Raw genomic sequence first — 72089 nt, forward strand, 5'->3', positions numbered from 1 at the left:
TATTATTTTGGCTTTTCGATAGTAACGACATACACTATAGGATCCATTATGTATGCAAATGTCAAATAGTGGTTATTTCAAAGCGATGGTTGATACCTACTTAAAGATGTTCCAATAATCATGCTCTATAACAACCTCAAAATTTGCTAAAACTTATGCAATAAATATCCCAACGGTCATGCACTATGGATAACAATAAATTTGCATAACTCCAATTAAAGTCTACAAATTCTAATGAAGGAACAAAGCTACAAGTAGATGACTATTGGTACATCTAAGATTTATTCAAGAACTTTTAATTATCATTTTTAAATTTCTTTCAAGTTAGTAATTGTGAAATTAGGAGAGTAAAGAATGGACAGTAATTGGAACAATTAGGTAATCAATAATCTTCCCCTAATGCATGCTAATTAATACATGCAAATCTACTATTTTTATAAAATTGATTTCCTGGTGACCTTTTCTTGTCCATTGCATATAATATGGTCTCAATAAATACTTAATGAAATTTTATGCATCAATGATAACCAATGATCATATCACAGATTTACGTTGTACCAATGTGCTTCTGTCAATATAGTTGCTTCATTGCTAGGCCAACTATTCATAATGCCAGTCTAAATAACCACGTCATAACACCATTAGATGGTTGACATATAAATCATGAAAGAGCTAAAATATAAAATGCTGATTTTATTGATTCAAATTTTCTGGATACATTGGGATGCATACAAACTTGATACTAAAATGATACTGAATTATATACATTGATGTTTGAGCATCTTTATATAGCCTTATTTTCCCTTGCAAAAACTGCTCATGGGAATAACTTCCAACAACTATATATTTAACTATTTTATTTATTTAAGCTAAACATAGAAACTAGCCTGATTAATGTAATAAATCTAACATTCCCCCCTATTACAGTAATCTAACAAATCTAACATTCCCCCTTATTAAAAACTAACCTAATTTAATGTAATAAGTCCAATATTCTCCCTTATTACATTAATCCAACAAAGGTGAAAGCCTTCACCAATATTATTCCTCTGGAAACTTTGATGAAGCTCATTCACCAATCTTTGAAAGTAGATCTCTCTCTACAACTTCAATTTGCAAATACTAATCCTGAAGTTGTTTGCATAGTAACATTGTTTCCACCTCCCTTACACAATGAGACATAGTTCTTCCAAAATTTCACATCTCCATGGAGTGTGCCTGATGCCTCCTTTGGTGTTGCACATGAGACGCCTTTCCTCCAAAAGTCCACATCTCCTTCGAGTATGTCTAACACCTCCTCAAGTGCCATAGAAACAATCACCACTAATATGTCATGGACGCCTTTCTTCTGAAAGTCGACATCTCCTCCGAGTGTCTCTAACGCCATTCTTAAAATCCTGCCCCCCTCACTCCATAGAAGGACAATCACACAGCCAAGCCCCCTCTTTTTTTCAAGGACACAAATCTATCAAGTCCCCTCTTATCTTCAGGGATTAGCTTGCTAAACGCCGACTTTACAAGGACACAAATAGTTGCTTCCCATGCAATAATCATCTTTGAGCGAGAAGCTAGCTCGAGATGATAAAAATCTTCCAACCTCCATTGCCTGAAGCCTCCTATTTATTTCCTATTCTTTATAGCAAAAAACTTGTAGCTTTTTCACCAACCCACATACAATATTCCATAGATTTTTTTCAATCAAAATCAACTGTATCTTAATTTGTCATGTGTAGAATTCAAAACCATCAAACTTAGCAATAGTAGACATTTTATCCATTTTCTTCTTGATTGATTTAAAAGAAAATCAAGCAACTTAAATAAAATGCACGCACAATAGAAAAGCAAACACTCTTTACAAATTAAAATGCATCCAATGCTGTAGGAAATGGTTCTCCAAGTTGACTAGTATATGAACCTAAGCAATTTGCAAATTATAAAAGGCTAAGAAAAATCTTTATCATAGAAACATCACATACTCTCCAAATTGATGATCTCATAGAATACCAGATAGACACATGGTAGCACTGCTCGTGATCTTATTGTGAAGGAGAAAAATAACCAACCAAAATCATTCCTTTTGCATTTATAATGAATGCAATGCCAACTTCACTGTTGCATAAAAACATTATCGTCATTGTTGGGCACAATATATTTTCATCTCACCATTAACTCTCCATTGCCTATGTACTTGGCTCTGATACCAAATGAAAGAGCTAAAATATAAAATGCTGATTTTATTGATTCAAATTTTCTAGATACATTCGGATACATACAAACTTGATACAAAAATGATACTGAATTATACATTGATGTTTGAGCATCTTTATATAGCCTTATTTTCCCTTACAAAAACTGCTCATGGGAATAACCTCCAACAATTATATATTTAACTAGTTTATTTATTTAAGCTAAACATAGTAACTAGCCTGATTAATGTAATAAATCTAACAAATCATGTGCCACAGAAATGCAGATCGGGTGGGGCATTACAAGTGAAGAAATTTTATAAGAGATAGACAATCTGCCACAAGTTTACTTCTAGAGGCTTTTAAGAACACAAATCATCACATAGTACAACTTGCTCAAATCTCCAATTCTCTACTAAACTCAACTCTCTATGCACTAGGACATAATTTAACTATTTTATTATCATTTTATGATCCCTGAAGACATGTTGAAGCAATCATTTAGACTTCGACAAAAGGGGCCTCGGAGGATATCAATACAATTAATCATCTAATTCAGATCGTTTTTAATTTTTAAGAAAAATAAAAAATGCTTTATACATGTTCTAGTTTTATATTCCACCAGTATAAATACTTCGTTAAAAACTAATAAGAGCAGAACTAGACGTAACTAGTTCGTGATTCGTGATATTCTCAATAAACTTCTGCTAATATACACATCACAACAATGAATCTTAAAAATCACGGAAATTCTTGACCGCCTTGGCAAGTGATAATTTATCAATACCAGCTGTCCTCCAATTTAATCTTCTTGCACACTGCTACCAGATTGTGAATTTTTGTGGTTTTCATCTTCAAATTGAGCAAGCATTTCCCACTGTGGTAGCCAAAATCAAATTGTGATTCTTGGTCAGATTTAGTGCGCCAAAGGTGCACCTTGACACAAGTTCCGTTCCGTAATAAATTTATTTTTATCAGGATTAAGCAAACAATCTGCCAGAAATAGCAATGCAGACGTGCTCTTTACCTTCAAATAATTAGCAGAATGAGAAATTATAAATACAAGACAAGAATGACTTGCAGGATGGATGCACACATAAACGAAGCAATAATGGTAGTTAGCGAATCTTCAATAATGGTACTTTACAGAGGTTGTCCAGCCAGCCACCGTGTGTAGAATGCCAATGCTTCTGCAGGTTTGTATTCTGGAACTGTGTGTCCAGAACCCTGAAAAGATAAAATTTGTAACAAATCTAGTGAGTAAAAGAAACTAAAACTTAGCCTCCTATTTGACATCAGCTCCGATCATCGAATTGCCATATTTTTCTTCATCATCTGACACCATATGAAACATATAGTCTATCTACCAAAGAAAAAACAGTGATAACCCACCTTTATGGTTGCAAAGGTCAAGTTATGGGCGTATCCTTGAGTATAGCTGTGCACATTTCAACAATTGCAAAAAGTACATTTTCAGTCAAATTAGACAAATTTTATATAATTGCGGGCAGAAGGAAAAGCAAAGCGAAATTACATACCCAGCAACTTGTCCATTCACAATCCAGGGACGCCATTTATCTATTATTGCATATCCCAATGACCTTGTCCAAGCCTCAGATCCAGTGAAAGGCACACACATATCATGATCACCACTGCCATTATTTGTACAAATATGGAAACAAATAAGTTAGAAAAACCCCCCACGTTTGAATAGCCCTTCAAAACTTCAGTTATGGAGTTTTTATGAACAGTGGACCCTATGCTGAGAAAATTGCTAGGGCAATTAGGCTGGGGTCCCATGGAGGGGGACTTCCTTCAAAATAGAGCAGGTGGTCGCTGAGAGTTTTTAGGAATGTTTAAAGGTGAGTGGTCCCATGTATTGTGGTTTAAAAATTTCAGCTACTAAATTTGTGGAAGTTGAGAAAATTTTAAAAAGTAAAAACTTTGTTTTTAGTGGGAAAGAATAAGCACAACTTGCCATGTGGCATAATTTTTCCCTAAGTTGGTGGGGTTATTTCCACCCCCTCAATTTAAGAGGGCTAAAAAATAGGGGCTCCTATTTTGGAGGAAAAGATTCTAGATAATCTCTAGCCACCCAAAAAATTTCTCATGGGACATCCCTTCCCTAAAAAATAGAGCCCAAGCCCCCCTGATGGGACCCCTCCCTTAGTAGGCAGATAACCCAAAAATTGGGAAATGTTTTAGCAATTATAGCAGCTTATGATTAAATCGGAAAATAATTGAGATATTACCATAATCACAATTAATTGCAAATATTGCAATTTCATGGAAAATTTTGGTATTGAAACTAATAAACATATTAAAAGGAGTCATTATAAGACCATTTGCTTCCTTCTACCTGGAAGTTTATTTAGTCAACTCAAAAAATATTTCTACTCATTCATAGATGCAAAAAATTTAGAGTAAGAGTGGCATTTTTTTTTGTAGTCATCACAGAAAACAAAATTGCAGACAAACTAGATTAATTAAACAGTATTTGACATAAATCCCAAGCAACCTTAAGTAATTGAAATCAAAGAAAGTTGAAAGTGAGAAGTAGGAGATATTTTCCACAGCAAGTCAAAATTGTGATATTGCTATCAGGATTCAACTCTCTAGTTTTTTGAAACTACTATTCACAATAAGATGGACAAAATGGGCAGCCATGAAACACAACTTGCAAGTTTCAGCCACTGAAATTTTGCAAGATAAGATTAATCAGTAACCTTAGGAGGGGAACTCATACATTTCTCCAATTTTATCTAGGATTTATTGATTTCAAGAATATAAGGTTGAGTCCTACAGATAATACGATGGTGATTAATTTAATAACGATGTCAAGAAAATCTGAATACAAAAAACATTTAGAAAATTCCCCCCAAACAAAGTTTACTGATAAGAAAATGGAGGTTGGAATACTGTTTAGAACAGGCCATGCGAAGAAGAGCTAAAGCATGAAATACATCAGAAGCTTGTTATAGGTTTAGCTTTCAATATAGTTTAGAAATTTAGAATGGACAACTTCAAAAAAACCCAAAATATTTGAGATCCTTGACAAAAAATTTGAGCTATACCACAGCTAAGGATAAAACAAATTATGAACAATGTCAAAAGTTGAACTAACAGCTGAACAATGAACAATGGCTAATTAAAGGCTGGGTAACAATTAACCTGTAAATCAATGCACGGTATCCTTTGCTTGTAAGATTTCCATGGTATTTGATCATACTTCCAGCATCATGGTTGTAATTAATGCGACCTGTGCACAGATCCCATTCTCCACATGTTGCCTTCTGTAAAAGGAATGTCCATATATTAGATGCAAAAACAATTTCTTGAGTAGCTCCAAGCATGACACTGCAAGATAATCATAGTAAAAGATAATTTAACAAAGATTCTTAGATCACATAGACCAAACCTTGCATACATTTTTCTTGTTAGAAAGTCAATGAGCAATCCTTCTTTACATTCTGTTAGTACATGAACTTCAAATTTTAATCACAAGCAGCTTCAACAATTTATCATACAAAAACTGTTTTTGAATATGCATAGCCTGAAATATGGGTAAAAGGGCAATGCAGTTGAAGCCAATTTTAGTAAGCTCAAACTGTAATTTCTTTAAGTTATTATAAATAGAAACTAGTGAGCTTCTAGTAGCTTCCTACAATTCCTTGCAATACATCGAAGAACACTGGAGATAGATTGAAAAGAGGAAATGTAACTTCACGAAAGCTACTTCCTAAAACACTCAATCAAAACATGGCCAGTTAAAAGAAACCAAATATTTATTTTCTTCAAATCTGTGAAAATAAAAAATATTTCGTCTGTGTCAGGAAAGATCCATAATATAAATATATAGTATTTGGATGTTGCGATAGATGTGACATAATTAAGTCAGTGCATATTACAAGTGTGCTCATGTGCACGAGAAATAAGAGTGACATATGATCCAAAGGAGCACAAGAAAGTCATATATAATGGATGCCTGTGTATAATTTGAGAGTTACTAATAACAAATTGACAATAGCTTTGAGTCACTGAAAAGTTCATCTGTGCTTGCCTAATGGCACACTTGCTTTGTTGCTTTACATGATATACAGTGGCTGACTCATACTACAGACTATGGTCATGGAAGCAGCTCTGCCTGTTGGAGTATACAGCCATATTTACATACACAATCCTTCTGTTAAAAGGCTCTGGGACACTAAACTTTGTCATCATAAAACTTAATAATCAGGATGATAGCAGCATAACAGTGGGGTCTATGCACATTCATATTACCGTTTTAATTTTTATCTACTTACAGCAGTGTTCCACTGAGTTTTGGGATGGAGGTTGTAGGGAGTGTTGATACACTTATAGTGCTTAAAAAAACAGATACGAAAATATGTATTAGAAGTACATTTCAAATGGTACTTTGGAAAATTAGTAAAATAACAAAATTATATTAAGTGCTAAGATTTAAGATTTTAATTTTAATTTTAAATGCTTAAAAAATATATAAATTTGTCAAAAAAAACTATATAAATTTGTTGAATTGAAGATTTCTACAATATTGAAAATATCATAAGATGATTACAATGAGTAGCATGATATCAGAATATATACGAAGTGTCAAAATGTAGCGAAGGGAGGGCCAATACTAATCCCCAAACCCCAAAAAACAAAAAGAAGGAAAACTTAAAAAAAAAAAAAAACTTTTGAGATGTTTGGGGATGGAAGACCTCCAAATGTCCCTAGAATGCCAAAGAGATGCCTAGGCCATTCCTGAGATGCTTGAGAAATGCCTGGGCATCCTTGAGATGCTTACCTATCTCCAACATCTCTAGAAGTCCTAGTTGCAGTGGTGGGATGGCAGTGGGACACCCCATCCCCATCCTTGATGGCAGCGGGATGTGTAATCCCCGCATCCTGGAGACATCTCCATCTCATAAATGTGGGGCTCAAGGGATGCACGCCCTATGTTTCATTTCTACACAATAGTTGGTGCATAGTATGGTCATGCAAGGCCAAAATTGTATGAGCCCCGTTTAAAATTCTCACGGGCACCTAAGTTCATCATGTACCATGCAAAGTCACTTGATATGACATTAGAATGAAAATAGTCACGATCATGAAAGACAACATTATAGGAACATGAGAGTTGGGTTTGTTATTAAATTATGTAATGACATTTCATGGAACACATGAGTGCAAAGCTTAAATATCACATGCCACTAAATGAGTAAGCTAGCATTCAAGACCAACACTAAAAAAGAGTCCTTGCATAAACGAGTGAAATAGAAACAGGCTATCTTTTTAACATGGAAGTATTCTCAGCCATGTGTATAAAGCTAAAGATGCTTTCAACCAATCAGCTTCCCCGTACACAATACTTTACATCCAATAGGATCCAGTCAATTTGGTTGACGCTTTAAGAAGCATCTATGCTCACAAGGAACTAACATTGAAGTGTATAGTACCAATAGCAAATTGATGCTCTCTTTACAATAAATGAATCCAAAGATTGAAAGGGAAATTTCAGGAAATCAAAGATTCAAAGGTGTAATAATCATATCAAATTAACAGAATTGTAAAGCACATTTTATGAAGAAGTGCACCCTCTCTAAAAAATTATTTTCAAAAATAGATACAATAGATCGCATAAAATGAAAATGAATAATACCCAAAAAACTCAATAGAAGAGCCCACAAACAAAAGAAACTTGATAGTCATGAGTACACCTACTCAACTAAAGCAATTCCAACAAGATAAGGGTCATGGTCAGAGTGGTTGCCCAGCCATTTGGGAGGTCTTGATGAGATATGTTTCCGGTACGGGTACTCTTCAGGGCCAGTATTTAGGGGATGACTATTAAAAATGGGGTTTTTAAAATATTTATAGAGAAATTTCAAATATGCATATCATGACATGGATAAAGCATTCATCATAGACATTTTGGAAGCTTAGTAAATAGCATTGGACATGAATTGAGATTTCACATGTGAATTGATAAGCAAATCAACAAAGTTCAAATGCTTTCATTGTCAATAGATGGCATACATATAGAAAAATTCCCAAAGGTTCCATGTTTCAGGCATGAAATGACATAAAATATTAAAATGTAACTACTGAAAACTATAAGTAAACTACTAAACAGTAAACATAGAAGTCCATGATCAGTAGATGGTAGGTCTAAGAGTCTAAATCAAGTATATTTGATGCCCTAACCTCCTCTTTCAATTCTTGTTCACTCCTTGACAAGTTGATCCTCTTGCTGCTCTTCTCCTTTGCGAATGTGAAAATGAATTTTATTTTCTTCTTTTCGGTTATTTAAATATTTTACACTTATAATAAGTTTTGGTATTGCTAAATGTGGTTTGGGTGTCCCTGTGGCCTAGCATGTGTTATATTTTAGCACTGACCATCCAAAAACAGCTTGGGCTATAAGGGATAGCCAAAAGTCCCTGGAATGACTAGGAGTTCCCTAGCCGTCCAGAAACTTCTGTCATCTCTGAAGTCCCCAACCACTTGCATAGTTATTTCGGGGACCAATTCTAAATCTCATAAAAATAGGCATGAGATGGGAGCAGGAAAATGATGTCCCCACGACCTTGTACCATACCGGGGATAGGAGTAGGTCAAAAATTCTAGGGGATGCCTCCCCATGGAACATGGTTATTAAGCTTCCACCCTGTGATGGTACTTTATCATGTTGCACACCATTTTCACAATTCACAATTTTGTCACTTAAGGGAGAAAACAGGTATTTGGAATATTTTTGTTTATTAGATGTTTTGAAAAACAAGATGTGGTTTTGTAACTTTCGTTTGGGCAAGGAATCACTGAGTTTTATAAAGCCTGAGAATCATTGAGTTTTTTGAAAAAACTCTGCCAAAATTTGGCAACTGTCCCTGCAAGTTTTTTGCCAAGTTAAAGACAAAAACTCTGGTGAGTACTTGCCAAGTCTGCCAACTATGCCTCTACCTGTTCAACACAAGGATTCACCTTTTGCAAATTCTACAAGAACTAAAGATTGCAAGAAGATTAAAGAAATTGAAAAGTCTCAAAACGAGGAGGAAAAGTCACAAAAGGGAGCTAAGCGTTCATTTTGGTTTTTATTTCTTTCTTCTAAATATTCGTAAATCCAAGAGTAGGAATGTAAAAAGTAAGAAAAATAGGAAGATGAACAATTATAGAAGGAAAACAAAAGGTTTTTATGCCTTGATATCATAAAAAATAAATCTGCCTAGGAAGTGCACTTCTTTTTTTAGTCTTTTACATGGAACTGTATAGGAAAGAGGGATGAATTTGAGACTTCATGTACAATTTTTGAGAACAAGAAGCATCTTTTGATGGAATAGGTAAAGAACCATCAGCTGGCCAAGAGGAACCCCTAAGTTCATGTAACCAATATTCTTGGAAATAGTTAGGTTGAATGATAATGGCATATAAATCCATAAGAAATGTACACTAAAAAACTAAACTTGATGCTAAAGAAATGCAGATGAGATGCCCAAATAACAATAATGTTTTGTCATCCCTGCTAGTCCTATTAAGGATCTCCTCTGAGGGCAGGCAAGGAGGGTCATCTAAATAGTAACTGAAAGTGGGTCGATGATCAATAAATATGGACACAGATTAGAATTTCTGGCCTTAAAATACATACATGTTGATGCCTAGTGGGACCCAAATTGGAAATTGTTTCATAACTATGAACCATTTGGACATAAAGAAAGCATACCTTCTCAGCATGTATAGCATTCCTCACTGATTCATCATTCAACCAAACTTTCGCAACCCGGTCATCCTGGTTTCACAAAGCAGAATCAAACGAACATAGTAAAAAATTACCCAACTCCAGAAATCTATGATTACTAAATGGCAAAATTGTTAGAAACATAACGCCCAGCATCAATATACTGAAATGCCTTAATAATAATTTGATCAAAATTAGATAGCTGCCATGGTCATTTCTGTATATATTTCATTTCAATTTAAACAGATTTTATTTCTTGTATAAAATGGTTAAATATTCTTTTTTTTAGGCCCTGAAATTAGTAATTTAGTAAAATTTTAATTTGAGCCGTAAGTTATACCAATCCACGAACCTGCTGAAAAATCTCATAACATGATAATTTTTTAAGGAAATTCAAATAGTATTTCTTTACACAATCCCAATGAATCCAGAATGAAGAACAAATCTTCTGCATATTGGACAGCTGCCACAAGACTTATGATAATGCACACAACCTAACCAGGAATGAATCTTCTTCAGGTGAAGTTCTGTGTTCGTCATGAGACAATGAGTTCTTCAATGATTTCGTGCTATCTATTAGTGGCATCTATGCATGTAATAGAAATATATTTTGGTTTCAAAACAAAAAGTTTGCTATTTTTAGAAAGCTGTAAGTGAATCAATCTCCATTCAACGGCTGTAAAAGAATCTATTTTCTTGGAAGTATATCACGAATAATATTTACAATGCAAGGGACACTTTCAGAGAGCTGTGGCCATGTTGGAACAATTCCATCTGCAACTGGTGCTTTGAGAGGCCAAGCACGACCAAAGATCCTCCTCCTTACTGGATGAGGCTTTCCAGTCTCACCCAGATGCTTGTAGCTCTCAGGCAAGTTGTGTTGGCTAACAACCATGTCTTGTACTTCTGTCGCATGGTAGCATGGCTCAAGAATGTCATATTCATTGAGCCTATAAACAAGCTGCACGTTTGACGAGAAAATAGAGCTATAGTAAAATACTTAGCTGCTTAATAAATATTAAAATAGAATGCCTTACTAAAGGAAAAATAAGTCCAGAAAGGGTTGTGACCTCATCAATCTCATTTAATTTTGTAGAACAACTTTCACTTGCAGAATACCGGTAATTTCCCTTACAAGCATCCTGTGTTTCCTGCATATACAAATACAATTTACCACAGGCAAGATAATGACACAATTTAAATATTTTAAACAATAATCAACATCTAACTGATGCGGTATTAGTGATTAGTTCTTGATGCAGGCAAACAATGTTGCTAGATTTAATGGTGGTTTAAATTTCTGGTTTATCTGGATTGGATTCTAAAAAAATGTAAATAGATGCAACTCAGCAATAATTAAAATAAAATCATACAAGTTAAATCAGTGTAACATTGTTCTACAACCCAAACATAAGCTTGAATGAGGTTGGAAAACACAACAAAATGGAATATATCACGATGATGAGTTATACAAAGTAAAGGTCGTAATTTTCATTTAAAATGGATAATTCTCGTCACCTTTGATTGAGGAAATTGTGCTCTATGCTATAAAATTGTGGATGGGTGCATAAAGTTGAAATTCTCATTTCTGTTGATGGTATTGTCTTAAAACTATGAACTAAGTTGCAAGAATACACACCCAAACAAATTTTATCCTTCTCATAATGACAGTATCACAAAAAATGGAAGAATCATTTGCTGCCTAATTTGATGTTCAGTGTGAATTACCTTTACAAGCAATTGATCCAGGTGAAGGTGGCTGCTCAAAAATGTAACCCCTTCCCATTTTGCTAGTGCCATCCCTCCTTCGAATCCTAATCAATAGCTTTACACTTTCAAGTTGAAAATTATGTTTTTGTATTGATAGTCATAAAAGTATGAAATTTGAATCATACAATATATTTTATAGTCAATGTGTTGAATATCTGATCAAGGTCATATGAATTTTGGAGGATTACTCAAAGTACTACAGAATTGGAATGAAATGCTTAACAAGCTGCTGAGTATTCATCAGATCTTCATCAGCTACTTGGTTCCTTGGTTGAGCTGCTTGGTTGTCTTCTTGAGCTACTTGGTTTCGTGCTTGTACAACTACTTCACCTGGTTTGTTGTCTTCTTAGGCTGGTTGCTTGTCAACGTCACTGGTAAACTTAATTTTATAGGTCGGGCAAATGGATTGGTGATTTTCACTAATCTTTTTATTTTAAATTTGCTCTGCTATTTAAATCATTGTCTGGAGATGACTGGACAATCATGTTTGGCACATAATTCTACTTTGCCAAATAAAATTGGCAACTATTCAAAAGTTTGTCAGGTCACATTGCAAAAGTTTGTAAAAGTGGAATAGAAGATTTCTCTAGGCCAAACAAGTAGGTTGAGAAGGAAGACAGAGCAAAGGAGGTTGCTAAGGTATGGAAGTAGGAGAAAGAATTTTCGTTCATGCAAACAACCCTTTATGGCAAGAAAAAGAAAAGAAAAATGGTAACAGTGGTTGTTCTAGGCATATGACTAGAGACAAGTAAGTTTATCACCCTCAAAGGCACATGTAAGGTAAGATTTAGTAGTGAGACATCCACAAAAATCAAAGATAAAGGTACACTTATTTTAGATGACAGTGAGACTACAATTGAGATGTTGTATATGTAGAAGGTCTGAAACAAAATCTATCAAGTGTGAGTCAATTGTGTGACCAAGTACACAATTTAGTTTTCAATATAGATTGTTGTGAAATTAGAAAAGATGGTAGCAGTCTGTTGATGTAAATAGGGCTGCTAACAGTCCATACATTCTTGATGATATCAAAAGTGAGAAGTTGAGAGTGATTTCACTCCATCCTTGGATTGCTAGTTGGACTCGAGGGGAGTTCTCATTGTCTTATTATTTTAGCTCCATTTCAATTTTGTAGGTTGGTTTCAATCAATGATTTAAAAGGGGGAGAAATAAGTCAAGAGGAGCAGCTTTATTTCAGAGTAAGTTAAGGGGAGGAATTTTATTTCGGATTAGTTTTTAGTTTCAGTTTGGTTTCACATGGAGTTTCCATCAATGACAAAGGGGCATGTTGTCGAATATTTTGTCATTGATGTCAAAGGTTGATGATCAAGGTCATATGAATTTTGGAGGATTACTCAATCTAAAAGAGAATTGGAATGAAATGCTTATCAAGGTGTAGATTATTAATGAAATCTTCATCAACTAATCAGTTGCTTGGTTGTTTAGTTTAGCTACTTGGTTGTCTGGTAGAGCTGCTTGGTTACTAGGCTAAGCTACTTAGTTGTCTGGTTGAGCTACTTAGTTGCCTGGTTAAGTTACTTGGTCGCGTCTTCTTGTGCTGGTTGCTTGTCTACTTCAGCGGCAAACTTAATTCTATAAGTTGAGAGAATTTATTTAACCATGGCATAGGCAAATGGATAGGTGATTCATACTAATGTTTTTATTTTAATATTGGTATTGTATTAAGATTGTTGCCAGGAGATGACTGGACAATAATGTTTGGTACATGATTCTTCCTTGCTGGATAATATAACAACTGAAGCTTTGTTAGGACATTAAAGAATGACCATTTCAGTATCTTTGCAAATGTGGCACGTCTTTAAGCTGGACATAGTGATTTTGAATGTTTGGGGATTACTTGAAATCAACTCTTTAATTTATCCATCTAATTTCAGCACGGTGGCTTTAGGTATTTTCATTAAATAAGTGTGGGCAGCTCCTTTATAGCAATTGTTGTGTAACGTCTTAAATAAAAAAAAAAGTCCACTATGGAGGTGCAATTTTGAGCTGAGTATTCATGGGTTGAGAGAGAAAAGGGAGAAATAGATTCTTTCAGTTGGTGATGAAACAATTTGTGTTGCAATTAATAAAAAATAGTATTTCTACAATATTTGTGAGTTCTTTCAATTTCATCTAGAAAGTATGGGCAGTGTTTACAATGCCTGGGTGACAATAATTCCATAATCTTATTGGGCATTTTGGATGCAAAGGGGAGACATGCATATCAATGGGAGAGATGTGCGTTGATTTCTCATTGATGGCTAGCTGTTTGAATTGCAGATTTTTAGTTTTAGTCAGCAAGCAGAGGAGAATGTGACAGCTGTCTTGTAATGTTTGGAATCTTTGAATTGTGCAATAACTATTCTTGTGTTTGCAAAGCAATGTAGTAACTCATATTTTTTGCTATTGTCAGCTGTAAGAAGGGATATCATTTTATGGGCAATTATTTAAAAGTATCATATGAGAGGGGGACCTAATTTATTTTGGTGAAGCGTAGTGTTTATTGTTGCTTAGCATATATAGAGTCTGAAACCATCTAAGGGAAGTGGTGTATAGTGATTTGACTAGATAAAATTGTATGTATTAGCAGATATTAAGTGTATGAATATTCCTATCTATACTGAGCGGTAGGAACCATCATTGGACAATGTATGATATTGTGCCTTATCAAGAAGTGTCCAAGGTTGGGGGGGCATGATAGGATATGTAGGACAAATCAAAGCACTTACTCAACAAGCTCCACAAACATTCAAGGCCAGTGTAGCTCCTATAGTAGAAAAGAAGCTCGTAGCATGAGTAGTAGATCCGTGTCTCTAGAGTTGGGCCGAGTCATGTTGATCTGAATGAGAAGAGCCATGATGTTGAGGGAGAGAAGGTTAGGAAACCTACATGATGTGGGTAGAAATGGTGTACTGAGATGTAAAATTCTTTACTGTATAGCATTGAAACTTACAAAAGCCTATTGCAAGACATGGACAATTTGGATTCACAAACTTATAGTCATAGATTGAATAAATGCATTAAATTGATTATGTGAGAGATACATTATCAGGACCGCATCCTGGACCCTCGAACTAGGTCCAGGTGCGAACCTAGTCCGGGTTTATGCTTGGACCTATGGTTTCACACAAGTTCGTATCACCGGGGACCCACGTGGACCCACAAGTCCAAGCACGGACCCTGTGTGTACCATGCATAGACTTAGGTGCAACTTGCCTGAACTCAAGTGAACCGAAGTCCAAGCACAAACCTTGTGCAGACCGTGCACAGACCCGAGGTACCCAACCCGAACTCGAGTGGACCCACACAAACCACTAGGGAACCGTGGACATAAAGGTAGCGAGTGGGCCCAAAAACAAGTTAAAATGCAGTTTTATTCTTTATTTTTTCCTCCTAACCTTAGAACAACCTTAATAAGGAGGCTACAAACACATTTCATTTTACATTTGGTCTCTCATTTAGCTCTCGTTTTTGTCTCTCCATCTTGTAAGTTTGAGATGAGGTGATTGCAATGGAAAGAGATCACTTGTGAAGCTGCAAATACCTTCCCAAAAGCAGATCTAAGTGTTTAAAGTGTGCATTTCAACCATTTTTCTTTAGTCTTTTGATAGATTATTTCAAGTTTTTGTAAGAGTTTTAATATTTGTTTGCTTTTTCTCCATTTTTTTTAATAGATTGCAACAATGAGTAGTCAAAGCTCAGTGGGTGGCTCTCAAAAATTTAAAATTGATAAAGGGTCTCCTCTTAGGAAATCACTACAAGACTTTCTCAATGTTCTAGAGGTGGTTTATTAATTTTTGCAAAGTAGAATATAAAAGCTCCTACTACCGGGAAACATTTGATTTTATGAGCCCGTGGGTAAAGGGATTAATATGTGTGAGGGGCCACTAGGGGGAATAAGAACGGGCTGCCACTTGCAAAAATAGCAGCATTCATTAAAGAACAAGAAGATGCTGATAGGTTAGTTGCAAAAGGAAAACAAAGTGGTTATAGTTTTGGTAAAAAACAACCACCACCCACTCAACATAACTCTAGACATCCCTTCTTTCCTATACCTTCTAGGGAGGAGGAGGAAGATGTAGATGAACCACAAGTCACCACCCGCAAGAGAGGCCCACTAGAACAAGCATTTCAAAATGAGGTAAGAGACATTGGTGATATGAAAATTGCATGTTGCCTCTATGCAAATGGTCTTCCATTCAACCTAGTGAGGTCACCCTATTGGCAGGAGATGGTGACAAAAAAAATTAATGCACCTGCTGGTCCTAGATTTGAAAAGGTGTGCACTACCTTATTGCATAAAGAGAGGAAAAATGTAGAGGTCCAATTAAAACCAAATATATTCTTGGGTCCAAACAAGTGTATCTATTGTCTCTAATGGATAAAACGTCCTTTGATCAAATAATATTGTTGTGCCCCCCAAGGGCACAATGCTTTTCAAGGCAGTTCATTATGAGGGGGAAGTAAAAGATGCAGAGTTTATTTCCTAGATTCTCATTGATTCCATAGAGGTAGGGGGTACTAATAATTTTGTCCAAGTAATTACAGATAATGTGAAATTTTGTAGGGCAGAAGGTTCTTTGGTAGAGGCTAGATGTGACCACTTCTTTTGGGCCCCATGCATTGTATACTCTTAATTTGGTGGTGCAAGGAATTGGCAACCAAGTAGACTGGGTGAAAAATTTTACGAGGGTGAGAAGATTCAGATGTGTGACAAATCACCATGTCACAAGCAATTTTCAGAACTTTCTCCATATTGGAACTATTGAAGGAAAAATTTAAATTTTGATTTGTTTAGTTTTATTTATCATTTTATCATTATGTCATGTTTTGCATAATTAAATGAAATAAATTTTGTGTTGTTTACATATTTAAAATGTGTTGCTAACCTACTATTAACATGCTCTTAGGTGGCTGAAGCTCGTTTTGCCTCTCACACCATCGTCTTGAGATGACTTGTGAAGGTAAAGGAGGCATTTTAACAAATGGTGATTAGCAAGCAATGAGGCATTTGGAAGCAATCCAAGACAATAAGGGCCCAAAAAGTGAAAGCAATGAAATTAGATGATGATTAGTGGGGTTCTACGGAGTAATGTATTGGAATTTGCTGAGCCAATCATGTCCATGCTTCACTTTGCTGACACTAATGACGTGTGCCTCGGGGATGTTTATGATGCCATGCATGCCATGTTGAAGAGGATAAAAGTTGTAAGTTATAAATTTTATTTATATTATATTCCTTTATTATTGTTTATTAAGAGATATCTAAAGTTTTAATTGACATAACTTACATCAAGATGACTTATATGAACATCATTTGATATCCCAAATGATACGAAGAAGAGAGAATGATCCTGAGAACACCTTTTATAAAAAGGTGGAAGCAATAGCTCTCCATCGCTGGAACAAAATGGCAGCACCTCCTCGCCTATGCTCTCTCTCCTAGATACTATAGTGCAACGATACTCGCTATTCCTAGTAGAGTATCACTATATAGAGATGTTGAGATTGCTAGTGGGTACAATAGGACACATAGCAGGATCTTTAGTGATCCAGAGGTGGGGGCGCTAGTTAGGAGAGAATTTGGATTATTCATATCAAGAAATGATCTCCCTCCTACTATAAATGACAAAAGCAAAATGGATGGGATTACTTGGTGGTACCTTCATGGTTAGGATTATGTGTACCTCAAACCTCTAGCCATTAAGATACTCTTGCGAATAAGTTTTTAATTTTATTCATCTTTTTTTGTCACTTGCATTGTAGAACTTAACATTCTTTAATTTATCTTGTATTTTTTCACTTTTTATTTTGTTTGCCTTCTCTCTAGGTGCTAGGTTGCTAGCTCTTCTGATGCTAAGTGGAATTGGAGTACTTACTCCTTTATCCACTCAGTCAAGCACAACCGGTTAGCTGCCAAAAAAGATGAAGACTTGGTGTTTATTCAAACCAATTTGCATCTCGTGGCATGCAAGGATCCAAAATACATAAGGGGGAAGAGAAGTTGTGGGACATAGCCCCCAAATCCGTAGACTAGAATATGATCGTTCAGGATCTTGCTAGAGCCTCTCTTCTTGATGTGAATGATGATGAGGACATGGCACTTGGTGGATCTAGTGCTAGTGGGGCCAATTTGGGTGAAAATGGGGATATACTAGCAATTGGGGAAAATGAAAATCTTGATGATTTTATTAATAATCTGTTTGATGATTGATCAAAACTTTGATCAATGATTATTAATGAACATTAAACTTTGAATCATGTTTTAAGTTTTAACTTTCAGAATTTCATTAACTATATTTTATTTCAGTAATTCAATGCAATGATTTTCATTATGATTGGAATGATATAATCATATTATAATGTTTATTGTATCTTTGGTATTTGGCATTGATCAATGATCAAACATCATACTATGAAATGATTTACTTTTAAAGTTTTGTATATTTTTCTTATTTTTTGTATACATAAACCCCACACACACACATATACATAAACCCCTATGAACCATAATGGAAAAAGAAATCCTCAAACCCACGAACCAAGTTTTCATGCCTGAACATGTCCTTGAACCCGAACCAGTAACTTAGCATGGGAGGCAATACTTGGTAGTAGTGTAAATAGACATCCATATCTCAATTGATCATGATATCAAGAAGGCAGTTATTAGCTAAACTGCTAGAACCATTCATGGGTCGATCAAGTTGGTAATGAAATAGATTGTAGTGTTGGTAGAGAAGGGATAACATGTTTGTACAACTAGAGACAAACAAGCTATGGAGGATAACACTGTTCCCAGCTCTTTTAAGGGTGTAATGGCTCCAATTACTTCAAGGACATAAACAAAACATTCATAGGGTCCAACATCAAGCATTTGGCATTAGAAGGTGAGAGGTAGATATCATGTTCCCCTTAATCTTAATTAAGTCTTCCTCTTTTTTAATTTGTTTTCTTGTTATTGATGCCATCAAAACTTACGTATAACTTTCCTTTTCTGAAGTGGCTTCAAGACTCTGTTGATTTAGGATCCAGTCTGTTGGACATGAGAATTAAGGCTAAACCTAACCATTAAGTTATATTACTGGTTTTGAATATCCTCATATAACTGGCATAAGCGTGAATTGTATATAGTGAGGGCATACGCTTGCTTCTTCTTTGGTGATGAGTTGTAAGATGCATGTGAGGTATATGGTCTGATGTTCCACCATTTTTGGTGATTTTGAGGTTCTCTACTTAGTTGACCCTCTGATTTGGTGTCTCTGATGAACTGATGCTCGAGTTAGCTATATTTGCACCCTTTTCCTTAATATTTAAAAAAAGATCCAGTTTTTGTTACAAAAAAAGATTTTACAAATATAGAAGCAGCTATTCCTTCTTATTAGCTTTCAAATTACAACTTTAAATCACATTATTTATTTACTTCATGGAGCATATATATGCTTTGTAGGCATAACTGACTGCTTTGTTTATGTTTGCAGCTCATTTAACTTACAATGCATATTAATATGTGATGTGTACATGTACCTATCAAGATTGAATCTCAACCCACACATGTATTTAGGTGGAGTTAGTTATATTTGTACCCTTTTCCTTAATATAAAAACAAAAGATCCAGTTTTTGTTACAAAACAAGATTTTACAAATATAGAAGCAGCTATTCCTTCTTATTAGCTTTCAAATTACAACTTTGAATCACATTATTTATTTACTTCATGGAGCATTTATATGCTTTGTAGGCATAACTGACTGGTTTGTTTATGTTTGCAGCTCATTTAACTTACAATGCATATTAATATGTGGTGTATACATGTATCTACCAAGATTGAATCTCAAACGCTTGGGATAAATAAAGCTCAAACATATCCAATGATTTAATGTAGTGTTATTATTGAGTTGTTTGTAAATAACCCCATTTCTGGGAATGAGTCATATCCAAATCGCGCCAACTGAAATCGCCTATGGAGTTGGGCAGGGTTTGGGTTTTCTAGGTGCTGATTTTAGCTTGAATCCAGTACAACATGGATGAAGTATTCAATGCATTGATTTAATTTAGATGAAGCCCTCCATAAACAACCACAATATTTTGCATTTCATGTGCTCCAAAAACACTTGCAAAAAAACTTGCAATTTGCCTAGAATGAAACTTGGGGTATCAAGGTGCACACCTAAGTTATTTTTTAGTCATTTAAACATAAACCCTGAAGTCTAAAGGCCAATCAACCAAACTAATAGGGTCGAGAGGGAATAAGGCCTCCCAATTAAACAACCTCTTGTGTAGGTTAGCCTTTGTATAAAGGATAGTCTTTGGTACTACTGAGTTATCTCGAGGTGTTAATGTCTATGTCATATTCTTTGTCTCAAAATTGATAGTATCATCATCTAGTCTAATACTAGCTCCTAGACAACCATTGTCGGCATTGGTTTCTTAGTATGTTGCAAGTGTTCTAAATTGTACTTTGGCATGGATTAGAGGTTGATGATTCCCTTATCCTATTATTGTGTTATGTCACAAGAGAATGTGATCATGGGTTTGTACCCGATTGTCTTTTATGTGAAGTTCTCTCTCTCTCAAAGGTTTACTATAATGGTTGTGTCTAGCGATTGTTCAATCTACGATTGGTACCACCTTGCATATGCAATATTGCGGTCATTTTGGTTATCATTACCTTTGTGTTGTAATGCTCCATATGCTCCATATGACAATTGTGTGCATGTTATAGAGCTAGTGTGACATGTTGTCATAACTTTGGTGTTTTAAATTCAAAGAAAAAGTTGTTACGCCATATTTTGCCTTAGTCCTTTGGATGAGGCATCACAATCTTTATTGTCAATCCTAGCACTTCTTGCCATGCCATAAATTTATTGTTTAATATTTTACTCTAATATAATAATATTTAGATTTATTTTTTACAAGGTTGCCAAGAGATGGGATACTAGAGTATTTGGAGACACCACATTTTTTATATAATTTACTAATTTAATCATTTTCTAATAGAAAATCTGAAAATATTAGTATAACAAAAGAGAAACACATATGCTATTAATTTCCAAGATTCCAAGACATCTCCACTCTCTGGTACAAGAGATACATCCTAGCGGGTCAAATATGCATCTCCCTATAACTATGGCTTTTATGTTTTAAATAGTCTAATTTGGAGAAGACAATAAGTCAATTTACAAGTGGGATCAAAGGATGGCAAAAGATGCGAAAAATGAAGGAAGTGAAAATCAGATTTTGCTTCGGACTGTAGGAATCCTTGGATTTGCAAGGGGGATGATTATGTGCCAATCGACATTGATGTATCCAACGAAGATGAGAATGACGTCAAAATGTTTCATCACAATGCCTTCATCTACAGATTTATGAGACTTAAACCAAGTTGTCGCACCATAAGGTCATGGATTGCCAAAAATTGGAAGACTGAGGTGATGATCAAATTTATGCCTAATCAATTCTTCATTGTGGCATTCGCCAATGAGGAGGAAATAGATCGGATAATCTATGTGAATATTTGGTACATGAGCAAAATCCATTGTTTTTGATGCCTTGTGCCTTAATTTTAATCTGATCGTCTTCCATCCCTATGACACATTAGTATGGGTTTGTCTATACAATCTAACTCTAGAATATTTGTTAGAAGAATGTTTGGAAAAGCTAAAGATTGGCCGAACCATTGGGATGCTCATGGATATGGATCTAAAGACCCTTAATGGTGATCTTGGCAAATATGTTGCATTACAAGTTGTGGCCATCAAACCAATCCTGGTGACCATAGAGCTAATTGTTAATGACGTCTAGTGGATCCAGGAGATGGAAATTGAGGACAGGAAATTTTGCCTCAAACGTCGAGCCAATTCACATTTTGATGCTAGCTACACCAAAAACAAAAAAATCAAGTAGGTAAGGTAGAGGAAGACTGTTCCATTGGATATCAAGAGTGACTCCAATTCTACTTTAGCCCCAATAGATAATGGCTGTGTTGGTGATGGTCATGGCCTCAAATTGGCAATCACTCTTGTTGACTCTAGATCTTCAAATCCTGAGGCTCACGTAGATCATCCCCTACCTGACCCCAATGGAAATCCAACTTCAAATGATGACGAGTTAGAGATCGATGTAGATGAATTGGATATAATTGATGAGAGATGTATAATGCAGAGGGCCCAACCATTTATGGATTGGGGCAAAGCACTAAAGGAAAAGAAACTAAGGGGCAGTAAGTACAATCGATAGCTCAGGAATGACGAGGTGGTTGCTAAAGGATTTGTTAGCATCAAAAAAATTCAAAGTACCAAGTGAGGAAGCCCCTCCCTTGAAAAGTGGTGCATGGGCACTTAGGAATGACAAGCAAGCACATGGGGACAACAAGCAAACTATGAAGACTATGAAGGAATGGAAGACACTTAATGACAATCAGAGGTCCATAGAGATCAAAGGAATCCTAAATGATGCAAATCATATCAACTATGACGTATTGGCTCCTATAATGGTTTAAATACTATAAAATGACTTTGAATGAATTAATATCCTTGAAAGGATTAAATAAATATAATTTGGACCATTAGTGTCTCAATGTGTCTAGGAGGTTTTAGGAGGTAGGTTGTTTTTAAATAAGTTTAAATAAGTCTCCTAAGTGTTGGAAAGACCTTAGTGAGAAGATTTAATGAGTTTTAATTCATTTTCATAGTTAAAATGTTTAAATTCTCAATGCATAACGGTTAGTAGTCATTTAGGAGGGAAATAGAGTTTTTATAGTTTCAACGCTTAACTACTCACTAAAACTGATTGGAAGAGGTTGAGGAAGTTAATAGTGATTTTTTTTGTATTTGAAACTCCATTGTATGGCAAGAAAAGCCTGGAGTGTACAAACAGCCCAAAGAGTTAATGAAATTCATGTTTTGGATCAGCAATTCTATTGATTTGCATTGTTACTTCTTATTTTGATTGGAGATCTTATGTAGAACAGTATTGGAAGGGTTCAATAGGTTATTTTCAGGCTTTGTTACACATTTTAGAGGGTTTGAGAGTCATTTTACATGACTGTACTGTCACGTTCAGCAGATTAGTTTGGCTTTTCTAAGTTTCTTTCTTTGTTTTGAAGCTTATTTGGTGATCAAATAACCATCCCATGGACTCAAAGGCTTAAAATCCATGGAATGATGTATAGTAACCTTGTATCATATGAATCTAACCTGATACAGGCAGCAAATTGATTAAGAGTGTGATCACAGGGCTGTAGCTGGGTATTTTCCCATTGAAAATGATGGCACAAGTGTAGCAGCAAGAGTTTGGGTTGAATAGCATGGTCTTTTTATGATTGGAATAGTTTTATATGGTGGATTTAATGGTAAAATCAATCAACAATTGATCTTGGAAAGGTTTGGAAGAGTGAGATTGGAGAAACCCTCAAAATAAGGGTTTGAAGCAACCAAATTGGGGCTTTCGGTGTTCTACATGTTTTGGGTCTAATTCCTTTTATATTTAGAGGTTTTGGAACATTTCTTGATACTGTCCAAGGTTTGAGAACTTGGAGATATTTCTGGGTGGTAGTTGCTTTGTTAAATCACTATATTTTGGTGCATTTTGGGGTCACCTAGTGAGGAAAGTCATACATGGTCCAAAGAGTCCATAATAATCTTGTAGAATGTTGTAGTAGGGCCAAAAGGGTATCCAAATATACCATTTATTTGTTCCATCTTTTGGAAAAGTTGTGTTAGGGGGCAAAAAGGGCAAAATGCTGATTTTTAGGCCTCATTAGGCTAGTTTGGAGTTTTTTTGCCATTTTGAGAAAGAGATAGGTCAAGAAACCTTGAAACCACTTTAATCCATCTTTATACATCCCAAATACATCAAAACTATCATGGGTTTGCACTTTGAGTAACCTTGGATGAATTAAGCCTATTAAAGCCATTTGAGTATTTTAAAAAAGTGTGGGTTTTCAAGCCAAATTTGAATAACCTATCTTGTGTAAAAGGTCCATCACCCTTTCCTCTGCATCAGAAAGCAATAAAGATTGCTTCATGGAATGTCAAGGGCCTTAAGAAGCCTGACCAAAAAGATGCCTCATGAGAATGCAAATGCAATTGTATTGAGGCAACATGATTATTCTTCAAGATACAAAACTCTCAGCTGATGAACGAGATGCATTTGGAAAATACTGCAAACCATGGCAATGTTCTTTTCATGGCTCCAGAGAAGCATCAAAGGGACTTGGCATACTTTGGAAGGATTGCACTATGTTGATAAACCCCATCTCCTTGTATCAAAATTGGTGTTCTACAAAAGTTGTGGACAATTCATGCAATTAAGAACTCGAAATAGTCAATGTGTGTGGTCCCATTTGCACTGAGAAAAGGTGTGAGGTCTAGGCCTTGATCCTTGGTTTTATCAATGACAGGAATGAACAACTCATTGTGGACAGGGATTTCAACGCTATTGGAACTTTTAGAAAAGAGCATTGGCCTCAAGAACATTAATCAAGTTATCCTCCATTTCAGGGACTTTCTTGTAGACTCTGGGCTTGTTGATTGTCCAGCTAGCAACAGTGGTTACACATGTACGAATGGGAGGAAAATTTCACATCTATCTCTAAAAGGTTAGATTGGTTTTTGATATTCTTGGTCTAGTTTAGTTGCCAATCTAATGTTAATGCAAGGATCCTAATTGGGATTTTGGACCACTTTTCGGTCGAATTGGACATCTCACTAGCACCAAATCCTCATAAAGCTCCCTTTAGGTTCTTGAACATGTGGTGGAGGGGCAACGATCTTATCGACCTCTTAGAACAATGGTGGGAAAGAGGTTGGGGTTGGCGGGTTTATAAGCTACAAAACAATTTAAAAACTAGCACATAAAACACAACATAAAGGATTGGAACAAACAAAATTCATGAACATCTTTCAAGAAAAAACATGCATTGAGAACTTGAGAATGGTCAATGAACATGTCATCCTCAATGACATGAGGAATGAAGAATTATTGGCTAAGAAGCAGCTTAAGGATGAACTCTCTGAGATTTTGAAGCGAGAAGAGTTATTCTAGCATGATAAGGCTCAGGAACTTTAGCTCATAGAGGGTGATGCAAACACCAAGTTTTTTCATGCTTTGGTCCAAATAATAAGGGTTGCAAATAAAATTGAAGAGATAAATGATAGTGGGACTCGGGTTGCCAAATAGGATGCTATTGGAAGTGAGGTTGTCACACACATTCAGAGATCGCTTAGAAATTGCCAAGGTTTGCCTCCACAAGGAAGCATCTTGGACCTAATCCCAAGGTTGGTCTTTGATGAGGATAATGATATGCTCTGCTACAACATCGCAATTAGTAAGTCAAAACTACTCTTTTCCAAATCCATTCGGACAAAGCCCCAAGCTCGAACAAGTTCATTGCGCACTTCTTCCAAAATTGTTGGCACTTTATGGGAATAAACATATGGCAGTTGGTAGAAGATTTTTGCAAGTCAGAGAGGTTCGTTAAGCTCTAAAGGAACAAGATTGCACTTTTAACAATTTCATGCCAATATTGTTGTGCAATACACTGTACAAAATTATCACAAAAGTACTAACAAATCGTTTGAGGAAAATTGTTGGAAAAATTATTTCAAGAGAACAAAATGGATTTGTTCCTAGCAGAGACATTATGGAAAACATCCTTCTTACCAACAAAATTGTCCATACTCTAAAATCAAAGGACTTGGAATGATAATTAAGCTAGACATCTCAAAGGCAGAAACATTTCATGGCATTTTTTAGCTGGTGTCATGCAGAAAATGGGCTTCAATGAGCATTGACGAAAACTCATCTCTTTTTGTTTTTCCACTGTGAGGTTTTCAATTTCTGTGAATTGATCTCTTAACAAATTTTTCCAACCTAAGAATGGCATCAGACCAAGGGATCCCATTTCCCCATCATTGTTCATCATAATGGCAAAGGCATTAGGTTATGCCAATAGGAATTAGGTACACTGTTTCGATTGGATAGGTATCCGAGCTTACCCAATCTATGACCCAATTACACATTCTCTATTCATTGATGACACAACATTGTACATAAAGTCTACTGTGCAGAAGGCCATATGCATTCAAGCCACATTGAGGGATTACGAGCTTTAGTCTAGGCAAGCCATGAACCACAATAAATCTTGCATCTTCTTTTTTAACTCCAAGCTCTTTAATCAACGCAAAATTGCAAACATTCTTCAATTCTCAATAGAACAATTGTCGACCAAATTCCTTGGCATGAAGGTCTCCAATGGCCCTAACTCTTCCAAGCATTGGATGCAGGTTATCGAAAGGCTCAAGTCTAAGGCAATGTCTTGGCGCAATAAATGGCTCTCCCTCCCTAGACATATCACAATGACTAAGGCGATTTTGTTCGCTATATCCACCTACCATGTGCCGTGCCTGGTATGAACATCCAAAATTGAATTAGAGATGGAAGGCGCCATGAAGAAATTCTTCTAGGAAGGGTCCAGTGGAACCAAGAGAATTCCATTGATCAATCGAACATGGAGCATTGACAATTTGAATCAGCAGATTTCTAGTGTGATTCATGGAATGACTTCAAAGCTCTTTCCGATCTCCTTAAATTGGATAATACATCCTACAAATCATTGATTGGTATAGTTGCACAGTGAAATGCTATGCTAAACAAGTTCCCATAAACCCTGGGAAGTACTTGGAAATGGATGAATGTTTCTTTGGACCTACTAGAACCGCTCACACTGGAGCTACAGGTCGAACTTTGTAATGTCCCTATATGGGTCCATTAAGATTAGTTATATCACATCTCTTAGATCATTATATCTTTATGACCTTCTAGCATATGCATCTTTAACTTCTTATGTAATCCCCCTAACTAGGGTGTTTCCTAATTTGCCTAAAATTTTGCAATATTTAGATCACACTTGAAAATGACATGTAATGATTTCCTCTTAATTTACCATAAAACAATTTATTATAATATTACAATTCCTCATTTTTCTATCCTTCCTTGCTTACATTATACGATCCCATTCTTCGCAATTATGTCCCCTTTACCTTGTTCTCCCTCGATAATCCCCTTTGAAAAATGAGAGACATTTCTTTAATATATAGTGTTGAGTTGGATTAGACTAATCGGACTTTTCTATTCAGCCATCTTATTTACATCCTTTAGTGAATGAACTAGGCGATAATCAATATATTTAATAAGTTGTGGTGGTGGCTTCCTTTCAGTGGCAATGATTAAGATATAAAAATTTTGATGTTTCCTATTGTACTAATGCTTTGAGTAGTATTGTATCCTCACCTATAAACTAGTGAATTTAAGTAGCACTATTGTTGACAAGAATTAATAATTGTTCTTGCGTATTTCCTATTGAAGAGGAAAATAGTCATCAAGAATACAGGTAGCTGCCTTTCATAGTAATCCGATGTAATTTTTGATGATTCTCATAGTAATCCAATGTAAAAGACCTATTGATTCACTTATTGAATAAATTATTAATCTTTTCTTAGTGGACGTCGTTCCTTCTCAACTATCCCATAAATGGAGTCTATATATTAAAATTATATGCTCCTCACATAATTTACATGTAACATTCAATACTATCACTGCTTCCCATTCTTGGAATATGCTCTGATGTAATTGATATTTCCTTTCTCTTTGATATTTTCCTAGACAATTCTCATCTCCGTAAAGAAATATGTACATATCAAACTTAAAGATAAATGACTCTGCGACCATGGTTCCCTGCTTGATCTTTCTTTCTAAGTCAAATATGATTGGGTGTTGAAGTGCTGAGTCAAATTTTGAACTTTGTTTGCTTATTATTCGTTGTCTGGACACATTTGATCAATGAGTCTCTTCGTATGATTGGGCTCTCATATATTTATTCTTCCTTCTTGTGTGTCAAATGCTGAGTTGGAAGTTTGTTTGTCTTCTTCTCTTCTTTGTGGTTATTGATTGTGTATCTCTTCGTTGTTCCTCCCCTTGTTGTTGACTCAAATTTGCACTCTCTTTTATGCATTCGCGTTGAATCAACATTCCATACTTGTCTCTCAGGTTTACTTTTGCACCAGTCTCATATGATTGGAAAATATTACATTCAATCGTTTAATCTGAACTTCAACGTCCTCCACCGCCATTTTCTCTATTTCTATTGCAGAATAATCTTTATTAGAGGCATATCTCTGAATTCTGGTATATATTCTACAAACTCTGTTTTATTAGATGAGGATACTGGTATGAATTCCTCCCCTTGTCAATTGATTTCTTTTCCTTGTTTATACATTTGGTCCGTTTATGAAAGATCGTGACCCTAGTCGCCAACTATATAGTTATTAATAATTATTTACTAATGCATGATATTTCTTCTTTATTACTTTAATAATGTAATTTAATAATTATTATGATATAATTTTATTATTATTCATTTATTAAATTATTATATTCATATATTATATATAACAAAATAATTATATATTCTTTTTTTATTATTATGATTTAGATAATAACATACTATAATCTACTTAATTATTTATTTAATTTAATCAAAATAATTATGATAATTATAATTACATTTTATTTATTTGTTTAATCATATATTTGAACTCTATTATTATTAAAATTCCATCTCGGAAATGGGGACATTACAAACTTGCAAGGAGGCTGTCCTAATTCACCAACACTTAGGACTCAATAATCCGGTGTGTGGCCAAAAGTGGTTGACTACACCATGCTGGCATCAAATTGTTTTGCCAAAGATGGGAGCTTTTCTTTGGATGGTTCTACACCACAAATGTCTAAAGACCGAAAGCCTCTAAAAGATTGGCATCCATGGCCCCTCATGGTGTGTCTTGTGCAAGAGGGATGAAGCGTCCATCGACCATCTCTTCCAAACTTGCCTGGTGGCTGCCAAATGTTGGGATTGGATATAGAATGAATTGCAATAGCCTTGCGCATGACAAGAGAAGATTAGTGACTTCATTTTTGTTTGGACCCTCAGGAAGATCAATTATTGGGCCAATATTTGGATCACGGCCCCATCAATGCTAGTATGGCACATCTGGAAAGAAAGGAACCGACATATTTTTAAAGGCAAGGAAAAGCTCTTTGCTGAAATCATTATGGGCATACAAAATGCTATTATCGAAATTGTTAATAATTGAAAAAAAGTCAAGAAGCATTCAATCTTCACATGATTGGATAAGGAGATGCAACTGAAATGGCCAAAACTCTTCCCCTCCACCTAAAAATGCAAGGTCAATCACTCATTGGTCAAATGGAAGCATCCCAAGCACTTCAGATGGAAACTCAACTTCAATGGGGCTGTGAAAGGCAACCAGGGCATTAGAGGAGTTGGCTGCATTATTCGAGATTCAAAAGAAGCATTTATTTGGGCTGCTTCTAAGAAACTGACTACTTGCACTAAATAACACTGCAGAATGTGAGCCCCTTGCACTCGAAATCAAGTTATGCTTAAAATTGGGCATTGATGAGGTTGAAATCGAAGGCGACTAGTTGCTTTGCATCAAAGCCATTACTATGTGAGAATGCCAAAGTCCGTACGTTGAGTTCCAAATGTCGTACGGACTACAACCAGTGATGGTCGTATGGTGGCAACCGAGGAGTGAGAACTGTACAGTGGAGGGGTGTGACTCTGGACGTACAGTATAGTGTTGTACGGTAGGAAGGAGTGGGCAATACAGAGGCTAGAGAGAGTCGTACAGTTGTTGGGAGTAGAGAGATTGTTGTACAGTGAAGGCAAGGAGTTGGCTGTAGGGGATGGTGAATGTGCCTATGTACGAAGAGTTGTGCTAAGCCACAGTGTCGGATGGTGTGCAGATAGAAGGTAAAGAAAAAGTTTTGTAACCAAAACTTATAGATCCGAATTTGTGAAGTGAATCCAAACAATAATAGAGATTTGAACACAAACAACCTTCAATTAATAACTGCCAAAAGATGGTGCTCCAACTTGCCAAATCCGAGCAAAGTATTACAAGCAACAGAATAGGGTGAGGGTTGAATCCCACTGAAACCGAATAAGCCAAGTAGGGAAGATCTTTCACTTCCGAAATGGCGAATAACAGAGAACCCCCAACAAGAATTCGCAGTACAGAGAAAATAATCCATATTGCCTCCCTAAAATAACCTACAAGAAGGCCTTATAAAGGGCTTCAGGGAAACTTCCCGAAGGATTATAAAATAGCTATTAAGCCAACAAGTACTAACAAAAATAAAGAGTTGGCCCGAGAGATTAAAAAACATTGATTCTTGGCCACATAACCAAAATATTATTATTTAATAATATTGGGGACATTACAGAAAGACAAAGTGCATATATATAAGTTCTTCTTTATATGAAAAGTATTATCCTCAAGATATATAAGAAAATCAAGTCTCATGATATTCTTTCTAGTTATGGTGTGTATACAGATATCAAGTCACATGATATCCATCAACATGCTCTTTTAACTATCATGATTTTTCATAGAATATCAAGTCACATGATATTCATCATGATAGTACTCTAATAATAATAAAGTCATCACCTTATATTATCAAAATTATTATTTCATTATAAAAGATTATCTCCTTAAATAATGAACATAGGGTAGGCCCATGAGTCATAAAGTCACACATATGACAAAAGAGTTTACACTTTAAACATCATTATTTAAATAATACAAATTTACAAAGTTGAGACTCAATCTCATAAACTTACATTTCAATCAAGCCAAGTTTCTTTTTGAAATGATCAGCTTTCACTTTAGGGAGAGCCTTGGTGAGAATGTCGGTTGTTTGATCACCTATATTAATATATTCTAATTGAATAACTCTTCTTTCCACCATGTCTCTTACGTAGTGGTAAGGAATTTCTATATGCTTAGATCTATTATCAGATACTGGATTCACAAATAACTTGATGCAACTTTGGTTATCACAGTGAATACTGGTAGGTTTCATAGGTTCACCAAAGAAGTTAGAAAGCAACTTCCAAAGCCACACTGCTTCGCTAGCTCCGATAGCTGCTACAATATACTCTACCTCAGTAGAACTTTGAGCAACAGAAGCTTGCTTTTTGCAGATCCAAGAAATCATGGCTGATACTAAACTAAAGCAGCATCCTGATGTGCTTTTCTGGTCTTTTACACTTCCAGCCCATTCAGAATCAGTATATCCATGCAACTCCAAGCTGGTATTCTCAGATTTAAGTTCATACCCAATAGTACCTTGAAGATACCTCAATATATGTTACAAAGCAACAAGATGAATCTCACAAGGTCCACACATGAACTGACTTAATGCATTCACTGCATAGCAAATATTGAGTATTTACAAGATACATCAAGGACACAATTATCTGTCTGTATAAGGTGGGATCAACTAGTCTAGATTCAGCACTTGCTTCCTTTAGCTTGTTAAGGTTGGTTTCCATAGGTGTAGACATAGGTCGATAGTCCCACATTCCAAATCTTTTCAAAATGTCAATAGTATACTTCTTTTGATTGAGAAATATATTACCAAACTTCTGACATACTTCCAAACCAAGAAAGTAATGAAGAATTCTTAAATCCTTCATTTTGAATTTAGAAGCCAAATCTTTCTTACACTGATTAATGAAATGTTCTTCCCCTGTAATCAGAAGACCATCAACATAAAGAATTAGAATTAGCATATCACCTTTAGTTACTTTGAAGTAGAGATTTGGATCAACCACGTTCTTAATGAATCCAAGACTTAAAAGGTATTTGTCAATCCTTTCATACTAGGCCCGGGGAGCCAGTTTAAGTCCATATAGAGCCCTCTTCAATTTACAAACATAAGAAGCAGCATCATGAGTTACAAATCCTTTTGGCTGTTCCAAGTATACTTCTTCCTCTATTTTTCCATTAAGAAAAGCAGTTTTTACATCCATTTGATGGATTTTCTGACTTTTTGGCTTCCGCAATGGCTATTACAACTCTAACAGAAGTGTACCTAGCAACTGGTGCAAAGGTTTCTTCAAAGTCAATTCCTTCCTTTTGAGAAAAACCTCTACCCACAAAACGAGCTTTATGTTTTTCAATGCTGCCATCTACAACATACTTAACTTTGGAAGAGCCATTTTGAAGACACAACAGATTTTTCCTTAGGTCTCGAAACTATGTCCCAAACATCATTTTTTAGTATAGATTGGTATTCTTCTAGCACGACGTTTTTTCAAGCTTGATGTTTAAGTGCTTCAGAAGTACTAGAAGGTTCAAGATTCAAGCTCTCACACACGAAAGCATTATATGTCAATTTTCTAGGTCTCTTGCTTTCTCGAAAGGTTCCTGAAGGGGCTGCAAATCCATCTCCTTCCTGTATAATTTTTCTTGCCCAAAGTGGTCTTTTAGAGTGATCAAGACTCTCTTCTTGAGTCCCTAGAAGGATCTCAGTTTCAACTGAAGTCTCTTCAGGAAACTCCCTCTGAATCTCAAGGGTAGGAGTCTCTTTTGGAGGTACATCAAATGTATCTAGTTCATTGGAGGTTTTGGCTCTTCTAAAAGCAATGTCTTCCTCAAAGATGACATCTCTGCTTAGTTCTATTTGTTTCTGTCCAGGTATGTACACTCTGTATCCTTTTGCTATTTCACTAAAACCAATGAGAATACCCTTTCTTCTAGAAGGTTCTAACTTAGTCCTATTTTCCTTAGGTACATGAACATACACAGGACATCCAAATATCCTTAGGTGACTGGTGTCAAGTTTCTTTCTAGAAAATGCTTCTTCAGGAGTCTTATTGTCCAAATGTGAGTGAGGACATCTATTTTGAATATAGACTGCTATGTTGGATGCCTCAACCCAGAAGGACATACTCAAATTTTGATAAAAAATCATAGCCCGATCAACTTCTACAATAGTTCAATTCTTCCTTTCAGCAACCCCATTTTGTTGAGGATTGTAAGGGATTGTGAACTCCCTCTTAATCCTAGTGAGTTTGTAGAACCTTTTAAATATTTCAGAAGTATACTCCTTCCCATTATCTGTTCTTAGAATTTTAATGTTCTCACTGAAGGAGTTCTAGTGATAGTTTTGAATTCTTTAAACTTAGAGAGAATCTCTTTAGATTCTTTGCATTTAAGGAAGTATATCTATGTCTTCTTTGAAAAATCATTAACAAATATCAAATAGTACAAGAATCCTCCTATAAAAGGTATAGACATGGGCCCACATAGATCAGAATGTACTAGTTCCAACACTTCTTTAGTTCTGCTCAAATTATGAGGCAATGGCCTTTTAGTGTTTTTCCCTAAGGCACAACTTTTACATGATTCATTGTGAATATGTTGTAACTTGGGCATTCCAATTACTACCTTCTCCATTGATGTTAGGGCACGGAAGTTGATATGACCTAGTCTTCTATGCCATATTTCATTTGAATCTGAGGTCTCATATAGAAGTGCAAGGTTTGTCTTAGTGCATAGCTCATATAAAAGTCCTTGTCTTGCTCCTGTTGTTAGAACCCTTTTAATGGTTGAATTTTTGGGCATACTAGTACTTTCCCTCCCTTGAATGTAATTCTAAAATCATCATCTTCGAGTGCGAATATAGATATTAAATTCCTCTTAATACCTAGTAATAAAGAACTTCAGAAAGTTGAATAGAATTTCTAGATTTCAATTTTATGGTGCAGGTCCCAATTCCTTTTACAGAGTGTGCAGAATCATCACCAATTGTAACTTCATCTGTTTCTATATGCATGTTTTCTAGGTTATCCTAATATCTAGTGATGTGGCTAGAAGACCCATTGTCAACTATCCATGTATTCCTTTTGGCTGATATCTAACTGGATAATGCTGAATAGACAGCATATTTCTCATATTCATTGCCTTCATTTGACTTCTCAGATTTTGCAAAAGATGCTTGAGGTTTAGATCTATCAGGACAATTTATTGCATAATGTCCATATAGATCACATCTGAAGCATTGGATTTTGGACAAGTCTTTCTTCTATTTGGATTGTCCTTTTCCATGAAAATTTATTTTCCTTTTGTTGTTTTTCTTCGTTCCCTTCTTATGAGCTTTTGTATTAAGAACTTGAACATCTTCATCTAGGGTTTTGTGTTTTCCCTTAATCATTAATCTCGATTCTTCTTGAAGACAATTTGATCTTAAATGCTCTAGTTTAGGGAGTTTAGACCTAGCACTTATACCTTGTACAAAGGATTCCCAGGAGTTTGGAAGTCCTCATAATGTTGTTAAGGATAATTGTTGATTTTCAATCTCATAACCAAGTGCAGATAATTGATCTCTCAAATCTATGATTGTCATTAAGAAAGCATTTATAGTTTCTCCTTTATTCATGCTTACATTATTCATCTGCCTTTTAAGAGCAAATTTTATGCCTATATTATTGATTATAAATGCATTCTCAAGTGCTCAAAACATACAATATGTTGTGTTGTGTTTTGCCACAATAGGTACTATGTGGTCTCAAACAGGATCAATTATCTTCATAGCCTTTTCATTTTTTTCGATCCATTTTGAATTCTCAAGATCATCTTTAGATTCCTCTTTGTCCTCTCTTACAAATGATTCCAATTTGTTTTCTTTTAACAACATCATTAATCAAAGTTTCCAAGATTCGAAGTTATCAACACTTCTAAGGTGATGTTTGAATCTCATTGTGTTTGTCATTGTTGTAGAGAGAGGACTTTTATTTGAAGTAAAATCTGATCCTTATAAACTTAGTGTGATCTTTCCTTAGCCAAGCTCTAATACCATGTAAAGTTTATTAGCAGATTTGATTGATTGCAGAATTTTCATTGTAGGTACAAACAATAACTCCAATGTTTCAAATCACTTCCAGAATCTACAAATGTTAGTGCAATACTAACAAAAATGAAGTATATCAAACTCGGAATTATCTTCGATCCTTTTGTAGTGCTTACATTAATAGATTACGATGCCAAGATTACATTGAGCAAATTGGATAAATACCAACGAAAGGAGTGTGGGGATGAATGGCCATGTCTCCAATTGGAGACATGGACATTCATTCTCACACCCGTTCATTTAACTAATACTCATGATCAATTATTGTAATAAACATAGTGATTAAATGTATAACCAATCATTACATCTGTGGCCCAATATAAAGAATAGATCGATCATGATCTAAACATCAAAGGCTCCAAAAATAATCTCAATCATGCCTTAATGCTCTCGGAACATATATATATATCTCATCGGTTGCAGATTGTGGAAGGTACAACAGCATGTATGTATGCATATATGCATAACAGCATGCGCATCATGTTGTTGTGTGTATATACATACATATGTGCTTATCACAATAATGTTAGATCGAAGCTACATGCATTAACAGAAGGGCCCATGAAAGTGTGGATTATTAAAGGAAAATATCTAGGATCTATTGGATATCTACCCAAAATTTAGATAAACAACAATAAAAGAAAAGAGGCTCTATGATATTTCTCTTATAGAAGGGCCCATGAAAGTGTGGACTATTGAAGGAAACTATTTGGGATCTGGTGGATATCTATCCAAAATTTAGATAAACAACAATAAAAGAAAAGAGCTAAAACAAATGCGAGAGACGTACATAAATATCATGGGAAAACCCTTCCAAAATTTAGATAAACAATAATAAAAGAAAAGAGCTAAAACATATATAAGATACACACTGAAATATCTTGGGAAAACCCTTCCAAAATGAACGGATTACTTTGTTGATAATAAAATATTCAAGTGTACAATGCCTTTCGCTTGATGTGATATATATAACATAACGAGAGACTCTTCACATTCTAACCAAAGGTCTCTTCAATTTCCAAAACATAACGCTTCAAATACAACTCTTTGTATTTCCATGCCTTAATGCATCTTGTATGACACGTGTCTTTATATTTAATATTAAGATTAATCATAAATGTCCTTTTCAATTGAAGGTGACTATAATGGTATTAATGCCTAAAGATAAAGATCTCTATCATAGTTACAATCTCCAACACTCCCTCTTTGAGAGAGAGAGAGAGAGAGAGAGAGAGAGAGAGAGAGAGAGAGAGAGAGAGAGATCTTTCGCTAAATAGTCACACAAGGCTGCAGCCAAAATGTCAATGATAGATCCTATAAAATTTATGGAATCACTCCACATGAAAACCCTAAAAGAAACACAACCAATTTTCATCACAAATTTTCTCAATGTGATGGAATGATACTAAGAGAACAATTTACTCATTGTTAATAATCATGGAATCACTCAACATGATAGATTTGTAACAATTACTCATAATCATGGAATCACTCAATGTGATAGATGGAAATATTCATTCATAACCAATAATCATGGAATCACCCAACATGAAAAAACTTGCAAAAGAACACATTCGATTTTCATCACAGAATCACTCAATGCGATGCTGTCATGGAATCTCTCAACAAGACAAAGCTGCAAAAAATCACAATCACCTTTCATCACAAACTCACTCAACGTGATGCTATCATGGATTCTCTCAACATAACAAGTTAGTAAGGTTTACAACCAACATTTTATGACAAACTCTCTTAATGTGATACAATCACGGACTCGCTCAACGTGACTGCCAACTCCCATCACGCAATCTCTCAACATGATAACATCATGGACTCAATCTACATGATGCTCACTATGGGTCTCTCATAAATGAAAGAGTTGTCAAGTTGACCTTATAACTACCATGAATAAGAACTCATAATTAGCAAGAAATGCAATCATAGTTAAGACTTGTTTCCATCAAGAGTCTCAAAAACCTACTATAAATGGAAATCATAGCTGAAACTCTTTTCCAACGCAAGTCTCAAATTTATGATACCAAAATATTAACAATATGTATAAAAATGATGGAGATTCCACAAAAACTCCCTCTCAACAACCACATTAAGATAGTTGATGTTACTTCCCTTTGAGAGTGAACATCTCCCTCTAAATCACAAGCTCCCTCTGAACACAAATATGAATTATCAATTCAGTTTAGTAAGCAACACCCTCATGCAACCTGCATAATCTCTCATCATTCTAGATGCACTCTGCAATCAAGGGACATGAATCCATCATAAGTATTAATGCTAAGAGTGTACTATTTTCAGTTTTATATATATATATATATATATATATATATATATTCTTATTTCAAAGCACAAGAATTCAGCTCTAATGAGCCACTGTTCTAAAAGCCTATTTGACACCTCCAAGCATCCAAATTTCTAGCCGAGAACACAACACATCCATAGATACCAACTCAAGGAAACTCAAACTTGCGCAAATTATTAATGCAGAAATATGCAAGCCAACAAATCCTGAGTTTTATAACAAGCATAAAGAAAAAATTTCTATTTCCATGTTTTGTAGTTTCGTCTAGCTATCAGGGATGACTGGTCTACTGTCAATTGTTCCTAACTTGCACACTACGTGGCTAAGCATCGTAGGAACTCGAACAACTTGCTTGTGCAAACTACCACGGTGAGTCTCACACTTGCGGATGTTATGCCCTATATAATAATCTCATTGCCTACTACCTAGACCTCGACTTGTATTACCTCCCAATCTGCTGAACATGATTTTGTGTGTTTAATCAAGGAAGAAGCGCTATGAATAGAACAAATCTTTTGTTTTCTTTCACCCACTAGAAATATAATTCAAACTTAATATTTGTCGAGCATGCCAGCATGTATATGCAAGTTGAAGTTTTGTAATTGATAGAAGAAGATCAAATTTGCCTCCATAATCCCCATTCAATCGAAGCTTCACTTTAACACAATTGGGTGCTCTAGCTATTGCCAACAAAAGAATATATGCTCCAAAAGATGAGTTCCAATCATTTACAATAAGGTGAACTGACGAAATTAGAATAACTCCAATCGAATAGAGCCAAGCAAGCATAACTCGTAACGAATAACAATAAGAAAGCGTAATGCCAAGAAAGCACAACACCAGAAGAAATAGAAAAAAATACATTTTGATACAGCATAATGTCAAAAAGGCAAGATACGGAATGGAACATATCCTACTTCTCTCTTCAAAGAGTCGAGACTCTGAGTCTGAAGCCCAACTCTATAAAAAATGCCAAACAGACATAGAAAACTCAAACTATGCATCAGAGTTTTGGTCAAGAGACAACTAAGCCCATATTTGCAAGAATATAGAATGACCACACCAGAAAGATTCCATGTTCACTCTACAACTAGGATAAAGACATGCTTTATCTTCAAGGTATTGCACGGGAACCCATTACGATCTTGCAAACAAATACTATAGATACTCGGGTTCTAAAATCAGTATAAGGTACAAATGGTTGCTACAGTTGAAAACTTCAAAAACATGAAATCCACACAAGCAAAATTGCCAGCTAGAAGCAGTGGCGTAGGACCAATATGCTTCTTAACAAATTCTAGAACCTGCACTATATTCGAGATAGCTAATCTCATTACCGCTTGCACTAAATGCTCTTTTTAAGTTTCTACTCGAGAAAGGCATGGACAAAAGGTAAAAAAAATTGCATAAAAAATCTAACGCGAATTGAAAGCCAGTAAACATTAGCGGTCAATACTTTAACAAAATAACATGTAATCAACGAATATGAATACAAACGTGATTCTTGAGATTGTGCTCATAAGGACTCATCTCTAGAGGAAATTTCAAGGTTTAGATTTCTTTTATTGCATAGCTCCATTTGTATCATTCTGACCTTTCTGCTTGACAGGGCCCCAAAAAGGAGCCCCTGCCAAGCAGAGAGCTCCACAAGTACTAACCAATATCTTATGGCCTTCTTCATTTATGGTTTGAAATTCTGGTGTCTCAGGCGTAGGGGAACCACACTAATCCATCCCGAACTTGGTGGTTAAACTTTACTGTGGTAACGATACTACAGGAGAAGCCAAGTGGAAAAATAGCTCGATGCCAAAATAATAAAAAGCTTACTTATTTCCTTTTTTTATTTTTTAATCAAAAAAACCCCGGCATTCTTTTTTCCCATTCTACATAAAGAAATCAAGATTTGCCAAGGAAAAATACATTGACGACAACAGAGATGAGTCATTTCATCTTCCAAGGCCACTATACTAAAAAAAACAGCAATCCACAAAATCTAAAAATAAAAATCGCACCAGCTCTCCTCAAGATTTCGCATATTTATGAGAAAAATATGAACTCTCAAAGAGAAAAGAAATTGATGACAAATTGTGGGAAATACAAATGCCCGGTACAACCAACATCATAGAAGTCCAAAATAATGACAGATGATAAAAACTAGAAACACCTTGAAATAATGAAGACCTTCTTTAATTGAGGTTATCTAACCTAGCTTTGATACCATGTTGGATATCTGCCCATTAATTAGATTAACAACAAGAAAAGAAAAGAGCTAAAACATATGCAAGAGATGCATAGAAATATCCTAGGAAAACCCTTCCAAAATGCAGGGAAAAACCCAGCCACACAACAAAAGAATCACTCTATTAATAATAAAATATTCAAGTGTACAATGTCTTTCACCTAATGCAATAAATATAAAATAAAGAGAGGCTCTTCACATTCTAACCGAAGATCTCTTGAATTTCCAAAACATAACTTTTTAAATACAACTCTTCGTATTTTCATACCTTAACGCATGTTGTATGACACATCTTTATATTTAATATTACAATTAATCATAAATGTCCTTTTCAGCTGAAGGTGACTATAACGGTATTAACATCCAGAGATAAAGTTCTCTATCGTAGCTACAATCTCCAACAAGATCTGTTTCTTTTCCTTAGAATATAACAGATGATAAAAGTAAAAGAATCCCTTATAGCATTTAATATGTATTCTATGATGATATAGAATACACATGTTTTCTTCTAAGCCTCTAACTTGTCAATTTTTCCCTATGTGTACCCAACAAAGAGAATGTGCATTTGAAGAGGATCAAATCCACATGTTTTCCTTCTCAAAAGAATGCAACACAAAGTGCAAGATCGGTAACAGCACTCACCAATTTCAATAAACATTACCTAGTTTGGTTAGAGACCCCTCAACAATGTACGTGATCACTTATCACTCGGAATTTTCCTTCTCAAAAGAATGCAACACAAAGTGCAAATCAGTAACAGCACTCATCAATTTCAATAAACATTACCTAGTTTTGGTTAGGGACCCCTCAACAATGTACGTGATCACTTATCACTCAGAACTAAAATATATATTACATTAAAATGTAAAACAACATGATGGTGACTTCTTGGGTATAGTTTCTAGTTTCTTTCCAAAGTTTTTGATGAGTATGAACTGCCATTTTTAGATAAATGAAACTTTTTGGTTTACTCTTATGAATATGCTCATGTGTTCATGGAATTTTGTGACAAATGAAAGGGAAGAAAGTACCTCAAATAGAGAGCTTGGTATAAGACCCATTCCATGAACAAATGGGACAAGTGCATTGCCGTCAAATGTAGCATCTGTGACCCCATTTCCTACCATGTAGCCCTGCAAATCATTAAAAATTTAAAATATCAACATAATTGTTGTATGATACATGATATGTAAGTTCCAATTTTTCTCTACAATGAAAAATAAATTGGCAAATCGTTAAAGGTCTCTGACCTGAAAATTTACAATAGGTTTTACACCGGCTGCAATTCCTGTAATAGAAGACAGTCATGAGAGGTTCATAAATTGTATAACAGTATGAGTTATAGATTAAACTTGCTCTGAACAAAAGACAACAAAAAGTAAAGCATGTATTAAAATGTACCACCCTATTAGCATACCCTTAGAAACTTCTAATGCCAGAGTTGGAACGTAGATCCCTGCAAAAGATTCTCCAGCAATGAAGAATGGATTTGAAAGGAACTCTGGATATTCTTCGAACCACTGGTTACACAAACTAAATGAGCTATATCTCAAAGCCAGAATTCATGATTTGTAAATTATTTGCCTGTGTAACACACTTTACAAATTCATACATTGTTCTTCTTTCCTATAACTCATCTTAAAAGAGAAACCGTGTACAATAAAACTTTTGGTATTTGATATTTTTTCTATAAAATGTCTATGCACTAAAAGTACAATATAAAAAATGCTTTTCCAACTAATTCCCTCTTTCCAAATCAATGGCCCACACTAGCCAGCTACTATTCTTTCAGTATCTACTCTATGCTTCTGATCTAATTATAATTACTGGTAAAGCATAGCTTTAGTTTACAAAGAACAGCTTAGGACCTTTAAAAGGAAAGCATGAGTATCTTTAGCTGTCTGAAAGTCCCCAGTATTATAGTCATTGACTGTTGTAGAGTATGAAAAACCAACACCAGAAGGAGAATCTAAATAGATGATACTTGAGACCTGTGTAAGAAAATAATGATGTGAATGATAAAATGTTCTCAACTTGAAGATCCAAACACACACAGATTTCATCCCAATTAGAAATACCCCGACATTATTTAGAACATCTAGTGGCTTCTGACGCCATCTTAAAGCTGTCAATGTTTAGAATATACTTCAAAAAGAAACTAGACCTTCGACCAGGAGTATGGGTTAAGATGTAGCTTGGGCAAACTTCCAGAATTTCCAGCTTCAAAGTTAAAAGGACCTGCAAATGCAAGATCTTACTCTCATAACTGCAACATCAAAAAATCTATCAAGGATATACTGTATAAAAAATTATATTATAATAGTGAATGTATGAAGGACCCTAACCGTGCTCATAAACATAACCATCAAAGCTTGAGCAACCTGGACCACCATTCAACCACAGGACAACAGGATCATTGGCTGGATTTCCTTGTGATGTAACAAAATAATAGTACAGATACTTCCCATGAGCCTCATCTAATGTTATGTATCTACAAATAAAAAACATACACAGTAGACATACTATTAGCAACAGTATTGAAAACCATAACAATAAATGTCAGAAATATTGTCTCAATCATGCAGTTCTCAATTTCAGGCAGATCAGTAACTTATTAATTTTCAGTCCTGTCTGACAATGAAGAACATTTTGACAAATCATTCCTACCCTCCATAGTGTTTTGAAGGAAAACTGCCATCATAGCCAGGCACAGATGTGATCTGTGCATTTTGCGGTGCTGCAACTGCATAATATTGAAAACCCACCATTGCAACGAAGTACCAAATCAAGACAACCTTGCCAGAAGTCATTGCCAAATTGACTTAAGGAGTACCTAAATATGGAACTTTTTCTGCAATAACAAATATATGTTAATACAAATTACTCAAAAATCAAAACAATCCAAACAATAAAAGCTTCAAATCATCTTTTTAACCTTGACCTCACAAGGCCTAAAGCTTTTTGCAAATAGTAGTAGCTTGTGTAAATCTACTTGCGTGATATGATGCAGCATTAGCCTTAGAATACTAAGCCTTTTTTCATTTTTGGTATATTTTCGTGAACTTTGAGACCCATTTTGGTAAAGTCATATAAATTATTAGTTTACTTACCTGTTTGCTTGCTAGAACTTGAACATATATTTTGAGAAAGTCAGAGATTTGTAGGTCTAAGTGGTCCATTCTCTAAAGAAATAATGATTCATTGTTTGTTCAAATAAATAGCAAAGTCTTGACTTCAAAGATAAATGTTCTTAGTCCAACACCCAGTCAAACCTTCCCTACAAATAGTTATAATTTGTCCCTGAAATACTTGATCTTTTCAGCACGCACTATGGTGAGGGTCATGTTTCTTCTAATAGGCTACTACTTGTGGGGATGAGAAATAATCTGCAACAACCTAGGAAATAAAGATTAAGTTGTCAAATTTATCCTCAATAGCAGCTTAATGGTATAAAAGGCAAGATTTTCATCAAGTATAATTTATTCAGGTACATTGATCTTACTGTTCTTCAAAGGGATTATATAATTCTACTTGTTTAGAAGTCAGAAAATAGAATAGCTAGTAGGCCCTCTTTGTCCCTTGGACTTTTCTCTTCAGCACTAAAATGATCATTCTACTTTTGGTCTTGAGGAACAATTCTAAATTATTTTTTTATGATTTCAGAAGCTTACAACATGGCCCCATGGACAGGGCTACCGTTCCTATTTCTGTGGATGCAGATTGCTCTGTGAAACTTATGGAATAGGCAATCTTGCCCTTCAAAATTGCAGACTAGAATTTCAGTAGGAGACATTGAGCAGCATCTGTCAAAGGGGTCTGGGTGTTTGCAGCACCCACTTAGCAAACATAGGAGACATCTTTGCCACCTTACAGTTTCTGAGTAGTGATTTTGGGAAAAATTAAAAGTGGTACAAGGCTACCAAATAATGATACACTGAATACAAGAGCTGCATATCTTAAATAACAAAATCTGGCTACCTGCAAACTGGTTCCAAAATTTTTCAGCAACGTCTGCAAATGAATTACAGGAGCTCTCCTCCATTGAACCATAGGCTTAACCACTACAAGAAAGAAATCCATTACTGCTCCTATTTATTATGAGCCAGTGGCCCCATGAAAGCTTCAATAATGGCACCAATGGAATCTCTCAAAAATGGTACCACTACAAGGAAGAAATCCATTACTGCTCCAATTTATAATGTGCCTGTGGCCCCATGAAAGCTGCTTTAGGGACACTTTAAGATTTTGTACTTCCATTCAGGAATCTTCCGGTACCTTTTGTTTCCTAACTAAAGCATATCTATACTGATTTCCAGCAAAAAATAAATTATCATAATTTTGAATGCAGAGGTCAGAAAATTTAAAATGTATTACATAGTTAAGAAAAGTTATAGTGGCAAGCTAAAAGCTTTAGGCTATATGGAACCATTTCAATACAAATTGGTCTTATTCTTCTGAGAAATGCCCGCTGGAAAAATTACTGTTGTCTCCTCCCATAGGATAACTACCCTAAGTTGTTTGATTAGACCCACCTCAACTAATTTTGTATCAGTGCTGATTTTGGCCTTTTAAGCCTATTTTCCCTTTGACTGGAAAAAAAATTTTAAAATTAAATAAACGTTTTACAATAACAACTGCTGAGAAAAAGATTGATAAAAACAGAAAGAGTGCGAACATGAAAGAGGCAGATGAAGATTCAGGAGCAAAGGGTAATACATATTGCAATATCTCCGCAACAGAAATAACTCTCTTTTGCTCAGAGGTTTTCTTGTGCTGGTTCCATAAAAAGTGGAAACAGTGAAAGGCTGGAGTGGCAGCAACGAACTCAAGCAGCTAGGATTGGAGTCTACAGGAGGTGATAACATTTAAGTCTCTCAGTTTTCTCTGCTTACAAGAGCACAGCCAACCTTTCTCATTCTTGTGGGGAATATGCAAAGAACATTCTCTCTGGACTATCCTTCCTATGCACCTCCTCTCATCTGACTACCTATTGCTCCTCCTGATTTCATTTCCACTGCACAGGTCAAGGAGAAGATTTACCCTCCTCTGGTCTATCCCACTGAGGATGCAAGGCTTAATTTGGATCCAGCCTTCCTTTCCAAGCCAATGCTCTCTATTGATTTTCTTATCTTGAGAGGGAGAAACCTTGTTTCTTTTCTCTAGAACTCACCTAAGCTTTGTCCATTGGAGCAGCAAATTGGTTCAGATACAGAAAATGTGGAATGCCACTATTAAATGTTGTGTGATGTGAAAAAGACCAAACTTATTATAGATGGACTGAAACCTCTTGGTCCTCAATTATAAATCCCTTGGTTCTCTTGCTTTCCAATTGATTATTTTTATTAAAATTTCAATTGAATCAGACAAAATTTGTTTGAATAAATAGTCCTTGGTTCTTTAGTAAAAGCAGAGTTTTCATATGCCCTTGGCATCCCTTTTAATCTTGCATGTGTTTCTTTTCTGTGTGTTCTTTGTTGGATTCAATCCTATGATCTTCCTGTTGTTTTACTAAATGCAGGTTTGCTAATGCTTCTTGTGGAACAGCTTGGGGCATTTAAATTGCTCCAACTTCTGACCTTTTTCCAAAAATTAATATGCCCCTGTGCATGCAATTATTATATTTCTAGATGTCTCCAACACTCCCTTCTGGTTCAATCTTCTCATACCTCTTGGATACATAGCATAAACACAAGGGTCTTCCATTCCATTGCTTCTGATACAACCAAATGGGTCACTTGAGGAAAGATTGCTGCTCTCCCAAGGCTTTCTCCCCAATGAAGGTTCAGCTTCAAAAGTGAACCCCTATGCTAACAAAGACAAACCTTATATTTATCTAGAGAAACCATGGTTACTATATGTTGAATCACAATATGGAAATCCAACCTCCTAAGCTGCCTACTTATGATTTGAACACAAACACAGCTTCTCAAATTATCAAGGATGCAATGGTTTCTCTAGGGAGGAAGCATTATAAGGTAAAAATGCAAATTCCTTGGACTTGATGAATTTGAAGATGGTCACTTTCCTATAAAAAATCCTCATCGCCTCAAAACTAAAAATACAAAAAAAAAATTAATTGTGGTATGACAAGAAAGTATGGCTGCAAGTCTAAATATTAAAAAGCCAGGGAAGAGATTAATAGTGGATAGCAAACAACTATGGATGTATTTCTCCAAGATAATGTCATCAAGATTTTAGTTTTGGAAGATGAGTTGGAAAACAGGGTGATTGCACTAGATTACTCTGTGGAAGGAATTCTTGAAAGGCCATGAAAGGTGTAGGATTCCTCCTATCTCTGGGGACTCTCTCGGCCTCGACCCAAAAGCAAACAGGTAGGGAAATGGAAGCAAAGTTCATGTATTTAGATGCCAATGAATCAATTGGACTCAAGTCCCAATGGACCATGGAAGCTCTTCTTTTCAGAAAAGGTAAGAGGCAGCCCTTGTTTTAAGACTGTGGGCTTTAGCTTCAGATCAAGTTATAGATTTGGGTTTTCGTAGTTTTGGCTATAAGGTTACAGCTGCTTACCTTTCTCAAGAGGAGTTTTGAGATAGCTTGAAGCCGCCTTTAAGTAGGAGAGATATTATTCATTCTAGGATGTTTTTTCATTCCTTGTATAAGAGTGACCTGATATACCTGTACCCACATGTCCTTTTTTAACAATGGTGATGGAGTTTATGAATAAGAATGTGGTTATATTAAACTAAACACAATTGCAAGGACATGTGGGTACAGGTATAGTAACAGGGTTGCCACCTCTTAATCAACGAGCTTTATGTGCCAAGATCAAAGCAGCTACTAAAAACTCAAATTATGAAATCCTGAGCAGTTTTTTGCTACATGTTCAAAAATATTATCTATTTTATCCAAATTCTTAAACTGAGCTTTTAAGCAGCAAAGATTTACCTTTGAATTGAAATCCTGAAACCAATATCTGAACATCATGTAAGTTTATCTACATTTGAAGCCTCCATATAGCAAAAAAAATTCTCCAAAGTAAAGATATTGCAGATGGTTGAGATTTTCAGCTCATCTGATGTTCGGTGCAATCATATTATAATAAAATATAGTACCTAAGAACTTCCGTCGTTTTAAAATGCGATTTGATTGTCTCACAGACTCCACACGCAAGTACACCAAACTTTTTTTTACTTGAAAGAAGTCACGTTACCTGAGAAAGACACCTAAATTTGACACTAAACGGCCTAGTCAAGATTGTCAAACCTCTTCAGCCCCCAAAGAGGCCCGCCAGTCTCAAGCGCACATAAATGCTTTACTTTTCTCGTTTCCGTATGCTAAAGCCTTCATAGAACCGTCGTTTTCAAAGTTGAGAAAGTGCCTTCCCGAAATACAAAACAAATGCATGTATGTAGAACATGGCATCCTAAATATCATTAAAAAAACCTGTGAAGAAGAATAATTTGACGTATAAAGTGTAAATTGGTATAAGATTATGTAGACGAAAACTAGTCTGTCCCTACCGATTGAAACAAAGGTAAATAGCATCTACCATGCTTGAATACCATGATGACGGCGACACACCAAAAAAATCAGCTGATTTTTTGTCAAATATGAAGATGAAAATCCAAATTCATGAAAGATATTTTAAAATATTTTCCTAGGGGTGAAAAAGAAGCAAAAATCGACCGTTTCTTTGCCAAAACCTCAAGGTATAAATGCAAATTACCAGGTACACAGTCTCCATGGTTAATATATCCATCATCGTCGAAAAATCAATGCTGAAAAATATCAGAAGAGTTCAAATCTGATATATGAAAAACGCAAAGCCAAAAGATGAGGAACGCTAGAATGTCTGTAAATTTGTCGTCATTGAAGAAAAAGATGCAACCAACCAATTTATGGTAAATTGCACCCCGACTCCGACACTATTCAATTATACAAATTTATATATAAAAGCTAAAACTAAAATTATCATCTGCTCCAAATTTGTCAAATTTATAGATGACTTTGTAAATTCCCTACCGATTAGAATTATAAAGCCATCAGCGTCCAAAATAACTAAGAATGCAAAGATTGAAGCTAAAAATTATTGGCAGCGCTAAAATGTGATCTAAATTTATCGAAATTGAATCTGCAAGTGGTGACAAAGACCTAGCAAAGCCCAAGTCTAGACGGTCGAATTGAAGCTAAAAACTAGGAAAACGATCCATATAGCTAAAATATGCAGCTGTCTTTCGAAATCAGGCGATAACAAAAAAATCAAAAATACTCACCCGACGAATTGGATTGAAGAACCTCCGGAATACAAAATAATGACAAAAATTGAAGGCTGATCGATGTAGGTTTGGATCCATTGACATTTCTTTCAAACAAGTAATTGTTTAAAGCAAAACGATTGGCAGAATGATAACGACTCTGAAAAAATTCCATGAACGGAAGGAAACCGAAAACGATGACATGAAACGGCATTTTGCTGTGCTGTATTTTCTCGGGCAACAAAATTGTTCACCAATTTTACCAATGACATTTCTTGAATTAGTGAAATTGTGGATAGGTAATTATTTCATTTTATTTTAATTTGTTTATGTTTAAAAAACTATAAGAATTTTTTCCACAGTCATTCTTTTTTTAAAACGATTCAATCAATCAACGATTCAATCAATCAGGGTGGTTCGGTCGCTGGAATTAGAATGGAATTGGCATTCGGAATTCTAAAAAAATTTCAATCCATTGTTTGGGTCTGCACAATCGGAATTGGAATTGAAAAAAAGTGAAATCTGATATCCCCATTTGACCCCCAAAACAAGGATTCCAAATTCTTTCAAAATACTTGTTATTTGGAATCCCTGTTTTAATTCCCATTTTAAATCCCATTTTTTGAAAATGAGGATTTCAACTAAAGTAAAATTTAATTGGGTTTGACATCCGGATGCCCATTTGGGAACACCTATTTTTGCACTAATTTTTGAAATTTAATTTTTTTAAATGGGGGAAAATTTTTCTGCTATTACTTGCTCATATATTTTCCACTGTTGAGTAATTTATCAGGGTTTTTCAACTTGATCCGCCTCGGTAGTTACTGCAAAAAAGTTTGGTAAAATAACTTTTTCACATACATTGTTTCTCAGTTAAATGAATTGTATGCAGGACAAAAACAATCTACTCTATTGATTTTTTTTTTAGCGTAAAAGTGTTTCTAGGTAAGATTTCGCAAAATTTTAATATAAACATTTAGACTTTGCACCTGTGAGTTTGAATGTTGTGATGATCACCTTTTTTATTGGATCTCTACAAATATATATTTTTTAATGGGATGTTTTTTACTTTTATTTCATCAATTCTTGTGATTCGGATTCATTCAACGAGACTTAAAAAATATACATATTTCATATCAGTAATTATGTGAATTATAATCAATGGTATTTTTTTTATAGAACAGGAGTCATAAAAGTTTTAGTATCTATTAGTACAATCTCATCCTCATTTGTGATGATAATGTTTACTTTCAACATGACTTAATCTTTTTAATACTTGTTAAAAATGTTTGGACTTCAACAAACCATTTGAATAAGTATTGAATTTTTTTGCATGAAGGTAATGCTACAGTTGGATGATAATATTTTGCATGTTATTTTGGCTAGTATTCCAATTCCACAATGTGCAACCAAACAGAGGAAATCTATATTCTCACAATGAATTCTTAGTCAACCAAACAGTCCCAAATTGGATTCCCTAATCATAATCTGGATTCCAAATTCTAGAATCCCAAAGCCAACATTTCGAATGCCAATGCTTAATTTATATTCCAGCAACCAAACAGGTCGTGGGATGGCTGACGAGTATTGATAGAAGTGCCACCTAGTGAGAGTTTCTACAGTAGTGGAGTGATGATATATGTGTTGTGGTAAGGTTTTAAGAAATCTAAGTCACATATATGAGATATCAATTTTTAAAATATTTAATAAATATGTAAATTAATTTAAATTATGCATACAAAGATTGTAGTTTAGAGTATATTTGTGTATGTTTAATATTATAATCTTGTAGGTGAAAATATCTTAAACAAGTGCTATTAGTGGGCTATAATTAACTTAGGAAAAAAATTGTTATATATTTTTTTCAATTAGTCTTTTTAACAAATGTTAGTGAAATAGTAAATTAATATATTAGTAGTAAATATGTTAAAAGATATAATGATAAAATATAATGCATTGTAATATATTAACATTTAAATTAAATTAAATTATTTAATTCAATTAATTTATTGAAAAAAATTACAAAAATGAAGGCAAGAGCCTATAGTGCATCGGTAAATTGTGAGCTTCTTATTGGTGAGGACTTGAGTTTGAATCTACTAGAAATTAACACATAATAATAATTAATCTTAACAATAATTGAATAATAAATAATCTACGCTTCGACCAATTACCAATAAAAAAAATTATATATGTATGTGAGATTATATATATATATATATATATATATATATATATATATATATATATATAGTTTTTTGGTGATTTAAAAAAAGTATGTAATATATTTAATAATAATATTAGTTTTGGAACTAGGCAAGAGCTTACAACAAAACGGTAAATTGTGAGTCTTTTATCGAAAAGGTCTTGGGTTCGAATCTACTTGAGCTTAATAAATAATAATAATAATTAATCATGGCTTTGGCCTCTTCCTAATAAATTTTTTAAAAAAAAATTGGAATATATTTTCTATCTATCAACATGAAAATCAATCAACCAATCAAATTGGTGAAAAATTGTTCTTAGAATATATGAAATTCATAAGTGAAATAAAAAACTTTAAAAATGTTTCAGTTGTTCATAAATAGTTATTTGTGATTAGCGCAAATTAATTGAGTACTAGGAGAAAGTGAATACAATAGTATTATTGCCTACGAGAAGTACAACAAGGATGCATAGTGTCTAAGAGTTAGGTTTATTACATTAATTAGGTTAGTTTTTGTGTTTAAGTTAGATAAATGAAATTACTTAGACTCTGATCATCCAAAATCCATCAAAGGCACTCTTCTCCCCATTGATTAACCCACTCTGATACCATTGTAACAAGCCCAAAGAGTGTGAAACTGAAAATATAAAATGCTGAAAACTATTGATTCAGATCATTCAGATACACACAGACTTGATACTGAAAATGACATTGAAACAATATTGAATAATATACTAGAATGATATGAATTATGATATGAATAATACTTAATCATTACATTGATGTCTGGGCATATTTATATAGTTTTATTTTCCCTTACAACAACTACTTATGGGAATAACTTCCCAACAACTATATATTGAACTAATTTCATTTATCTAACCTAAACACAAAAACTAACCTAATTAATGTAATAAACCTAACATTCCCCCCTTATTACATTAATTCAACAATCATTCTCGCTTATTTAGAAACTAACCTAATTAATGTAATAAGTCCAACATTCCTAACCTAATTAATGTAATAAGTTCAACATTCCCCCTCTTATTACATTAATCCAATAAAATTGAAAAGCCTTCACCAAGATGATACACTTTGATGAAGCTCCTTCACCAAACTTTGAAAGTAGTCTGCAACTTCAGATTGCAAGTCCTAATCGTGAAGTTGAGCTCTTTCACCAATCTTTGAAAGTAGTCTACAACTTCAGATTGCAAATCTTAATCTTGAAGTTGAGCTCTTTCACCAATCTTTGTAAATAGTCCGCAACTTTAGATTGCAAATCCTAATCCTGAAGTTGCCTTCATATCCCAACTTCAGATTGCAAATCCTGAAGTTGGCCTCATAAAAACATTGTTTCTACCTCTTTTACACAATGAGACATAGTTCCTCCACAATTTCACATTTCCATGGAGTGTGCTTGATGCCTCCTCTGTGCTGCACACAAGACGTCTTTCCTACGGAAGTCCACATCTCCTCCGAGTCTGTCTAACACCTCCTCAAGTGCCGTAGAAACAATCACCACTAACGTATGTACATCTTTCCTTTGAAAGTCGACATCTCCTCTGAGTGTCTCAAACGCCGTTCTTGAAATCTTGCCCCCCCTCAGTCAATAGACGAACAATCACATAGCCAAGCCCCCTCTTTTCTTCAGAGACACAAATCTATCAATTCCCCTCTTATCTTCAAGGAGGAATTGGCCAAGCCCCAACTTTACAAGGACACAAATAGTTGCTTCTCATTCAGTAATCATCTCTAAGAGAGGAGCTAGCTTGAGATGATAAAAATCCTCCAACCTCCATTACCTCCAGCCTCCTATTTACTTAGACTCTGATCATCCAAAATCCATCAAAGGCACTCTTCTCCCTATTGATTAACCTGCTCTGATACCACTTTAATAGGCCCAAAGAGTGTGAAACTGAAAATATAAAATGAAAGAGAAAAAATATAAAATGCTGAAAACTATTGATTTAGATCATTCGGATACACACAGACTTGATGATGAAAATGACATTGAAACAATATTGAATAATATACTAGAATGATATGAATTATGATATGAATAATACTTAATCATTACATTGATGTCTAGGCATGTTTATATAGTTTTATTTTCCCTTACAACAACTATTTATGGGAATAACTTCCCAGCAACTATATATTGAACTACTTTCATTTATCCAACCTAAACACAAAAACTAACCTAATTAATATAGTAAACCTAACATTCCCCCCTTATTACATTAATTCAACAATCATTCTCGCCTATTTAGAAACTAACCTAATTAATGTAATAAGTCCAACATTCCTAACCTAATTAATGTAATAAGTTCAACATGTCTAAGTTCTTGCCCATGTATAATTAGGTTGTAGTCAAAGTGCTAAGTATTGTTAAAACAAATTTATTAAATGAGCAAGTTGTCAACATAACATTAAATACATGTTTATCAGTCCATAGACAATACTGTGATGTAGAATTCCTAGGAAAAGTGAAAAGAAATCAATGATGTGAAAGTAGTTTTCTTCTTATTTCATTGTAATCTACATACATTCAAATTATCACATAACATTTTAAAACAAATCACAATTTTAAAGAAGAGGCAAACATTCATTTGCAAAACATAGTAGCACCAAATTTTGGAATAAAGAAAAAAATACTTGTCCCTGAAATACTTGATCTTTTCAACACACACTATGGTGAGGGTCATGTTTCTTTTAATAGGCGACTACTTGTGGGGATGAGAAATAATCTGCAACAACCTAGGAAATGAAGATTAAGTTGTCAAATTTATCCTCAATGGCAGCTTAATGGTATAAAAGGCAAGATTTTCATTCAGTCTAATTTATTCAGGTACATTGATCTTACTGTTCTTCAAAGGGATTATATAATTCTACTTGTTTAGAAGTCAGAAAATAGAATAGCTAGTAGGCCCTCTCTATCCCTTGGACTTTTCTCTTGGGCACTAAAACGGAGATCATTCTCCTTTTGGTCTTCAGAAACAATTATAAATTATTATTTTATGATTTCAGAAGCTTACAACATGGCCCCATGGACAGGGCTACCATTCCTATTTCTGTGGATGTAGATTGCTCTGTGAAACTTATGGAATAGGCAATCTTGGCATTCAAAATTGCAGACTAGAATTTCAGTAGGAGACATTGAGCAGCATCTGCCAAAGGGGTCTGGGTGTTTGCAACACCCACTTAGCAAACATAGGAGACATCTTTGCCACCTTGCAGTTACTGAGTAGTGATTTTGGGAAAAATTGAAAGTGGTATATGGATACCAAATAGTGATAAACTGAATACAAGAGCTGCAAATCTTAAATAACAAAATCTGGCTACCTGCAAACTGGTTCCAAAATTTATCAGCAACATCTGCAAAAGAATTACAGGAACTCTCCTCCATTGGACCATAGGCTTAACCACCACAAGAAAGAAATCCATTACTGCTCCTATTTATAATGTGCCAATGGCCCCACGAAAGCTTCAATAATGGCACCAATGGAGTCTCTCAAAAATGGTACCACTACAAGGAAGAAATCCATTACTGCTCCAATTTATAATGTGCCTGTGGCCCCATGAAAGCTGCTTTAGGGACACTTTAAGATTTTGTACTTCCATTCAGGAATCTTCCGGTACCTTTTGTTTCCAAACTGAAGCATATCTATACTAATTTCCAGCAAAAAATAATTATCATAATTTTGAATGCAGAGGTCGGAAAATTCAAAATGTATTACATGATTAAGAAAAGTTATAGTGGCAAGCTAAAAGCTTTAGGCTATATGGAACCATTTCAATACAAATTGATCTTATTCTTCAGAGAAACGCCTACTCGAAAAATTACTGTTGTCTCCTCCCATAGGATAACTACCTTAAGTTGTTTGATTAGACCTACCTCAACTACTTTTGTTTCAGTGTTGATTTTTCCCTTCTAAGCCTATTTTCCCTTCGACTGAATTTAAAAAAAAAAAAAATTAAATAAACGTTTTACAGTAACAACTGCTGAGAAAAAGATTGATAAAAACAGAAAGAGTGCGAACATGAAAGAGGCAGATGAAGATTCAGGAGCAAAGGGTAATACATATTACAATATCTCCGCAACTGAAATAAGTCCTTTGCTCAGAGGTTTTCTTGTGCTGGTTCCATGAGAAGTGGAGACAGTGAAAGGCTGGAGTGGCAGCAATGAACTCAAGCAGCTAGGATTGGAGTCTACAGGAGGTGATAAAATTGGAGTCTCTCAGTTTTCTCTGCTTACAAGAGCACAGCCAACCTTTCTCATTCTTGTGGGGACTATGAAAAGAACACTCTCTATACTTCCTATGCACCTCCTCTCATGTGACTACATTTTGCTCATCCTGATTTCATTTCCACTGCACAGGTCAAGGAGAAGATTTCCCCTCCTCTGGTCTATCCTATTGAGGATGCAAGGCTTAATTTGGATCCATCCTTCCTTTCCAAGCCAATGCTCTCTATTCATTTTTCTTATCTTGAGAGAGAGAATCCTTGTTTCTTTTCTCTAGAACTCACCTAAGCTTTGTCCATTGGAGCAGCAAATTGGTTCAGATACAGAAATCGTGGAATGTCACTATTATATGTTGTGTGATGGGAAAAGGACCAAGCTTATTATAGATGGACTGAAACCTCTTGGTCCTTAATTATAAATCCCTTGGTTCTCTTGCTTTCCAATTGATTTTTTGTATTAAAATTTCAATTGAATGAGACAAAATATGTTTGAATAAATAGTCCTTGGTTCTTTAGTAAAAGGAAAGTTTTCATATGCCCTTGGCATCCCTTTTTATCTTGCATGTATTTCTTTTCTGTGTGTTCGTTGTTGGATTCAATCCTATAATCTTCCTGTTGTTTTACTAAATGCAGGTTTGCTAATGCTTCTTGTGGAACAGCTTGGGGCATTCATTTAAATTGCTCCAACTTCTGACCTTTTTGCAAAAGTCAATATGCCCCTGTGCATGCAATTATTATATTTCTAGACGTCTCCAACACTCCCTTCTGGTTCACTCTTCTCATACCTCTTGGATACATAGCATAAACACGAGGGTCTTCCATTCAATTGCTTCTGATACAACCAAATGGGTCACTTGAGGAAAGATTGCTGCTCTCCCAAGGCTTTCTCCCCAAAGAAGGTTCAGCTTCAAAAGTGAACCCCTATGCTAGGAAATAAAAACCTTAAATTTATCTAGAGAAACCATGGTTACTATATGGTGAATCACAATATAGAAACCAACCTCCTAAGCTGCCTACTTATGATTTGAGCACAAACACAGCTTCTCAAATTATCAAGGATGCAATGGTTTCTCTAGGGAGGAAGCATTATAAGGTAAAAATGCAAATTTCTTGGACCTGATGAATTTGAAGATGGTCACTTTCCTATAAAAAATCCTCATCGCCTCAAAACTAAAAATACGCAAAAAAATAATTAATTGCGGTATGACAAGAAAGTATGGCTGCAAGTCTAAATATTAAAAAGCCAGGGAAAAGATTAATAGTGGATAGCAAACAACTATGGATGTATTTCTCCAAGATAATATCATCAAGATTTTAGTTTTGGAAGATGAGTTGGAGAACAGGGTGATTGCACTAGATTCCTCTGTGGAAGGAATTCTTCAAAGGCCATGAAAGGTGTAGAATTCCTCCTCCTATCTCTGGGTACTCTCTCGGCCTCGACCCAAAAGCAAAAGAGTAGGGAAATGGAAGCAAAGTTCATGTATTTAGATGCCAATGAATCAATTGGACTCAACTCCCAATGGACCATGGAAGCTCTTCTTTCCGGAAAAGGAAAGAGGCAGCCCTTGTTTTAAGACTCTGGACTTTAGCTTCAGATCAAGTTATAGATTTGGGTTTTCGTAGTTTTGGCTATAAGGTTACAGCTGCTTACCTTTCTTAAGAGGAGTTTCGAGATAGCTTAAAGCCGCCTAAAAGTAGGAGAGATATTATTGGTTCTAGGATGTTTTTTCATTCCTTGTGCTCTTCCTTTTTCCCAGGATTTTGAGCAAGGCAGTCAAACTTGTATAAAAGACTTCTTTCCTCCATATTTGTGTTATCAATAAGGGCCCCAATATACTCCCTCAATTCCTCTATCCTAAAAATAACTGCTGAGAAAATTACCATAGCGCCCCTCAATAGGACCCTTGCTTGAGCTTCTTGAATTGACCAAGTACAACAGATTTTCCTTCACGCTTTACTGGGTTTACTAGAATCAATCTGCTTTCACTGTTAAAAATAAATCAATGACTAAAATAAATAAAACCAGGCCAGTCTTGTTGCCAAACATGGCATATCCTTTAAAAATTAGAATTTATATCTCTATGCAGGTATCAAGTAACTGCTAAAATCTAAAATACTAATTAAAAATTATTATACGGTTCTGAAAAATCTAAAATCCTTATTTCATAAAAATTTCAAACTACCAAAGCTTGAGCAGCAGATGCCTACATTTTTTAAAATCCACTATATACACTTTTTTTCAGAATCCATGGGATAAGAGTGACCTGATAGGATACCTTTTTTAAAATATGGTGATGGAGTTTATGAATAAGAATGTGCTTATATTAAACTAAACACAATTGCAAGGACATGTGGGTACAGGTATAGTAACAGGGTCGCCACCTCTTAATCAACGAGCTTTATGTGCCAAGATCAAAGCAGCTACTAAAAACTCAAATTACGAAATCTTGAGCAGCTTGTGCCTACATGTTCAGAAAATATTATCTATTTTATCCAAATTCAAAACCTGAGCTTGGAAGCAGCAAAGATTTACATTTGAATTGAAATCCTGAAACCAATATCTGAATATCATGTAAGCTTTTCTACATTTGAAGCCTCCATATAGCAAAAAAAATTCTCCAAATTAAAGATATTGCAGATGGTTGAGATTTTCAGCTCATCTGATGTTTGGTGCAATCATATTATAATAAAATATAGTACCTAAGAACTTCCGTTATTTTAAAATGCGATTTGATTGTCTCACAGACTCCACACGCAAATACATCAAACTTTTTTTTACTTGAAAGAAGTCACGTTACCTGAGAAAGACACCTAAATTTGACACTAAACGGCTTAGTCAAGTTTGTCAAACCTCTTCAGCCCCAAAGAGGCCCGCCAGTCTCAAGCGCACATAAATGCTTTACTTTTCTCGTTTCCGTATGCTAAAGCCTTCATAGAACCGTCGTTTTCAAAGTTGACAAAGTGCCTTCCCGAAATACAAAACAAATGCATGTATGTCAAACATGGCATCCTAAATATCATTTAAAAAACCTGTGAAGAAGAATAATTTGACGTATGAAGTGTAAATTGGTATAAGATTATGTAGACGACAACTAGTCTGTCCCTACCGGTTGAAACAAAGGTAAATAGCATCTACCATGCTTGAATACCATGATGACGGCGACACACCAAAAAAATCAGCTGATTTTTTGTCAAATATGAAGATGAAAATCCAAATTCATGAAAGATATTTTAAAATATTTTCCTAGGGGTGAAAAAGAAGCCAAAATCTACACTTTCTTTGCCAAAACCTTAAGGTATAAATGCAAATTACCAGGTACACAGTCTCCATGGTCAATATATCCATCATCGTCGAAAAATCAATGCTGAAAAATATCAGAAGAGTTCAAATCTGATATATGAAAAACGCAAAGCCAAAAGATGAGGAACGCTAGAATGTCTGTAAATTTGTTGTCATTGAAGAAAAAGATGCAACCAACCAATTTATGGTAAATTGCACCCCGACTCCGACACTATTCAATTATACAAATTTATATATAAAAGCTAAAACTAAAATTATCATCTGCTCCAAATTTGTCAAATTTATAGATGAATTTGTAAATTCCCTAGCGATTAGAATTATAAAGCCATCAGCGTCCAAAATAACTAAGAATGCAAAGATTGAAGCTAAAAATTATTGGCAGCGCTAAAATGTGATCTAAATTTATCGAAATTGAATCTGCAAGTGGTGACAAAGACCTAGCAAAGCCCAAGTCTAGACAGTCGAATTGAAGCTAAAAACTAGCAAAACGATCCATATAGCTAAAATATGCAGCTGTCTTTCGAAATCAAAGCGATAACAAAAAAACAAAAATACTCACCCGACGAATTGGATTGAAAAACCTTCGGAATACAAAATAATGACAAAAATTGAAGGCTGATCGATGTAGGTTTGGATCCATTGACATGTCTTCCAAACAGGCCATTGTTTAAAGCAAAATGATTGGCAGAATGATAACGACTCTGAGAAATTTCCATGAACGGAAGGATACCGAAGACGATGACATGAAACGGCATTTTGCTGTGCTGTATTTTCTCGGGAAACAAAATTGTTCACCAATTTTACCGAAGACATTTTTTGAATTAGTGAAATTGTGGATAGGCAATTATTTCATTTTATTAGTTCCTGCCTACGGCACGATACTATAGATACTATAGCATTCATTGAAATGCTATTTTTCAATTACTTTGTCCAATTAAAATCTTTTATTTTTCAAAAACTTTCAATTTTACACAGTTTTCATATATTTTGATATTTTACTATTTTAAAAATTTTTTTTTTTTCCAATCTTATTGGTTGTAGTCTTGCTACAGTCATGGATTGGCTTTTAATTTTATATTTAAAATTATTTATTTTCCCAAACTTTATAGCCACCATATTAAATATGATAAGACAACTCAATAAAATGAAATAAATTTGTTAACAATATTAAGAATATCTTCTTCATATTGTGACATATCTTATCTAGAAATTATATTAAAATATTTCTCCAATCAATTTTAGGCTTTTTCTCAATTGTATTTATATTCTACTAGGTAACTAAAATATAATGTAATCTATTTACAATCATTCAAGAATTGAAAGTACATTGCTCATTTTAATGTAATCTATTTACAACCATTCAAGAATTGAAAGTACATTCATTTTATTTTAGATTGATTGTTCATGTCACATAGTATAATCAATTTTAATTGAAATCTTAATTTTTTATTAAAATATTATTTTGTCATCAATCATAGATTTTAATTTAGTTGAACTAATTAGTTTAATTGAAAAACGCTCTTGCTACTATTTTCACTCAAAATAAAGTCTTTAAAAATACATTAAGGTTTTTAGACCTATACAAATTTCAAATTGTTGAAAACTATAAATATAATAAATAATTATAAACATAAATAATTATATGATAATTATTGATATTATATTTATATCATATTATTAGATTATTTAAATTCAAATGAGTATGTATATTTAACATTCTATACATAGAATAAAAATCTCTTACTTTTTATGAAGGTACTACTAAAGCTTACATTATAGCTCTTATTTATAGATTTAGTTTAATAAATAATATCTAATAAAGATTTATATTATTTTTTCATTACAAGAATTAAAAATTAAGCTAAGCAAAAGTCTTAAAAAAAGAAATGAAAGAGAACTATTTTTTTCGTAAAAATACACGATTGAACATTCTATATAGCTAGATTGCATACATTTTTCATACTTTGACCATAACCTTCAAGTAAGATGCAATATCGGCAAGAACTAGACGCTATGCGTCCTTGTTTTAATTTGTTTATGTTTAAAAAACTATAAGAATTTTTTCAACAGTTATTCTTTTTTTTAAACGATCCAATCAATTAAAAGGCAATGTGAGATGGCTGATGGCTATTGATAGAAGTGCCACCTACTGAGAGTTTTTATAGTAGTGGAGTGATGATATATGTGTTATGTGTTGTGGTAAGGTTTAAGAAATCTAAGTCAAATAAATGAGATATCAATTTTAAAAATATTTGATAAATGTGTAAATTAATTTAAATTATGCATATAAAAATTGTGGTTTAGAATATATTTGTGTATGTTTAATATTATAATCTTGAAGGTGAAAATATCTTAAACAAGTGCTACTAGTGGCTATAATTAATTTAGAGGAAAAAATTGTTATATTTTTTTTTCAATTAATCTTTTTTAACAACTGTTAGTGAAATAGTAAATTAATATATTAGTAGTAAATATGTTTAAAAAATATAATGATAAAATATAATACATTGTAATATATTAAAATTTTAAATTAAATTCAATTATTTAATTCAATTAATTTATTAAAATAAATTAATACAAAAATAATTTTGTTAACATGTAATGTTATTACAATTATATATGTATGTTAGGCAAGAGCCTACAATGCATCGGTAAATTGCGAGCTTCTTATTGGTGAGGACTTGAGTTTGAATCTACTAGAAATTAGCACATAATAATAATTAATCTTAACAATAATAATAAATGAATAATAAATAATCTAGGCTTCAACCAATTACCTATATATATATATATATATGGTTTTTTAGTGATTTAAAAAAAATATGTAATAGATTTAATAACTAGCATACCTAAAAATTTAATTCAATTTTTTTGAAAAATAAGCAGAGAGGTATATAATTTCAAGTATAAGTTTAATAAATGTTGTATTCAAATGAGCAAAAAAATCTATGAATAAATTCTTGTATTTATTTTACATATACTATCTCTTAATATTAATACATAGAAATCTTAAATCTATCAAAAAAATACATAGAAATCTTAAATTTTAAAATTCTTCTTTAGTTTTATAAAACTGGGACATGTAAATGGACGTCATTTTTTTTCAAAATGGAAAATGTTTACATTGAAGATTGTTGCCATTGTAGAAAGCCTCTCAACTTAATAATAATAGTTTTGGAATATATTTACTATCTATTAACATGAAAATCAATCAACCAATCAAATTGGTGAAGAATTGTTCTTAAAAATATGAAATTCATAAGTGAAATAAAAAACTTTGGAAATGTTTCAGTTGTTCATAAATAGTTATTTGTGATTAGCACAAATTAATTGAGTACTCGGAGAAAGTGAATACAATAGTACTATTGCCTACAAGAAGTACAACAAGGATGCATAGTGTCTAAGTTCTTGCCCATGTATAATTAGGTTGTAGTCAAAGTGCTAAGTATTGTTAAAGAAAATTTATTAAATGAGCAAGTTGTCAACATAACATTAATTATAGGCTTATCAGTCCATAGACAATACTGTGATGTAGAATTCCTTGGAGAAGTTAAAAGAAATCAAAGTAGTTTTTGTTCTTATTTCATTGTAATTTTCATACATTAAAATTATCACATAACATTTTAAAACAAGCCACAATTCTAAAGAAGAGGCAAACATTCATTTGCAAAACATAGTAGCACCAAATTTTGGAATAAAGAAAAATAAATTGAAATAAGAATTATAAAGTAGATGATCCAATAGCTCCAAGTCATGCAATACTTATTAGTATCTTCTAAGAAACACAGATTAAATGATACTCATATATCCTTAAGCATAGTGTCAACAAAGACTCACGTTGACATAATCTTCTCGTATTGATTTAAAAAAATAGTCTCAAGTCCAATTACATGCATTCTGTCTCCTACTTTCAGTTAAAAAATATGGCCCATGGATTCCATTTTTGTTGAAGACTCATGTCATCACCTATGATTTACAATCTACTCAATTTCAATTAGGTATATTTTTAGAAACCCCTATTAATTTGTTTAAATAAATAAGCAACATTAGGCAAGAGCCTACAACACAATGGTAACTTGTGAGCCTCTCATGTGGGACATCTTGGGTTAAAATTCCCTTAACACATTAAAATAATTAATTACAACAAATAACAATAATTAATCTAGGTTTCAATCGTTTACCGATATTTAAAAAAAAAAAAAAAAAAAGCAACATCTATCATAAAATACCAATAGAAACAAACTAATTAAAACTATGGTTGTAGATTTACAAAATCACCTCTAAAATTGTTGTTGGAAACTAATACCACCTCTAGAATCATACTGCATCTAAAATGGTTATTGATAAAATAAAGAATAATGAGAAAAATGAAATATATGCATATGAAATCATATTGCCTCAAAAATATTTGTTGATAAAAAAAATGAATTAATGAGCAAAGAAAAAGTGTATGCATATATTGTTAATAATCAGAAGACTCCATAAATATTGTTGATTAGAAGACTCTAAAGAAATATTTAAAAGATTTTTTTAAATCTTGTGGTGAATTTTTAATCTTAGTTTATCATTTCTCTAAAGGATAAGTTTTAGGGGAAAAAACTAGTTTAATCATCCACATATTTTTATAATAAACAAGTGGTGTGTAATTGCACATATATATTATATTTCGATCTCCATACTATAATTATTGATGCACATATATATTATATTTAATAGAAGCTTCTCTTGAGATAAGTCATGATCTTTCTATACCAAGAGTCACGATTTTCTTATGTATTTAGTTAGAACAAATTAACTAACAAACTTGATCTCCTACAAGATTTGATTAGTTATTTAATACTAACTAATTGTGATTGTTATATATTAGGAGGCATATTTGATTAATCTACAAGACCATCAAGTTTGATATTGAATATATATATATATATATATATATATATATATATATATATATATATATATATATATATATATATATATATATATATATATATATATATATATATATATATATATATATATATATATATATATATATATATATATATATATAGTATTTCATCTCAGTTTGATATGAATTTGCTTGGTTAGTATTAAAACATATTATTTGTTTAATTATAATATATATATTTATGTGAGTGTATGTAAACATACACACACATACATATACATTTTATAGTCTTAGGAAATCTAACCAACATTGCTTGATAACCAAATGGAACAAAATCCTATGTAAATTGTATTCTTGAGCATGAAACATGTTTCTTTGATCGAAGGTGAAGAAAAAGGAGGTAATTACAACTGTAACAATGCATCACTAATCCCTATGCAATATGAAGGACCATTCAAAAAATTGGAAATCTTATGTGGAAAAAGAGATGAACGAGGATCATTGATTGTGATATAGAAACATTTTTCAGATACCTATATAATATGGGTTTAAGATCTAATTTGATAGAGTTTTAAATTGAAGGTATACTTGTATGAAAAATGCTAGACAAATCAATAAATGATGGAGTAAGGCTAACGAGTCATGTAATAAGGAGATATTATAGATTTGTCACAATGAGGTGATTAGGTATTGGAAAGAGAAGATTTGTTATCAACATTTTAGTGCACACTGAAGGTATTGTTACATTCTAATTAGTGTATATGTTGAATCTACTAACAAAGTGGTCCTAGAATTCCTATTGCAAATCTCTGAATAGAGTGCTCACTTAATTGTGATGCTAAATCCTTTTGTAAAGTTAGACTTAACAACCTTGTATGGTTTTAGCAGAGAAGACCCCTTACAAGGTAGATCATAATAAATGATCAAATTGTAGTTGTACTAGGCACTTTTTTATTATAGTAGTGAAGATGTTGTGGGTGTCATCACCATTGTTGTTTTACCTTGACCTGGAGGGTTTCCATTAGACCAAATCTTGTGTCAAGTGTTATTTACATGTTTATGTGTTTCATTCATGCTAATAGATACTAGATCTTTTATTACATGTTATTACACATGATTGGATTATTGATTATGCATAAGGTTAAAAGGTTAATGAAGTGTGTGGTGAATTAAGTTATGTGGTTTATGATTGAAGTACTAAAAGATTCTAGAGATTCTTATTCACCCTGTGGCCTCCCTCTTAGCATCTCACTCTCCCATTAGATTTCCAACAACTCAAACACCCATCACCACTTGGTTTTACTCTAGATGATGCAACCCCATCATTATAGCATATATTTGTAGGTATTTTGTGAATTTGTAGTATGAAAATTTAACTCCTCATTTAGTTTCAAATAAGAAATATTTTTCCCTCCTATCTCCTACTTGCACCTTAGAGTAAAACCCTAGCTTCTAAATGAAATCAATTTGTACTTGAGTGTTGAGTGTATGAAAATATGTAGAGATTAATATAAAGAATATATATGAAAACAAAAGAGAAATTGTATCAAGACCTAAATGGCTAAAAGTGTTAACAATCTTCACAACTCCATGGTGTTCTGAATGCCTACTTGATTATTGGATTCCTTTTTCTTCAATGGATTTATCATAGAGATTTTTGATTTTTTCTTGTAATCTCTCTGTGTCAAAATGGGGTTCACACCAAAGCTTCCTGTCACCCTTGAACAATTTCATTAATGCCTTAACTTTCCAAATGAAGAAAATGATGGTGTTTTAAAATAATTTAGAAATGAAATTCTGCAATAGTTATTTAGATTGAGTGGCAAAGTATTTTAATTAAAAATTTTCCCAATAATTTGGGAAATTAATGCCTCTAGCTGAGATCAACCTTCAACTCAAAGTTTAGAGACACTAATCATGGGAAGTTCGACCAGATCTCAAATTTGTAGTTTGATCAAGATTTCCAAAAGATATAAGTATGAAAAAATAATTTAAGTAAGAACATATGGTCAAAATAAGAAAGTAGGACCAAGACACATAGAGGTAAGGTTCTACCACAATTTTTGCATAATAAAGATATGGAAATTATGAGTATATAATAGATCTTATCCAAATTTTTCCTAGGAAAGAGAGTGGGAAAAATGTAAGTGTGCAATGCAACAAAGATAAAGAGGATCTAAAAAATCACTCAATTGAAGTTCAATTAATTTAGGATGGTACAAAATCTAATTTTCTTTCAATTATGATTAAATTAGAATTATAATCCAGACATAGTTACATTTATTAGTCATGATAAATATAATTTAAGGTTTAGTGTATATTATATAGGTTACTTTTTATTTTGAAAAATAGAATAAAAAATAGGGTTTAGTTTAAATTAAGAAATGGTTAACTTTTATTTATTCCTAATTGGATTTCTAAATTTATATTTTTGTAATATTATTTTTGAACCATCACTTTGCTTCTTTCATCAAGATAAAATGGCAGAATGTCTAGATTTTCTAAAATAAAGTTTTAAAAATGTATGTTTTAACTTCAAGAATTAAGAAATTGGTTGATTATATATCAAAAAGAGAAAGAAATTGATTGATTATTTGTACAGGTTTATGTTTTTGGTTCACTTTAAAGAGTTAGCGTATATTTGTTTTTTGTTTTTTTGTTGTGATAACTTAATTTTTTCTTTTGTAAATTAACATTCTCAAAATAAAATTAGCAGTGTCAAAACAAAATTGAGCATGGTGGTGAATGAACTCCATCATGAAAATTTTCTTAATTTAAGTTATTGCAATTGATGTAAATATGCATTTACCTGAATCATTTGACATTAAATTCAATGCAAACTGATTATTTATGCATTTCATAAATTCTTAAAATCATCAGGTCAATGGAAGTGCATGGTAATCAGGCTTATGCACAAATTCTTAACATTCATATGTCACATTCTTCTATTTTTGATTAAGGGTTAAATAAGGTTTTCTTAAGGGACCTGAAATCAAAAAAGTCTTTACAATAGAAAATTAAAGTTGATCAAAACAATAGTCATCACCCCAATCAACTTGTAGAAATGTCAAAAACCTAGCCAATCACGCAAAACAAAGAGCCTACATAAGCACCATAAATCAAACATCAAACTATGTCCCTAAACACACAAAAAAGTCAAAACTCAACCTAAGATGAAAATCTCCTTCTTTGAATTTAGATTGAGGAAAGATGTGTTAATATGTAGTGTTATTTTTTTTTCTAAGAAATAATTTAGTGGAAGTATGTATGCCACAAACAAGGATTTTAGTGTTTATTTGAGAAAAATAAATTTGATGAAGACATCTTATCTATTTACCATGAATGATATTTTGACAATTTTATTTTAAAACTAAGGTTTATGTCAGAGAAGACTTGATATTGTAAAAATATAACTAGAGTAATACAAAATTTGTACATGGAAGAGCTTGGGCACATAAATCACATAAAGAGATAGAATATAGGAGTGATAAAGAGATATTTATGGTACATAAATACACACTGGTTTTTTTCATTCCTTCATTGTTGTTGGAAGGTGTGACAAAGGTTAGTTTTGTAGGGACATAGAGGGCTCACAGGAAGACAATACATTTGTGTGAATGAGGGTAAAATTGGAGGTGAGGAAAGTGGTAGGACGTCAAGTTGAAGGTAAAGGCAATGTTGAATAAGTGGAAACCCTATTTCAAAATAATGGTGCAAGTGTTTCCTATTATCTAGTAATAAAAGACATGGATGGTGATAAAGGAGGGAACCTAATTGTTTCCGGAAAAGAAACAATAGAGATTGAACCTATTAAGTAAATGAAAGGACAAATTGCAGGAGAGAGAGAAATGGAGGAGCAAACAAATGAAGGTGTATTCCATGCATATCAAAGAAGAAAAAAAATATAAAGATAAAATTATTTTACTATTTTTTATTAGGAAGGCAAAATATTACTATTTATTTATTATGTAGTCATTTCTTATATTCAAATTATCACCTTATTCATATATATATTAAATTGACTGTGTAAATTAATCTTAAAATCCACATAATAGGTTTGAAGTGTGACTCTTTTTTTTTTGGCATCTTTCTACTAGTCATTATGAACCAAGTAGCACACATGTGTAACATACACTATGTCACATGCAATATTTAAAGGTATTTAATGTACAATACGCACACAAAATTAGATAATGTGTTACAATCAATAGAACACATTTCAAATTTCAAAGGATGTAAATAAAATCTAAAATCTATCATCATTACAAAAGTTATCTACATATATGTTAATTATCTTTGATATCGGTCAACATTGTTAATCTTGATTGGCAAAGGTGTTTGACCTAGAAGAACCCATTCACCTATTGTATTAACAAGTTACTCAACATTGTCTCTAGACATCAACTTTAAAAAAATAGATTTCAATAAGGTGAATGTGAGTAGATCTCTAGGCATGTGTTCTACCAATTCAATTTCACTCATACAAATTATGTTTACATGGTAGATCAAGTTCATGTTAATCAACATCAAACTCACAATATTTGAAATCGATTGTCATCATTTTACATGTCATTTCAAGTTTCAAAACAACAATCTCATTAAGGCTATCAATTTTCTAGAGAGGACAAATTAATTCAACTCCAATTGAAATTGTCAATTTTATAGAGAGAATAAATCCCCTTATTTTTTGTTGCTTTTAACAAATATATATCCAATCAAGTTGTAAATTTCTCGAGAGGATGAATTAATTTAACTCATCGTTAATAAATTTTATCCCCATCACTAGTTTGAACTCCCTCTATGATTTAAGTATGTTGTCTATTTTAATCAATTATTAAGTTTATGGTGCATAATAAGATGATATAGGCTTAATTGGTTACATTTATTTAATTAGCCTAGACCATTTAAATAAGTTAAGAAATCCATTTGTTTCTCTATTTTTTGGTGAACTTGACATGAATTGAGCACACAACCTTTTGATTTCAATTTTTTGTTTACTTATCTTTCCCACTAGATTTTCCTAGGATTTTGTTGTGGTCTTATGTCTTCATTCATTTCTATTTTACTTTTTATAGTTTGTAAAAAATGGATTTGTTTGATATCTTTTCCAAGTTACACACCCTTGCTTAGGCATTAGTTTTTAAACATTTTCCACGTCATATTTATACCAAAAATAGGGTACACTTCTATAGACCATTATTCTCAAGAATACCCATGATGAAGAGCATCTAAAGAGGCAAGCTATAGCTTCCTATCTATGACGTGCAAGAGTTGTGAGATGGCAACTATCAAATGAAGCTAGCTTGAGCAACCCTTGCAAGCTGCACCATAGAATGGAGGATTCAAAGAGTTAAGTGCACTTAGGCTAGATTAGTACTGGGATGGGTGACCTCCCAAGAAGTCTCGGTGCTTCACCCCGGTGAGCATCACCTAGATCTAATGAGTACTAATTGTTCCATTTATTTGCATGAGAGATGGACTCATGTTGAATCACTACTAATGAAACATGGGTCAATGAGTTTGACTCAAAATAACATAGTTAAATCCTAATAGTAATATCACAATTTGACTTACTATGGAAATTATCTCCTACTTATCAATTGATGAGCTTAAGGTGCTTCCTAATGAATGGTTCATAAGGCACAACACTTGGTGAAGGTTTTGCAAATGGGGCTGCAAGCTTTGGGTCTAACCATGGAGGAAACTTCGTAGTTAAGCACACTTAGGTTGGAGTAGTACTGGGATGGGTAACCTCCCAAGAAGTTCTGGTGCTTCACTTGTGTGAGCATCACCTAGATCCAATGAGTACTAAGTGTTCCATTTACTATCATGAGAGATGCATTCATGTTGAATCACTACTCATGAAACATGGGTCAATGAGTTTGACTCAAAATCACACAGTTAAATCCTAATAGTAATATCACAATTTCACTTATTGTGAAAATTATCTCCTACTTATCAATTGATGAGCTTAAGGGGCTTTCTAATGAATGGTTCATAAGGCACAACACTTGGTGAAGGTTTTTCAAATGGGGTTGCAAGGTTTGGGTTTAACCATGGAGGAAACTCCGTAGTTAAGCGCGCTCAGGCTGGAGTAGTACTAGGATGGGTGACCTCCGAGAAGTCCTAGTGCTTCACCCCAGTGAGCATCACCTAGATCCAATGAGTGCTAAGTGTTCTATTTATTCTCATGAGAGATAGATTCATGTTGAATCACTACTCATGAAACATGGGTCAATGAGTTTGACTCAAAATCACACAACAAAATCCTAATAATAATATCACAATTTTGCTTACTGTGGAAATTATCTCATACTTATCAATTGATGAGCTTAAGGGGCTTCCTAATGAATGGTTCATAAGGCACCGCACTTGGTGAAGGTTTTGCAAATGGGGTTGCAAGCTTTGGGTTTAACCATGGAGGAAACTCCGTAGTTAAGCGCTCTTAGGCTGGAGTAGTACTGGGATGGGTGACCTCTTGGGAAGTCCCAGTGCTTCACCCCTATGAGCATTACCTAGATCCAATGAGTGCTAAGTGTTCTTTCGGTTCTTTGTCCCTGTGAGCATCACCTAGATCTAATGAGCTCAAAATCACATAGTTAAATCCTAACAGTAATATCACAATTTCACTTACTGTGAAAATTATCTCCTACTTATCAATTGATGAGCTTAAGGGGATTCCTAATGAATAGTTCATAAGCCACAACACTTAGTGAAGGTTTTGAAAATGGGGTTGCAAGCTTTGGGTTTAAACATGGAGGAAACTTTGTAGTTAAGTGCACTCAGGCTGGAGTAGTACTAGGATGGGTGACCTCCCGGGAAGTCCGGGTGCTTCACCCCTATGAGCATCACCTAGATCCAATGAGTACTAAGTGTTCCATTTATTCACATGAGAGATGGATTTATGTTGAATCACTATTCATGAAACATGGATCAATGAGTTTGGCTCAAAATCACACAGTTAAATCCTGATAGTAATGTCACAATTTGACTTACTGTGGAAATTATCTCCTACTTATCAATTGATGAGCTTAAAGGGCTTCCTAATGAATAGTTCATAAGGCACAACACTTGGTGAAGGTTTTGCAAATGGAGTTGCAAGCTTTAGGTTTAACCATGGAGGAAACTCTAGAGTTAACCATGCTCAGGTTGGAGTAGTATTGGGATGGGTGACCTCCTAAGAAGTCTCAGTGCTTTACCCTTGTGAGCATCACCTAAATCCAATGAGTGCTAAGTGTTCCATTTATTCTCATGAGAGATGGATTCATGTCGAATCACTACTCATGAAACATGGGTCAATGAGTTTGACTCAAAATCACACAGTTAAATCCTGATAGTAATATCACAAATTGACTTAATGTGGAAATTATCTCCTACTTGTCAATTGATGAGCTTAAGGGGCTTCCTAATGAATAGTTCATAAGGCACAACACTTGGTGAAGGTTTTGCAAATGGGGTTGCAAGATTTGGGTTTAACCATGGAGGAAACTTCATAGTTAAGTGTGCTCAAGCTGGAGTAGTACTAGGATGGGTGACCTCCCTGGAAGTCTCAGTGCTTCACCCCTATGAGCATCACCAAGATCCAATGAGTGCTAAGTGTTCAATTTATTCTCATGAGAGATGGATTCATGTTGAATCACTACTCATGAAACATGGGTCAATGAGTTTGACTCAAAATCACACAGTTAAATCTTGATAGTAATATCACAATTTGACTTACTGTGGAAATTAACTCCTACTTATCAATTGATGAGATTAGGGGGCTTTCTAATGAATAGTTCATAAGTCACAAAACTTGGTGAAGGTTTTGAAAATGGGGTTGCAAACTTTGGGTTTAACCATGGAGGGAACTCTGTAGTTAAGTGCGCTCAGGCTGGAGTAGTATTGGGATGGGTGACCTCTCAGGAAGTCCCAGTGCTTCACCCGTATGAGCATCACTTAGATCCAATGAGTGATAAGTGTTCCATTTATTCTCATGAGAGATGGATTCATGTTGAATCACTACTCATGGAACATGGGTCAATGAGTTTGACTCAAAATCACACAGTTAAATCCTGATAGTAATATCACAATTTCACTTACTATGGAAATTATCTCCTACTTATCAATTGATGAGCTTAAGGGGCTTCCTAATGAATGATTTATAAGGCACAACACTTGGTGAAGGTTTTTCAAATGGGTTTGCAAGCTTTGGGTTTAAACATGGAGGAAACTCTGTAGTTAAGCATGCTCAGGCTAGAGTAGTACTGGGATGGGTGACCTCCCAAGCTTGTCTCAGTGCTTCACCCCTATGAGCATCACCTAGATCCAATGAGTGCTAAGTGTTCCATTTATTCTCATGAGAGATGGATTCATTTTCAATCATTGCTCATGAAACATGGGTCAATGAGTTTGACTCAAAATCACACAATTAAATCCTAATAGTAATATCACAATTTGACTTACTGTGGAAATTATCTCCTACTTATCAATTGATGAGCTTAGGGGGATTTCTAATGAATGGTTCATAAGGTACAACACTTGGTGAAGGTTTTTCAAATGGGATGCAAACTTTGGGTTTAACCATGGAGGGAACTCCATAGTTAAGCGTGCTTAGGAGGGAGTAGTACTGGGATGGGTGACCTCCTAGGAAGTCCCAGTGCTTCACCCCTATGAGCATCACCTAGATCCAATGAGTGCTAAGTGTTCCATTTGTTCTCATGAGAGATGGATTCATGTTAAATCACTACTCATGAAACATGGGTCAATGAGTTTGACTCAAAATCACATAGTTAAATCCTGATAGTAATATCACAATTTCCCAGTGCTTCACCCCTATGAGCATCAGCTAGATCCAATGAGTGCTAAGTGTTCCATTTATTCTCATGAGAGATGGATTCATGTTGAATCACTACTCATGAAACATGGGTCAATGAGTTTGACTCAAAATCACACAATTAAATCCTGATAGTAATATCACAATTTGACTTACTGTGGAAATGATCTCCTACTTATGAATTGATGAGCTTAAGGGGCTTCCCAATGAATGGTTCATAAGGAAAAACACTTGGTGAAGGTTTTACAAATTGGGTTGCAAGCTTTGGGTTTAAACATGGAGGAAACTTCATAGTTAAGCATGCTCAGGCTGGAGTAGTACTGGGATGGGTGACCTTCTGGGAAGTCTCGGTGCTTCACCCTTCTGAGCATCACCTAGATCCAATGAGTGCTAAGTGTTCCATTTATTCTCATGAGAGATGGATTCATGTCAAATCACTACTCATGAAACATGGGTCAATGAATTTGACTCAAAATCATATAGTTAAATCTTGATTGTAATATCACAATTTGACTTACTATGGAAATTATCTCCTACTTATCAATTAATGAGCTTAAGGGGCTTCCTAATGAATGGTTAATAAGGCACAACAATTGGTGAAGGTTTTGAAAATTGGGTTAAAAGATTTGAGTTTAACCATGGAGGAAACTGTGTAGTTAAGCATGCTCAAGCTAGAGTAGTATTGGGATGGGTGACCTCCCGGAAAGTCCCGGTGCTTCACCCTTGTGAGAATCACCTAGATCCAATGAGTGCTAAGTGTTCCATTTATTCTAATGAGAGATTAATTCATGTCAAATCACTACTCATGAAACATGGGTCAATGAGTTTGAGTCAAAATCACATAGTTAAATCTTGATAGTAATATCACAATTTTCATTACTGTGGAAATTATCTCCTACTTATCAATTGATGAGCTTAAGGGGCTTCCTAATGAATAGTTCATAAGGCACAACACTTGGTGAAGGTTTTGCAAATGGGGTTGCAATCTTTGGGTTTAACCATGGAGGAAACTCTATAGTTAAGCACGCTTAGGCTGTAATAGTACTAGGATGGGTGACCTCCTGGGAAGTCTTGGTGCTTCACCCCTGTGAGCATCACCTAGATCCAATGAGTGCTAAGTGTTCCATTTATTCTCATGAGAGATAGATTCATGTTGAATCACTTCTCATGAAACATGGGTCAATGAGTTTGACTCAAAATCACACAGTTAAATTATGATAGTAATATCACAATTTGTCTTACTGTGGAAATTATCTCCTACTTATCAACTGATGAGCTTAAGGGTATTTCTAATGAATGGTTCATAAGGCACAACACTTGGTGAAGGTTTTTCAAATGGGGTTGCAAGGTTTGGGTTTAACCATAGAGGAAACTCTGTAGTTAAG

At 34.2% G+C, this 72089-nt stretch overlaps 1 protein-coding gene across 10 annotated transcripts; it reads right to left on the reverse strand.

Annotated features, from left to right (window-relative positions):
* Nucleotides 1-2728: 2728 nt before the first annotated feature.
* Nucleotides 2729-47558, reverse strand: LOC149580252 (serine carboxypeptidase 1-like). 10 transcript variants are annotated; one of them, XR_016353455.1, is made up of 16 exons: nucleotides 47268-47550; nucleotides 41701-41884; nucleotides 41379-41524; nucleotides 41198-41271; nucleotides 40902-41024; nucleotides 40451-40553; nucleotides 40284-40321; nucleotides 40065-40166; nucleotides 10995-11075; nucleotides 10649-10885; nucleotides 9910-9975; nucleotides 5358-5479; nucleotides 3725-3838; nucleotides 3579-3624; nucleotides 3214-3413; nucleotides 2729-3063 (listed from the first exon to the last, which is right to left on the reverse strand). XR_016353455.1 is itself a non-coding variant. In XM_089790096.1 (16 exons), exons 2-15 carry the CDS (start codon nucleotides 41841-41843, stop codon nucleotides 3330-3332), a joined length of 1479 nt encoding a protein of 492 aa, XP_089646222.1. In that variant the 5' UTR covers nucleotides 41844-41884; nucleotides 47268-47550; the 3' UTR covers nucleotides 2729-3063; nucleotides 3283-3329. The 10 variants fall into 10 exon arrangements, 7 of the variants coding, with proteins under 7 accessions (XP_089646222.1, XP_089646218.1, XP_089646204.1 ...); XR_016353456.1 differs by lacking the exon at nucleotides 47268-47550 and adding an exon at nucleotides 46721-46863; XR_016353454.1 differs by lacking the exon at nucleotides 47268-47550 and adding an exon at nucleotides 45940-46197.
* Nucleotides 47559-72089: the final 24531 nt, after the last annotated feature.

Source organism: Cupressus sempervirens, chromosome 1 (genome assembly GCF_028749045.1).
Source record: "Cupressus sempervirens isolate cs-2001-9-10 chromosome 1, ASM2874904v1, whole genome shotgun sequence".
In the NCBI taxonomy this organism is placed as follows: Eukaryota; Viridiplantae; Streptophyta; class Pinopsida; order Cupressales; family Cupressaceae; genus Cupressus; species Cupressus sempervirens.

Excerpts from the sequence above, each read along its gene's own strand:
- LOC149580252 (XM_089790078.1), bottom strand. The coding sequence starts at position 41,843 with ATGACTTCTGGCAAGGTTGTCTTGATTTGGTACTTCGTTGCAATGGTG. Across the intron at positions 41,525-41,700 it reads CCTTCAAAACACTATGGAGG|ATACATAACATTAGATGAGG; the intron begins GTAGGAATGATT and ends TTTTATTTGTAG. Across the intron at positions 41,272-41,378 it reads TGGTTATGTTTATGAGCACG|GTCCTTTTAACTTTGAAGCT; the intron begins GTTAGGGTCCTT and ends TTGCATTTGCAG.